This window comes from Hirundo rustica, chromosome 19, assembly GCF_015227805.2.
Source record: "Hirundo rustica isolate bHirRus1 chromosome 19, bHirRus1.pri.v3, whole genome shotgun sequence".
NCBI lineage: Eukaryota > Metazoa > Chordata > Aves > Passeriformes > Hirundinidae > Hirundo > Hirundo rustica.
In genome coordinates, this window is record NC_053468.1 from 8,476,660 (window position 1) to 8,548,748 (window position 72,089).

The 72,089-nt window shown below is 42.7% G+C and overlaps 1 long non-coding RNA gene across 1 annotated transcript; it reads left to right on the plus strand.

The window, feature by feature from the left end:
* The first annotated feature begins 16,939 nt into the window (after positions 1 to 16,939).
* On the plus strand, positions 16,940 to 42,766 carry LOC120761554 (uncharacterized). The gene is made up of 4 exons (XR_005703679.1): positions 16,940 to 17,086; positions 36,631 to 36,753; positions 38,072 to 38,167; positions 38,399 to 42,766. It is a non-coding gene; the product is annotated as an uncharacterized LOC120761554 (long non-coding RNA).
* Positions 42,767 to 72,089: the final 29,323 nt, after the last annotated feature.

Here is a 72,089-nt window from a genome sequence, read left to right on the forward strand (position 1 = left end):
TGGGGTTGTTTATCCTGGAGAAAAGGAGACTCAGAGGTGACCTCATCACTCTCTACAACCTCCTGAAAGGTGGCTGTGCTCAGCTGGGGTTGGTCTCTTTCTCCAGGTAATAACTGACAGAACGAGAGGACACAGTCTCAGGCTGCCCCAAGGGAAATACAGGTTGGATATCAGGAAAAAGATTTTCACAGAAAGAGTGATAAAGTACTGGAATGGTCTGCCTAGGGAGGTGGTGGAGTCACCATCCCTGGATGTGTTTAGAGAAAGACTGGATGTGGCCCTTGGTGCCATGGTTTATTGAGGTGTTAGACGTGAGTTGGACTTGATGATCTTGGAGGTCTTTTCCAACCTTGTGATTCTGTGATTCTTTGATTCTGTGATTCTGTGAACTGCATGGGTGCAAGATGCTTGTCACAGTCTCTTCTGCTTTGACATAAACTTGAGATTCCTTTGACTTGGTCACCCCTCTTCAGTCCCACAGGCAATCTCTCAAAGGGGGCAAGCAACAAAGGGGATTTTTTGGTTTTCAGCCTCATTTTTTAAGTACTTTTATACTTCATTTGTTAGTGTTAAACTGTAAATAACCTTATATTCTAATCTCTTAGGCTTCTTGAGTCAGAGGATAAGATAGAGAAGACAAAAATGACACTGTCATTGCAAAGTCTACCCAGCTGTTTATCTGCATTAATTTTTCCACATAGCTCCAAACAGTGTTTTTTGCAATGATTTATTTACTTTTTATGCCTGAAACTACCAGCAACTGGCTGTAAGGATTTTTTTATTTTTATTTCAATTATTATTCCTCCAGTTCTTACTTCCTTTTGCTATTGCAGTGGTTTTTCTCAAAGAACAGACTGTGATTCTGGGAAGCTTGGCATAGTAGGGAGCCCACACTAAACTGAAACAAGGATATTCTCATATATGCATTTTTCATGCTGATTTGTCACTGCTTCTTGTACTGCAAAAATTGGTTGTGAAATGATAAATAGCCAAACCTTGTTATGTCTTGCAAATAGTCTAATCCCATTGTCATGTCAGATCCTCTAATCTTGATCCAAGTTTTGTCTGTTGATCTAATTAGGTTTTTCATTAGTTCCTGGCAAATTTCTGGCTCTTGGAGTTACTGGGCTGGCTCTTGAGGCTGCTGAGGTGGAATGATCCATAAGGTTCCTTGTGGCTTTAAATGGAAACATCTGTCAGGAAGGAGCGATTGGTTGGCAGGGTTTAACAGGGAGTGAACTTGCATGTCACAGCACTGCTGTTGCTCCAGAGTGGCTGAATTTGGTGAGATGTTCTCAGGGACTGCAGAGCCCACAGAAATCAGGTCTCCCTGCCAGGAGAAGCTGTAGGAAGCTTCTGGGGTCGCCTCTGGGGACCTTCACAGAAAAATGAAAATGGATAGTACTGGCTGATTTTCATTCTTTGTTCATGTTTCCTTCCTTTCCTTTGTTGAAGAGGAGGTTTCAGCATTTTCTTCTTGCTGGCAAAGGATGAACTTTAATTTTTTTTTTTTTTTTTTTTTTTAAATCATCAGGGTCTTTTACTGGACTGTAGAGCTATGAGTTCAAATACTGTCCTGAACAGAGACAATTTCTGTAAATTAGAGCCTAGCATAAATTAATCTGGAAGGAGGGTACGCATCTGTAGTGTATACATGAGAACCATATATATGCACACATACCTGTATAAATAACCCCAAATTTCAGTTTCTTTTTGTCTCTTCATGTCACATTGTGCCAGCCACCCTTACACAGTGTGGATTCAAAAGAGGAGTTACTTCCTTGGCGCTGAGTCTGCCACCATTTAAGCCACCAGAAACACTTCACTGGTTTAAGAGGGTGGCACTGGGGTGTGGCAGCGCATTTCCACACCCAAACAAATGTTTCCAAATAAGGAAAAGGGGTTCCAGTCCCCCCTGACTTTTAAGGAAAAGCACCAGAACTTTCTATTCTTCCCTCCTTGTGGTGGGCCCAGTGCCAGCACGAGGGCACTGGTTGGGCTTTGGGAAGGTTTCTCAAAACCTGTAGCTGTTTCTATTGGCAGCAAGCCAAATTAGCCCTCCTAAAATATTAAGTATTTAAGAAGGAGCACAAAGGTGCACAAGTGCTTTTTTGGACTGCCTTAGCCAGTGCAAGGGTGCTCTGTACACTGTGTTTGGCTTATATTTCTTTTGTTTGATACTCTTTATTATTTTTTGTCATTATTAAAACCTTTTCTTTTACAAAGCATGTCCAGAGGAGTTGTCTTGCTATTATTAAGCCACTCTGGGAGGCTGCAGGTGAACCCTCAGACTGGATGCATCTTCAGGGGTCTCACTGCACTCTGGCCATGTGTAAGACTGGCACTGGGGCAGTGAGGGAATTTGTCAGTGCCATTCTTTCCTTAGGCCATTGCTCCCAAGGGAAGACCAGGAGTCACCAGGCTAAGGGATGCTTGTGGATGTTTTAAATTGCATTGTGGTCACTGGCCTGTTCATAAACCTTCAAGGCAAAGCAAACACAATTTTATTGCGGTCCCTTTTTCTGTGAGCGCATTCCAGAGCGCTGCATTCCTCTGGGGCAGCATTTCCCCTGTGGATGTGATGTGGGAGCATCTGCTGTGTGCCCACAGTGCCAGGGCTGCAGGAGAAACAAAACCCTGCTCTGCTTGGGCTGAGCCATGAACCGACACAGGAGACCAGAGACAGGAGCTGCTGGCACACGTGTGGCACCACAGGAGCTCCTGCAGGAGGGCATTTGGCAAAGTGGTGACAGGAGATTGACAAGATTGCTGCCAAAATCTATTCCTGGTATTTGTGTAGCCAAGTAGTCTGCTAGGTGTTGGAGTAGTTGTGCTGCATCTTCTACTAAATGCAGGCAGTGTAAGTTTAGCTTGGATGGAAGCTGTGACATGTGAAGTGTATGAATTGTGCTGCCTTCATCCTGCTGGCGTAGGGCAGGTCAGGGCTCCACGTTGTACCTGCTGTGAGTCAGGAACTGCTGGAGTTTGTGACTCCAGCATGGACAAAACTGCGCAGAGCAAGGTGATTGTGGAGCTTTTCCTTTGAACCAGGGCTGGGAGCCCACTCTGGGTTGGTGACTCAGTGCAGACCTGGGCATTCCTGGGGCAGCCTGGTGCTGAGTTTATAGGACCACTGATAAGTGATTTATCCACTTTCTGTTTTCAGCTGGCAGCTAGTTATCAGTTGATTCATACTGTTTTATCTGCCTTAACCTCAAGTTCTCAAAATCTTGCTGAGCCTGTATTAAAAAAAAACCAAACAAACCAAAAACCCCCAAAGAACCAAAAGCCCCAAAACCAAATCACACCACCCTAACAAAAAACCTCGAACCAAATCCTTGAAGAGTGGAACTGTTTTCTGATTGAGTAATGTATATAGCACATGGAAGTTATTCCAGTCCTCTTTGCTCCAGATTCATTGGTACTAGGATGATGCACTTAGTAAATACTTCCTGCAGGAGATGTGAATTTTGGAGATAACAGCAATATGTGAAGCAGAACTATGTAGTTATCTTAGCTGTGGTCTGCAGGGAAACTTAGATATAGCTCAAGTGTGATCCTTAAACACTTTTGCTTTGACTCATAAAGTTGGAAAGTTATCCTTGGATAATGGAAACCATGTTTTGTTTCTGTTCTGATTCATGTAATACTTGGATCTGTTTCTGCTGAGATAAGACTGTTTTGAGCTGGGATGGCTTGAATTACAAGACATGGATTTTGAGTGAAAAGATGTTTTAATGGGAGCAGTAGAATTGGTCCCAGTGTCTTTAGTAAGGTGAAGATTTTCAGTTAAAAGTTTTACACATTGCAGAAACCACACAGGTGTTCACTTTCCAGGTCTGTATCCAGGCACACCCAGGTTCTATGTTGGACTTAAATGACCTGTATCTAACAAGGAGCTCAGTTATGGTTTGTACCACATGTTACAGTCCAGGGAGTGATTTTTACCTCATTCTAAACTAATTAACCATGTTATCTCTAATTTTTGTGGATGTCAAAAAAAAAAGGGGGAAGGAGAGCTGATGGATAATAGTTATAGGTTCGATATTAGATTCTCTTTAGAAGTCCAGTTTTCACTTAAGGGAGACTGCACATGCACAAAAAGCATATGTTATTTTAATGTGTAAATCAATAAAGCTGCCTTGCTTTTTCTTGTTTTATCCCAGTATTGATGGGATTTGTAAAAGTCTTTTTGAAAACAGCATCCTGTCTGTCTTGGGTTTTCACTAGGAAGGATCGATCAGTTTCTTAGGGAAGGTTTTGAAAGACTATAAACCAAAGAGATATGATCAGTGATTCTGAAAACCAAGATTAACCTCAGTACTGATGCTTTGCAGCCAGGCCCTTGCATGCTTCTGGAACATGTGCTGAGGCAGCTGGGAGCTGTGCTCTGGTTAAACTCATCAGCCCCTCCTGTAACCAAAAAGCCTGGGAAATGCAGAGTTCAGGATACAACCCAATCATTCCTTCTGACTGGAAACCTTTCCTGTCTTTGACTTTTTATTTAGGGAAGATGGAAGCAACAGTAAAATTAAAAAAAAAAAAAAAAAAAAAAAAAAAAGGTAATGGGGAACGGGAAAAAAACTCCAGTCTTTTTTTTTTTAATTAATTTTTCCCTTGATGGCTGATTTTGCTGTGCAAAAACATGGCACCCTCAGAAATAAAAGCAAAAAGAACATCTTTACAGAGAAGCCCCCAGGATGAGTGTGTGTGGGGAGCTGTTCTCAGTAAAAAGGGACTATAATGATTATATTTCTGAAATGATTGAGGCTAATAAATGTTGATATGTAAAAAGAAATGATCCTTTTTTATTAGTCCATTGAGGTGGGCTGTAATTTTTTTATGTTCAAGCTCTGATCAGAAATTGAAGTGACATATGGAATCAGAATTGAAATACAGCTCCATGGAATACTTTGTCAGTAGGAAAAAATGCATATGATAAAGCTGCTGAATTTTTGGCATCAATTACAACACCAGCTTGTGAGCACTGGTGAGAGACATTTAGGCCCAGGTTTCAACAGCATTGTGCTCAGAATGAATGGAGAATTTCAGATAACTGCATTTCCTTTTTCTGTTCCAAGTATGTGTGGGTATTCTGCAGGGCTTTTATTAGATTGAATTGTAATCAGGAGCAGTCATTACATTGCTGCTTGGAAGGATAATTCCCAAGAATCAGAAATTAGAGTGAAATTCATGCTTTACAAACTTAGATCTTTTAAGCCTACCGGATTTTTCAAGATGTTTCACAGCTTGGTTCTAGTGCACATTTGAGAAGTGTAAATACTCTCCAGCATAAACAGAAATGCCCAGGGCTAGAGCCCAGGGGACTCCGAGTTCTGTTCCCTCTTGGCTGGAGCTGGTGTTAATGGTGCATTATTCTGTTTTTGGAGGGCACAAAGCTGAAGCCCAGAGATCTCACAACTTGCCTAGGACTGTGTTCAAATACGATGGCTGACGAAATAAAAACCTCGATGATGCATAATTCCACCTTGGATGACATTTTTGAATTAAATTATCCAGTGATACTCCCTGAACCTGAGCACATTCCACAGGGAGGATCACAGGGTACAATGTGTGTGTGGACACCAGAATGACCTCCCAAGAGCTGAAAAACTGCCCAGACCAAAACTTCCATGGGACTCCAGAATGTGACCAGTCCCTCTGCGGTCTGGAGGTGACTTGGAAACATCAAGAGGGACCTTACATCCCTTGGAACAATGTTCAGAGGGTCAGGAGATGAGGATCTACTCCATGTTCCTAGTTAAAGGAGAGGATTTGAGCAAAAGGGGGTGAGCTGAACAGGTGAGTGTCTGGCTGCATAGCTGGTGTCATGCTCAAGGTCTTGGGTTCTATGACTGTGGGCATGCCTTCAAGAAACTGGGCTGCTGGCAATTTAGAGTCTCAGCTGGCCAAGTGGGGCAAGAGTGTTCTGGACAGAAAATTGGCTGGGGTTATCAACAGAGCCTTAATCTACATTTTAAAAAGATTCAAACTTTCAAACCTTTTGCTATTTGTAATATCTGCTGTAATTTCCTTTCCATTCTGTCTTAAACAGACTCCAAACTTTGAAATCATTAAAGTGCCTCAGTTATTGCAGCAAGCATATTGCACAGCTCAGGCCATGTCACATCCTGACTGCTGGAGCAAGCTGAGAAGCACAGCAAAGAGCTGCTTCAGTGTTCATATGTCAGAAGTTGTTGCAATCATTTGCCATCTTGCTGGGACTGCAGATGTGTGTGCTAGGAGGAAGGATGTTCCTGGAGTCACAGAGCTCCAAGCCTTGCTGTAATCCTCACCCTGCCTCTCAGCTCAATCTGCAGGTGAAAACACTGCTCTTCCTTTAACCATTGCTGATAAAAAGATGTCAGATCCCTTGAGTGGTCTTAGTCTGTAGTTCAGGCTGAACTTACCTCTTACCTTCTGGCTGGGGTAAGAAAACTTAATCACTGTGTAGCTCCTACTGACTTGTGTTACAGCTGCATCTTTCTTAGGTCTGATCCTGTTGCCTTTATTGGAATACTTATTTCCTGGATTGAGTCTGTCTGGACACTTCACCTGTCTTGTTTTGGATTTATTCAGAGTACAGTTGTGGTCCAGCTGCTGACTTTGAAAAGGTTGTTGTTGCACACCTTAATGCACAGACACAGTGCAGAGGTTGTAAATAAAAAGAAAAAAGAGGCTGATGTTACTGAGGAAAGTACAGGCAGTGTAAGTTAGGAATGTTTACTGGAATTCTTTTATCCATTTGATTGGACCCTGATTTCTAGGCCTCCTGTGCCATGTGATGTTCCTGTGGAGGTTCCTAAGTCAGCATCTGATCAAGCAGAAATCCATTTCTTTCCTTTAGTGCCTGAGAGCCTCCTGCCCATGTTTGTTCCTGCATCCATGGTACTAATGCCCATCATGTCAAAACAGGCTTGAGCTCTTGCTGACCTCGGTCAGAAAAACTCAAAAGCCTTTTTTTGCAGGTCTTTTCTTAAACTAACATTTTCTCACACAGTAGCAGTAACATCTTGGTGCACCTGAAAGTGTTTTCTAACAAGCAAGAAGAATTCTATGCAAGAAAATTGTTAGATTAGTGTAAATTGCAACTCTGAGATGGCTGACCATTGAAAAGTGAAAGCCTGAGACAGCAAATGTGAGTTGTGCATCCTTAGTTATTAGGGAGGCTGTGCCTTGGGATTCTCCCTGTGGATCAGGGCCACGTGGTGTGTCACCTGTGCAGCCTCAGGGGAGGCACATGGTCCAGCCCAAAGGATACAGCAGAAAGAATCCACGAGCTGGAAACAAATGGAGTAGCAGAGGGAGAGGGTGAAGCAGAACTGGTCAATGTGGAAGCATGTGCCCTCAGCACAAACACAACCTCTTTGCCCACAGTGGGATCCCCTGGTCTCTGCCTGGAAGAGATGTTAATGCCCGTGAGCAGGAGAAACCCAGGAATTGGGCAGAGCCCTACTGCTGCCTCTTTGTCCCATTTCTTGATGTTAAGAGTCCTTTCTCTTCCGGGGTGGCTCTAGTACAGGAACTGCTGGTGGTTTATGAGGAGCTGTCTTTCAAGGGCACAGATACTTTACAATAATTTTATTTTTTTTTTTCCCTTCCTACTCTATAAAGCTCTTTGCAGTCTCTCTCCTCTAAGTTTAAAGTGCCATGTGCTCTGTGCTATTCCAAGCTATTCTTTTGGCAGGGAGAGCAAGGCAGGCCTGTGTAATGATAGTCACCTCATTCTCTGAGGATTGCCATGTGCTGTGTTTTTGAGCCAAACATATTTCTGATTGTGTGATACCTAAATCCATTGCCCAATATTTCCCATGCTTAAGTTTCAATAAAAGCCATTCCAAGTTGCCTGTATTCCAAACGGAGTGTTTAAGCTCTTTATTATGCCTGGCCTGGCTTGCTGGGCACATGAATAAACCTGGCTGTGTGTCATGATGACTGTTTGTATCGCCTGACAATAATTGGAACAGAGGTAAATAAAATCAGTGTTTTGTCTTCCCTTAGATTGGACTCATCAGCAGATGGGGAATGCTGCCATCCTTTCTTTATTTTTGGCAAGGACCTGCATAGCTGACAGACCCCTGCTACAATGGAAAGAGATGGTTCAATAACGTTTAGGGAAGAACTAATAATATGTCAGTAATTTCTGCAATGCTTGGAATATGGTTTAATTTGATCATTTAAATGTAATTTTTTTAAAATCTTGAAGAAACCTGCTTTATTACCTGCCTCCTGGTTTGACATCTGTGTAGCAAAATGTGAGCATTTGGAGTAAGCAAACTAAAATCAAAGTGTAGAATTCCCTTTGAAGCTTAGTTTCTCACTCTTTTCCCTCCCCACCTTTTAATATTCGGCCTGCTGTAATTTTATTTCTCTGAAATTTTCTGTGTAATTGAAAGAGTGTTAAAGCAACAAAGCAAATATTTACATTGCACAAATGCCACTTGATGTGATTAGTTAAAAGCAATCTATTTAAAATTTAATATGTGTATTAAACATATGCATACACATGAATGCACACACAGGGAAGCCAGTGGAATAAATTCTGAGTTTAGGTAACCTGTAGACTTCCAGGCTCTGGAACACAGTGTCTGGATAAAGATTTTTGACAGTCTAACCTTTAGGTTTAAGGAGCAAACCCACCTGTAATTCACTTCAGGGCAGCATATGTAAAAGGCATTTACAGACTTGTGGCTCTGCCCCTGCCTTGGTGTGTGCAGGAACTCCTCTGGAACCCTGGGCTACTTTATCCAGGGCTAGGGGCCAGATGTCCACTGGCTCCTAGACCTGTGTAATTTATTCAGATGGGCAAGAAGCTGCCTTTGGCTGTGTGCTGCCTGACCCTGCCTGCTGCAGGGGGTCTCAGGACAGCTCCTTCCCTTCGGGCAGAGGGCAGGGAGCAGAGCAGGGGTGGGGCTCTGGCTGGCTCCTGCCCAGTGTGGGATACCCTGATGCATCTCCATGCAGGGAAAATTAGGCCAATATTCCTTTCTCAGGGCTATGTCTGGAGCTCCTGTGCTGCTCAGGTGTTGTTGTTAGGATGGTCACAACATACAGAGTGACACAGTAAAAATCTTCAGCATTCTCTTTATTATGGCTGCATGCTGTCTTTTATATAGTTTTTACAAACCTCGAGGGTAACTTCTAACTGGTTAATAGCTTTTTTGTAAATTATTCTACTGGTTAATAAAAGACATTTTACTTGTCCATCTAATCTATCTATTCTCAGATTGTTTACATATTTTCTTTACTGATTCTCATGGGACAAATCCCTTGTTGTTACAGGTGCGCTTACTTTTCACCCTCAGAATAGATTGTTGTGTTAAAGGAACTTCTCATTCTCAAAATAGCTTCGTATGGGAACTTACAAATTGCTTGTTAGCTGCACTTAGAAGAAATGACAGGCTAGTTATTAATTTAATAGACTACCTGATTTTATAAGGCCACCCACCATCCAAAAACAAGCTTATCCATTAGGGAAACAGACATTTTTGTTATGGTTTTCACAATATTCCTAACACTTTTGAAACAATCTAATATGGCTTCTGGGGAACTGAAGGGTCAAGATTCCCCAAACCAGATCTGTCAGTTAGAGGAGGCAAAAATATTTAATATATATTATAAAGCCTGTTTCAGTAAATGGCTGGATTAAACGAGTATCTTAACAAAATCATGGAGTACAGAGAAGGAGCCATGTAGTGTTTTTGTACTGGATGCCTCTTTTTCTTATGATCCTCTTTTAATGTGGCTTTGAAAACTGCCCAGCAGTACAGCATTATTTGGCTTTGCTTCAAATGCAAAGACACATTTTCTTTTTTTTAAACCTAAAGGAGACCTTTATATGGAGTATAAAAATCACAATATCACAAGGCCATTAACTAAGTGTAATGCTGGGGGGATGTATGCTTTGAACATTGTTTCCATTATTCAGAATAGATCAAGTTTCAGCCCAAATAGAAATGAAAAGCTATTGAGGAAACATTGCAAATACCTGAAATTCTAACTTTTACTTTGCTTTTGTTAACTAATGTGATTAAGGAAGAAAGGAAAATTGTTACGAGGCTGTGCCATTGCAAGTGATATAACCATGACCCTATCTTAACTGTCAGCAGGTGTGAAAGTCCATCAGTAGTCACAAAATTCCCTGAACTTTTAAAATGTTTTTTCTTTGATACATCAAGCTAAAAGGAATAACATATTCTTGAAAGGACAAGAAAACTTCATGCATTTTCCCAATATTAATCACATATGGGGTCGTATTTCTGCCTGATGATAAAATGATGCAATTGTATCTCATGGAAAATGGTTTCTTACCACAGTGGGATTGTTAGATTTTACAAATTCCATGCTGCTTTTGATTGGTTTGGAAGGTAAGGGAATTACAGAGATGTAAAAGTGTAGCCTTAGGCTTCATAGTGCTGAGTTTTCAATAACTGTTTCCTAGGGGCTTTATTTATCAATTTTTAGATAGTATACTGGCAAACTTTTGAACTTTTTCCTTCTTTGGTGCTGTTGCCAGGCTGTCTGCCCTTTGTTCTAACCAAATCTTACCCAGAGCACTAGGCAGAAGCTCACTTCATCAAATTTGCTGGAGATAACAATGTTTTACTTTATTTTTGGGACTGTTCAGCACTCAACCATCAGATAATGGTCATTAGAAGATGCTTTTGGAACACAAGCCACTTATTCATGAACGTGTATGTGTGGGGCTGGTTTCATGAAAATTTGACCTAATTTCTGCTTTGCCAATTGGCTGTCCACAAACTACAACGAAGCAATTCCTTTGGGTACAGCATTCCAGCACATTCTGCTACCAGTTTTGTAGAGAGGGAATTCTAATATTTATTCTTTCCCTACCCTTTCTAGGGAGCAGATGTTTGTGCTTTCTCACAAGACCATTGTTTTTAGTAGCTATCTATTTTTTTCTACTGTGTCATTAAAAAAAAAAAAAAAAAAGAAAAAGTGGGGAGGGGAATTATTATTGATTTAAAACCTTGTCACAGTTTTGTATTGACAGAGAAGAAAATACAATAAAAGAGGTGGAGCTGGAAAATCAGAGATGTCTTTTGTAATTGCCTACTCACATAATAAGGATTCTTACTGTGACCTAATGTATTCTTAATCTTTCTTTTCAATATACGGATGTTGCTCACTTAAATGGATTTCAACTGAGGCAGAATTCTCTAATTAGACAAGAATAGTGGAGGAATTGACCATTATCTCCAGTTTTGAATTTTCAGGCCTGTATTAGCAGTCATGCTTCTGCCAGCTGATCTTTAAACATGAAAATACTGTATCAAGAGATTACTGTTCAAAATTATTTTCACTAGTCTAATAGCTTTTTAATTTTTAAAATAGCTTATATTCATCAGCAAGGGGCAAAGGCAATCAAATTTCCTCAATCAACTCAGTTATTTTGCTCCTCTTAGCTAATGACAGGTTATATTGTCATATTAAACCAGCAGGAAAGCTGGGATTTTATAATTTTTTTGGATAATCTTGTAAACAGTAGCCCATGCAGTCAGTGAGTTGAGGTTGTGGGATTCTCTAGCAAATAAGAAAATGGCCTTATAGGACTGAAGTAAATGGGCAGACAGTTGGTTTGGTAGTTTGTCAGTAGTTTGAGTAATTTTTGGTTATTTTTCTTTGTTGTAGTCTTGAAGGTTCATTGGTGTAAGGGAGCTACGGAGCAAGGTGTGAATTCTTGGTGTTTTATCTGTGCTGTGATTGGGTTCTTTATGCTGCACAGGTGCTCTGAGGATGAGATCCAAGGGAGGTGATTTCCTCAAAGGTGTCACAGCTGTTATTGGTACAGGAGGGTGAGCATGGGCTTTGTGGTTGTCTGGCAACTCTCTCACTGTGAAACCAGGAGGATGTGCTTCACAGAAGGGTCAGTGAGGGAAGACTCTAACTACCACAGACTCATTTTCTCTGGTAAAACCTCTCACAACTCGCTCTGACCTCCCTTCCCTACGGAAACCAGCTCTGCATGTTAACATCTCTGCAGTGCAGGACTGAACTCTCCAGCACAGCACCATGCACGTGTTTCAGCCCTTGACTGGAAGTGAAACTTTTGAAAATACGTGGGGCTGGGTGTACCTGGGAGGAAGGTGCTTGTGGAGGAGTTTGGGGCCACTGGGGTGCGGGTTGGAGCTCCGTGTCCAAGGCCTGAGGACTCCACATTGACTCGAGGGGAGGAGCAGATGCTGCTCAGAGCCAGATGTCTCCTCCCAGTTCAGGGACAGGGCTTCATGTCACCCTAACCTGTGAGGAGGAGCCTGACTCATCTGTGCCAGTTCAGTGCTCTACTTGCCCATCAGACCAGCCTGACACTGCTGCACATCTGCCTGAAACAGATGTTTGGGTGATTCTGTGGGATGTGATAGCATTACCTGGATATTCCCTAGGTTACAACAGATGCTATTGCTTCAGCAGCTCCAGGCTGGTTTTTTCTCTGCTATTTTTTCTCTGTACTTTATGGGACAAGCTCTGAACTGAAGGCTCAGGTTGAACTCAGGGCATCATAAAATCACTCTACTACAAGGCAGGGAGCCTTGTAGACTTGGCTTGTGAATTTGCTAGTGGTGAGTTTAGGACTTCTTTATCTCTAGGTTTCCACAGCCTGCTGGGATGATTGCTGCAGGGCTATGAGGAAATGAAGTAACTTTCCAATGGAAACCTGCCTGATTTTCATCAGAATTTTATCCAAATTAATAAAGTATTTTGATGAACTTGATTTTTAATTTTTTATCCTAGTAGAAAATATTTTATTGAAAATATTCTGAGTGACCACAGGGACCTGTACATCTTGTTACAGCTTTAGTGGTGGTTGCCAGTTGTTTCAATTTCTTTGCTTGAGGTGATCTGGATAATGCAGGTGTCATGCCTGCCATCCTCAAACATGAGAGAAAAATCTTTTACAAACATCTGTAATGAAGTTTATGCAGCGATCAATCAGAAGACACATGCTGTAAGCTGTTTTATATGTGTGATTTATTAGCATCAATTGTTTGTTAAATTCATGAATGTAAGGAGATTACAAAAACCTATACCAATTTGTGTGTTCCATGAAACTTCCCTGCAATGAAGGTTGTCTGTTTTTTTTGCCTTAGTAGTAGTCCTGGTTTCCCAGTAATGGACAGGAAAACTCTATAAAATATATTTTTTGTCATTCATGTCCTGCTGCTTATACAAATCACCTGCTTTAATTCTTGCTTGCAGGTACAGAAGCATTAACTGTGCAGTTTAAAGGATGTCTACCAGTTGCGCTCGTCTTGAGCAGGGAAAGATTATTGGAAGGGATTTGGGGAAGAGAAGGAGAGAGAGCAAAGCTCCAGACATGAACAGTGTCTGACTGCTGTGTGCAAGCCTGCCACATCTACTAAGGGCAGAAAAAGAGGAGCTGAGGCCCTTGGGTTCATGCCTAGGCAGGTACTTTGGTTAGAGCTGATGGGAATGGAGTCTGAAATGAACCTGAGACAGCAGCAGCTACAGAAATGTGGCCTGGGGAGAAAATGGAACACAAAACATGCAGGTGTGCAGAGCTGAAAGAATATCGCCCTGAAAAACTCTGTTAACAATTTCACCAGTGCTGTACAAACCAGACAGGATTCCAGCCCTTTCTAGACCCTGGAGAGGATCAGCATACAAAAAATGCTATAAAATTTTTTATCATAGGGATGTGTTGATGAGTACCCACTGTGCTTAAATGTTTTCAGTCAGAAGGAGTGATTTCATGTGTCTCCAGGGAGAGTTACTCTGTTCTGGAGCAACCAGCCCTGTAGAGTCTTAAATACAACAGCTTTGTACCTGTGTAGTGAGAACTGCAGTTGCCATAGAGCTCTGGAAACTTCTCATGGATTTTGGCAAAGGTTTCAGTATGATTTGAAGGACTTGTGCCATGTGAAATCAAATGTGTCAGACCAACACTTCCCAAAGTTTGGTTTCAGATGCGGCTGGAATTTCACACACAAGTTATGTGTCAGGTGCTGCTTGATATTTTGGGTGCTGTTCATTGGGGATTGGGTGTATAAGGTGGGTAATATGTGGACTTTATGTTGGTGTGGTCACTGATTAGTGAAGATCACTGCTGGGTGGGAGGAGCAGACCCCACTGCTCCGTGGCTGAGTGACTCGTGCTCAGTCTCAGGCAGTGTAGAGATGTGTCACTTTGCTTGCTCATATTTATACAGCTCCTGTGGCTCAGAGTCCACATGACTTGGGCTCCAGTGATGGTATTTTCTGCTATTTATCCCGTGGCACACGGAGAAGATCATCCTTCAGTGGTTTGATCTGCTCCTGAGAATATTCCTTGGTGGCAAATGAGCTTTTAAGTAGTGTCTGAGGAATATGCTGCAGCTGGGCTGAGTGATTACATTTTTGTTGACTTGCATCCTGAAATCTATATCCTACTGAGTCTTGCTGTGTAGCCATCATCTCTTTACCTTGGATTATTGATTGCATTTAAATGTTCACTTTGTACTACACACAGACAGAGGATACTGATCGCTTTTGTCCATGTTGCCACTTGAAAATGTTATTAATTTGGGATAATTTCCAACATTAGTGACAATCTGGAAAGCAGGATGTTTTATCTTTATTTACTGAAAATCTTTATGCAAATAAGTTGCTTACTGAGAGAAAATATGAATTCAAAGGAACAACTTGCTCTCCTTATTTACTTCATTTATTTTGGTGCATCCTCTTCAAATTGAGAAAACATCAATATTAAATTGATTTAATCTTTTGTTAGTTATGCAAAATCTTTTGTTCCTAGCAAGAGATCACCCAGTCTCAATTTGTGGCAGAACATTTTTAGTCATACTAAATGTGTTTGCAGTGTAGTGTTTTTGCATATGTAGGTGTGAATATAATTTTATATATACAAAACACATTCCATGCTTATTCCTTTAAAATTTCCTTTTGTATTTTCAGATCACAGAAACAAGCTCCCTTACCACACAGGTTATACCTGTTTCCAATGGGAAATGGAAGCAACTTCATGTCAACCGTCAAACTTTAAAGGTAGCTTCAACACTGGTGAAAGAAATCTCAGAGAGGAAATAAATAATTTGGTTTATTTTTAACTGATTTCCCGCCTCAGTCTCTAAGCTTAAGTAAGTGCACATGCATGTTTTTTCAGTGCAATGCAGTTTGAATTAAGAAATGAAAGCATTTCACTTATGCAATGACCAACAGAACTAAATATCTTTTTAAAAATATGTGAGTAGGGTTCACAGACTCCAGTGTGATATTTTTGGTAGGTTGTTTGGTTGGGGTTTTTTCGAGGATGGGGAATGTTTCTTATAAGCCTCCCACACTTAATTTGCACAGGCATAACTGTCATCTCTTTCAATGACAAAGCAAAACTTGTTTCCAAATTCTGCTTTCAATTCTGGGCACAGAACATTAGAAACACAGAGCTTACTGAGGCTTGGAACCATTTATGCTGTTTGTATTCTTATTGTAACCAATATTTTGATTGGAGATTGATTTCTTAACCAACTGGAACACAAATACCAGAGAGTGTTTTATTTTAGGTTCATAATGGTGGCAAGGCAGAAGACAGGAGCACGAAACTACATCAGCTTCATTTTGATACTCTGCATAACAGCATCCATTAAGTGAGTCTCAGGAGTCAGGCTCAAGGACCTCTTGATTAAGAATTAAATTACAGGTATGATTTACTAAATTTGTGCTTGGGGAAAGAAGGATTTTGATGATGACATGATTGGTAAACTACACATTTCCTCAGCAACATATTAAAGTTAATGGGAATAGCAGAATGGGAAATGCAAAATACTTCGCAAAACTTAGGAAATAAGTTGCTTTGTAAAGTAAGCCAAAAATCTGTGTCAGTAATTTCGTTACTGAAGTAAACCCAAGGGGAAAGTAAGGCTGGCCTCCACTCTGCTCAGATTGAACTTTCTTCTGCTGTTGAAGAAGATGTAGTCAAAAGAGCTGTGCCATCAGCTCCTTTGTCTGATTTGGTGTGATAATTTTATACGATTGTTTTAAAACATTTAAACGTAGAATGACTTGAAAGCTTATTTTTGCAATGGTTAGGTATTTCTATTAGGCTAATTTAAATTGCTTTTACATTTCTTTCAGAATGGCTTGAAACTGTATTTGTAACATCTTCTTGTTCTTTGTGGGCAAATTTGGCATAGTAGGATCCTTAACCGTGTTCTGGGTTCCAAGATGCAGTTGCATACAAACAACACACTGCAGCAGGGTTTGGAAAGAGCAGTAATACAGCTGTTGCTGCCTTACGTGGATGCAGGGATGTGAGGGGCCGTGGGGTCCAAGTTCCTGTGCTACAGAGTCAGAATTCTTTGTTCAACGGCTTGTGTATCTTTCCCCTGCTGTCTGTGGCTCATAGCGTTCAGCCAGCATGGAAATCGCGGCATTGCTGCTTCATGGGATGCGAACTGATATGTGGGACATCAAAAAAATCCACATCATACCAAAAGTGTGCTTGTCCAGCCCAACATGCCAAGTCTTTGCTCTGACCTCTTTGTTTGGCTGTCTGAGGGTTGGCAAGTTAGAACAGTGTTTTGCACAAGCCCAAGTTGTTGGGTATTTCTCTTTTTTGGACGCAGGTATTTAGGAATTCAGTCTATGTGAGTAGGAGGGAGAAGATGGGAATGGTCAGAGTCAAGTTTTTGAGATTAGGTCAGTTACTGTGATCCAGCAGAGGCTTTTGCTTGCAGCTCCAAGGGATTCTGCAACTGCCAGGATTGGAGAGAATGGGTAACTGCTGTAATGCATTAATTGGGTTTATATTTGTAATGTTCTTTTCTATCTCTCCCTGCCCAGCAGTGCACATCCCCCTCACTGAGATGTAACCTAATGCTGTTTTACCACTGATTGGGCAATGCCTCTGGGTCTCGCCTATGGGCCCTGCCCCCTGGGGGAAAAAGCCACGGCAGGGAGGGGCCAGCACTCTCTGGCGTTGGCTTTCCATCGGGAGGGGTCTCAAAGCTGAGCAGGACATAAGACTAAAAGCAGAAATATCCAACCCTAAGTCAGAGAGTCAAGACTCTCCTTTTACCTTCGGTGGCCGTCTTGTCTCGTGGGGAAGGATACAGGTAACAGTCACTTCCATTCTGTCCAACTGTTGTAATTAATTGGGATGAACAATTGCCCTGTTTTTCTAAAACCTTTCACTGGCAGTCACTGCATCTTTGGAGCTTTTGACCAAGGGCAGCAGAGCTTTGAAAGCAGAACATTTTTCATAGTGGGACAAAAGGCTTGATTTACCCTCAGTCTGTGCTTGGGCTCCCTCACCTGCAGACCCAGGATTCAATAAGAAGAGAGCAATCAGTCTTATCACAAGAGCAGAGAAACATGAAAGGCTGCTTTCTTCTAATATGCAACAAAGCACATAATTAAAATAAATAAAGCAGCATTGAGCACAAGGTCTTGCTAGTATTGTTTTTGAAGCCATGAAGGGATTTTGGAGTATTTAAGATCTAATCAGTTTGTATTTCAGGAAGACGTTAGCTATAAACCGCGAGAGAAATTATTAGTTAAACTAGAAATTGGTACAAGAAACCAGCTAGAAAACACCCCCATTTTGTGTTGGTGTTGGGCTAGGGGCCATTAAGTTGGAATCCCTCCAAAGCAGAGTGTGACTAAGTAATCCCAGCAGGAATGGCTTGGAAGTTTCTAGCATGACTTACTGGCAATGCAATGATTGGGAGCTTTGTCAAACAGGGCAAAAGACCAGAACATTACACTGGGAGCAGAGATTGGTCTTATGGGCTGAAATAATAGACTGTTAAATATATTAGTATAAAAGTCACATGAATCATAAAGGGTTAGTAGTAAGGATTTCATTTTTAAGGTGGGTTTGTAATTTTGAAGTGTCTGAAGAGGTGCATCAGAGGAATTCTACCATACAGCAAACATGGATGTTTGGTCATGGTGTTGATTCTGCTGTTGTGTGAAGCAGGAATGAGAGTGTGCCTGGAATCCTGGGCTCTTGTCAGGTCACCTGTATTCAAGTCAAAGGAATTATTATAGAAGCAGCTCCAGGAAAAACAGAGGAGTTCTGAGTTGGAGCTGGAAGGCTGGGCTTACTCTGCTCAAGTAGAATGAGCACTGGGGCAGGGTACAATTGTGATCGTGATGTACCTGGAGAAAGGGCTGAAGAAGGGGGGAATACTTAGGAAATGCTTAATTTAGGAAAAGGTTTCTAGCCTTTAGGGAAGTTTATAGTAGAATTTTTGGACTAGTTTGCTGGTTGAATCACTGGCAATGTAGATATGTGCTTTTAACATATGTGTGTTGTTTGGGAAACTATCTGTAAGGTACAGTTAAGGTTTTCCATGGCTGATGCATTTCAGTGACCCAGGACAACATTTTTCTTCCTTCTGTATTAACAAATTGAAGTGTGCTTGGTCTTGTGGAGAATTTTTCTGAATGGTCATGTCTGTGCAAGGGTATTGTGGTTTGTTTGTTTGTTATTTGTTTTGTTTTTTCCAGGTGTAAATATTTTAATTTCAGGGTTTAAAGTTAATTGCAAGTATGCTCCTACAAGTATTTGGAATATTTCATGTTTAAGCCATGGCTATAATAAAATTTCTTCTTCATTCTGCTTTATAGAATTTGATGCTGAGACACAGCAGCTGTAGGAAACATCAGCTAAAGAGCACTAATAAAGACTTAGAGTGCTTTCAATAAACTTGTGTTGCAATGAACAAATTAACTGTTAAGGGAAAAAGACAGTATTGTCCTCGAGGGAATGTGCTGACACAGAGATAACACTGACTAGTTCCGTAGTCTTTTTATTTGGAGGAAACTCTGAAATATGACTTTGACTCAGTAACATTTGCGTCTGGTGTGTCAGAAGGAATAACACAAAAACGTCACCCCCTTGGAAAACAACAACATAAAATCCAGCAGAGGAGAATGCACACAGGAAAAGCAGGAGAAAGCCTGAGCACAGGGCTCTTGCTGGTGCTTGCCTGAGCAGTTGTTAGTGCATGAGAGCAGAGCTGTTTGCAACCCTGGACCAGGAGTGCCCCTGTCCATCCTGGGTGGGGCATGCAGCAAGGGTAGCCTCAGTCACCTTCAGTTTTACTGCTTGCTTTCAAATGCTAAGCCTGTTTTCCTTGTGAAAGTTCCATCTGGAGGAGAGAGAGCCCCTGTTGCTCTCCCAAGGCACTCTCCAGTGCAGGAGGAATTGCACTTGGGGCAGAATCAGGAGTTGGAGCTGTGCTTACTGTGCTAGCAGAAGCAAAAGCATCAAGGTTTCTTTTTTTCTTGTGCTTTGGTTGCTTTGGTTTTTTACCTCTTTTTTTTTTTTTTTAATCATATGAAAGATGTTGTATTTGCAAGTTGTCGTAGAGCACATCCTTGTGGTTTTGATTTCTGACTCTGTCTGGTATAGTAATGTTGTTTGAGACCTTAGAACTCCTAGTGGTTTGGGAGTTTTTCCTCAGGTTTCAAGAAAAGTAGTATATAGATTTTTCAGTACGAGTTTCTGGGTACTAAAAGTGTTGATGTTCCCCCTTCATAAGCCCCTGAAATTACTGATTTATAAGTATTGAACTTATTGGGATGAAAATGATAGGTGGAGAGATGGTGGTAAGGGCTTCTGTCAGCACCAGTAGCAGTGCAGCCCTTGGATCCCTTTGGCTTACTTGTGTAAATCTCCATTTACAAAGTCCTTTTGTTGAAGAACAGTTTTGGATCCATGGATTCTGGGGTTTTGCCTTCATGACTTACTGTGGTTTATGTTGGAAGGCTGACCTGAAACAGAGACTGGACAGAGCTGAAGAATAAAGAGGGTATTTATTGAAAGGCCTTTAGAATACACCTTGGGCAGAACAGGGCCTGACCAGGGCTACACCAAAGGTGGACTAAGAATGGTCACAAGAAATGGCTGACCCATTATGAGGTCTTACATTTTTATAAGTTTTGGTTCATTTGCATATTGGGGTTTAATTGTCCAATTACAGCTTCAGGTTGTGAGATCCCATCCTTCTTGTTCCTCCCTTCGTTCCACTGTGGGCCTGAAAGTTGTCCTTGGTGTCCAGCAGGAAAAGGATTTGTTTTGTGTCCCTGCTCTGTGAAGAGAGCTGAGTGACCCTGAATGTGAGCTCAGAACTGCACCACTGGGCAGCGCAGAATCTGAAAAAAGATAAAAGCTGAAACTTAAGGCACCGAGATGAAGGGTGTTGGTGCTGCACGTGGGCCAGCAGGACGGCACGTGGGGAGCCCCCGGCCCGTGCAGCCTGTGCCTCTTCTGCCTTGGGGAGCAGGGGAGAGGCTTCACAGGGTGCAGGGTGCTCATCACCCATGGATACTAAATCCTGTCCTTAGACAAGAGGAGAAAGGGAGAAAGTAAGGAAATAAAAGGGCAAGCAGCTCACATTGGTCCTATGCCATTTTCTGTTTTTCTTTCCCCCCCTCCCGCCAAAGCCCATAACTTGAGGTCATTTTGGGATTAATTGAAGCTAATGCCTTCACTTCAAAGCAGCACAAGATCAAGCCAAATGTACATGCATAGCAATTAAAGACCTGGCAAGGTATTATGGATTGGCTCCTCCAGCAGCAGCTTTCTCCCTGTGCTGTTCCACTCGTTCAGCTTTTGATATGCTTCAGAGCACAACTAGCTGGGCCTGTGCTTAAACAAAGGAGCATTTTAGCACTTGATTCTACAGAGAGTGGCTGGTGTGCTATAGTTAATATTTTTAACTGTCTGTAAAATTGGAGAGATTATGAATCTCTTGTATGACTGGCTACAGGAGAATTCTGTGGATAATGAAGAAGATTGCAGGGGGCAAATTGAAAGGCTTCTCTTTTATATTGTATAGCATCAGTATTCCTTTAGTGCTAACAAAGATGAGACCAATTTAGCATAAATCTTCAAAGCAACATGTGTGAATTTATCTGTCCAGTGCTCATTAGAGTTAATGGGAATCATGTGGCTGGAACTTTGCAAGTGCTTTGGAAGTGCTCATTTTATGGTTACATTATAGACCCCCACGTTAGCTGTTTTACTATTATTTTTATATTGCTCCATTTGTTTTCTTGACATCAAAAAAAAATCAAAACACTGAACTAATTAAAAACTGCATCACCCCCTCCCGTGCTGAAATAGAGCAAAATACCCATTTTGTAAAGTAAATAAGATATTATTTATATGTAAATCAACTGGAGACACAACATGAATCTCTCCTGGTTTGAATCCCAGTAGTATAAATCCTAATGCTTGTTGCATGCTAGTGGAGGTGAGCTTGCCTGGAAAGTCAAAATGTTGGTCCACACATCCATGTTTCAGTTTTGGTCTCACTGTGCTGTTAGTCACCATGTGTGGTACAGAATCTGCATTTCTTCATGGGTATTCTGAAGGGGAATAATCTTTAAGGAATCTGTAGGGAAGGATAAGACATAATGAAAAAAAAAGTTATAAGGCAGGTGATGAGCGTAAAAGTGCATCTACACAGATGAAAGAGTAAATTGATGAAAGTTTGGTTTTAATTAATTTATTGGTTGTTATCCTGTAAATATCTGTGAAGAGGCCTATATTTTGTTATGGAAAGGAGGATTTTTTCCTGCCATTTGAAAATGGCATAAATTAGAGAAAATTTTATAAAATCATTTGAAGCTCATAAATCATAAAAGGCTGTCAATCTGGTGTTAGATGGAATGCTCTGGGTTTTAAAGAAGGTAAAGAACATATCTTGGTTTTGGCCAGCAAGGAGAGGGTCAGGGGTCTCTGCCCAGTGAGTGGGTTGAATGGTAACTACCTTTGTTTCCTCCCACATCCTTGTTTCGTGGGAGCTATGAGAAAAATTTCCTGCAAATCTTTCTTCTTGAACATGAAACACCCTTCTGAGCCACTTCTGGTGCTCCTGTGAGTGTTAGGCATTGTGTTTTGGCGTCCTTTTGATCAAAAATGTGAGTCAGGACTTGCATTCCTTCCTTGTGTTCAACCTAAGCTTAACTCAGAAAGGTTGTGTAGGAGTCTGGGTTAGAATTTCTGTGTTGGGTTTGTGTGGTGTGGTTTTGGTAGTGGGGGTGCAGGAGCTCAGGACTTCTGGACAACTAACCAGTATGATTAAGCAGAAGCCATTTTTTGTTTACATTAAGCTCTATTTATAAATTCTAAAACCACTGTTCACGTGATCACACATTACTTGGTTGGTGCTTCTCTCTTGTCCACATGTTCAGTGTGCACCTTTCAAGAAATAGGATGGGTTACAGTCCAGTGCTTCATGGCCCTCCTATCTAGTTCTTGCAGTCTTGGTATTCTGTTTCTCAGCCTCTTCTTCTTGTTTTAGAACAGTTTATGTCTTAGTAACCTTGATGAATTCCGGAGGGTTCAGGTAAGAATGACTAAAGAGAGTTTGGCTGGAGCAAAAGCTAAGCCAAAAGCTGTTCACTGTGGCCTAAGCTGTTCAAATACACTGCTACAGGGGGGCTACAGGGGTGAATGTCTCTGAGAAGCAGCTGGAAGCTTCCCCCATGCTCAGCAGAGCCAGTGCCAGCCAGCTCCAGGATGGCCCCAGCACAGGGGAGCAGAGCCCCAGCTGCAGCTCCTGGAGGGACCCAGGCTGGAACTGGGGCAGGCTGTGAGGAATGCTCCCACTGGGGAGGGGGCTGGTGCAGAGACAGTGTGTGATGCACTGACCACAGCCCCCATTCCCCAGCCCCTGTGCCACTAAGGGGAGGAGGCAGAGAAAACTGGGACTAAAGTAAAGCCTGAGAGGAAGGGAGAGATGGGGGGGGAAGGTGTTTTAAGGTTGGGTTTTACTTCTCATTGTCCTACTATAATTCGATTTGTAATAAATTAATTTCCCCAAGCTGAGCCTGTTTGTCTATGATGGTAGTGCGTGAGTGATCTCTCCCTGTCCTTATCTCCACTGATGTTATATTTCTTGTATTTTCTTTCCCCTGCCCAGCTGAGAAGAGGAGTTACAGAGTGGATTTGGTGGATGCTTGGCCCCAGCCAGGGTCAACCCATCACATTTTGGGGAAAAAAAATCATCTTGAGATTGTTTACTGTAAGTGATAGTGCAGATCAGGATATTCTTTTCCTTTGCTTCATTTCTGAACTTTTAAGTGCAGGTGATTTGAGAGAAATGCCAGGTACTGGGTCAGGGTCAGGGTCAGGAAACTGGGAGGTTTCTGTCCCACTGTCCCCAGTAAAGACACACCTTTCAGTCATCTCTGCCCTGGGAAACCTGCTTTGGGGTCCCAGCTTTCCACTTGCTGTTGCCAGAGGAAGAGAGATGAGAGAAATGGACTAAAACAGCAAAAAAAAAAAAAAAATCTGATTTATTTAAAAAATGCAGTCATGGGGAATTGCCATTATTGAATATACTTGCCACTTTTGCTTGAAGGTAAAAATGTGACATATGAGAGAGAGGGAGGGACACTGCAGGGAAAAGACAAACTAAACACAGTGCTGCAGTCACTGGCTTGGTGTTTTGTCTGCAGTTTCAAGCTGTAGTAGCAGCCTGTGTGTGATGAGGCTGGTTCTGTATTGTGATTAAACACTGAGGTCTTGGCTGGCAAGAGCAAGTTGCCTTAGCCTACACACCAGTCAACATCTTACTGGGAGGAGTGACAAATCCCTTTGGAAAGAGTCATTGGATCTCCCTTCCCTTGGAAAAACTACAAGAAAATTTTGTCCAGACTGTCAGATATGCTATTATCCAAAACCTGCACAAAGTGAATTACTTCTGGTGGGTTTCAGTTCACTGTGATGAACAACCTGACTAGTGAAGAAGCCTCCATGTCTGGAGGAGAATCGTGTGCCTGAAGGAAGTGACTGGTCTGAAGCATAAAGAGTACAGCTGAACAGGGATCTTCTAGAGATCAGTAAAGAATCTCTGTAGAAAGATCAGATCAGAATGATAATGTGATTGCATTAATAATTTCGTGAAAAGAGTATTAAACCATGGAATTAGCCCATCTTTCCAATATTAATGCTGGACATAGTGCCTCTTTAACTTAAAATTAATCTTTCTTGGTTAAAGCAATATTATAAATCATTCTTGGACCCTGGTCCGCGTAAATTTAATCACAGTTAATTTATGTGTGTGAGCAGTTCACAAAGACAATGGTGTAAGTTAAATCTAAGGACATTCCACCTGTGGGAAGAGTTTGAAGCAAAATCTCTACTGCTGTCCAAGACAAGGCATTTCTGCATCATGGTCCATAGAGCTGGGCTGGAATCCAGTTCATAAATAGATCCAGGACTGAAGTAATGGCTCAGTTTGTGAAGGGCCATGCCTGAGACCCGGAAGGACTCTGCTACAACATTAGGAGAATAAAAAGAAGACTGAAGAATTTTTCTGCCTTCCCATGGTAACCTTTAGTTTGAAGGTAACCAGTAAAGTGTTTCAAATGAAAAAAAAAAAATCTATTTTGTTACCATTTTTTTTCCCCCCAGATGACATTTCCACTCTTATTGATCAATCCAAAATATTCTTGGTGGACATATCTGACATTTGAGCTGCGCAGTCTACTCTGTAGTTTAGGTGGTTACGCTTATTTTCGGCCAAAATTTATGTTGACAATGCTATTTTTAAGATTGGGATTATAGCTAATGTGTGATACATACTGGATTTGTAAAGAGTGTTTATGTGTAGCCAGGACCAAATCAAAGCAAAAGCAAGACTCCCTCATACCTCTCAGATTCTGTGTGACACACTGAGCCATGGAGGAGAGTTAATATGTAATCCACTCCATACCCTTCCAGAAAAAATGAGGCTGAATGATAAATTTTAAATTTTTAAAATTTAATGTAGTTACTGCTAGAAGTCTTTGCACTTTTATCAAAGCAAATTAAATGGCCAGTGAAATCCCTGGACCCCTGTAGTCGTTGTGCCAGCATGTCATGGTTTTCAGGCTTGGTTTTGTTGACTTGCTGCCATTGGTGAGTGGGAAGCATACGGACACAATGTGTTTTGTGACCCTGTGAGCTCTGTCCTGTCACAGATGTTGAGGAACTGCTTACAAAACCAGAATTCAGATCCTCACTCTGATTCACTGTCTGGATTTGTCCACAGAATGAAAAAAGTTCAGAGAACTCACATCTGCTCCAAACTGAGGTAATATTGTACTAACAGCCACTGTGGTTTTTTTTGTTTTTTTTTTTTTTTTTTTTTTTTTTTTGTTTTTTTTTTTTTTTGTTTTTTTTTTAATTTAAAGATAAAGGCAAATTACTGTTTTCCATGGAAAGCCCCTCTCTGTCATACCTTACTTGTAATAATGCCGTAGTCCTGGTGCTAAGTTTGTCATAAGGGATGTTGAGGAAAATTTTGTTGTGACTTTGTCTTCAAGCAAACCGAACAAAAGTCATCCAGCTTGAAAAGGATCACTATGGTTACCTGGTTTAAAGGCAATTATTAATAAAGGGGAGAAAATTGGAACTGAGCGAAGCAGTAACTGCAAAAGCATAGAAAAGGTTGGACTGGTATTTTTCATCGAATTTGTACTTCGTGTTTTGTTCATTAAATATCTGTTTTAGGGATGCTGCCTTAACTCAAGGATTATAGCTAGGAGAAACCAAACTTAAAAAGAAGTTTTGAAATATTTAAAGATTTGAAAAAGGACAGCATTCATGTTTTAAATTTCTAGGGTAAGGGGTCTGGATGGAGTCCAGGTAAGGTTTAGAGTGGGAGGTTTTGTCCCTTTAGTATTTTGATGAGAGTTAATTGGTTTTAAAATGGTTGTAGTGTGCCTCTTAAATCACATATGTTCTGATTTTGCTGCCCTGTTCTTTTTCATGGTGCGTTACATATTCACATGGGACCAAGAACCTTAGAAGCAAGGAATCTGAGCTTGACCTGGAGCTTGATTTAAAACCCAACCTTAAATATTTTAATTGAAGTCAGCTAACATATAGCTTCCAATCCCAGGGTAGAATGTTGGTTTTCAAAAATCATATATACACTCACAGTCTCTTAAATTGAGATAACTCCATATAGTGGGAGTATGGGTTGTGGTGACACACACAGCCCCCAGTTCTTACTTGCATAGAATATATTCTGGTTATTTTTTTCTGGGGTGATTTTTGTTTTGAGTTCAGAGGAATTAGACCAAAGCTGGATGTTGGTCTCCATTTATACAAAAAGGGCTTTTTTGCTTTGAAAAAATATGGGTAAACTAAATATCAGCTTTCATGTTAGCCTACTTTATTACTTAAAATAGATGTTTTTGAAGCAAAAAAAAAAAAATATATATATATATATAAGGTTATAGAATTATGTTCTTTAAAAATTAGATTAAATTAGAAATTACATTTTTTCTAATATTGATGTAGCTGAGAGTTAAGTTTTAAAATGAGTCAATCATACTAATGCTGACAGTTTCAGACCACTGATTTCTAGAATTAGACTGGGGCAAAAATATTACTCCAAACCCACATTTGATTAATGAATTCCTGTCATGTCAGGATTTAAAGATGAACACATCATGGGTTCAGTCTTGTTGTCAGATTTCTGGCACCAGAGGACTCTGAAGGGCTATTGGGAAGCTGGAATGTTTATTGGTATGAAAAATGAGCACATCCAGTGTGCTGCACCCTTTGCTGCAGATTTTCTGCAGTGCATCACAAATGCTTCCTACTAGTGCTGGTATTCCTGTCAACTATCCTGCCTCCATGCATCCAGGAGTCTTCAGCTGTGATTGACCATGCTCTGCAAAGAGAAATCAGGAAGCTCTTTCCCTGGTTTTAAACTTTTTCAGGGAAGAATTATTGCTGAACACTGTGGATTTTTGTTAGTTCACCTAACCATATTTACTCGAGATTTTGAACTTGCAAAGCCAGCCCCAAATACACAGGGAGTGGAACAGGATGAGCAGCAGGTCTTCTCTCACTCACCTCAGAATCACAGAACCTGGTGTGTTGGAAAGGACCCACCAGGGTCATTGAGTCCAACTTCTGGCCCAGCACAGCACCATCCCTAAGAGTCACACCATGTGCCCAAACATTGTCCAAATGCTCCTTGAGCTCGGTTACTGGTTGGACTCAATGGCCTTTTCCAGCCTAAACAACTCTATGTTACTATGATTCTATGTACAGAATAGGCACATATTCTATGTATTCTGTATCCAGAGTAGGATTGGAACCTGTTAGACCCTGAGGACTTGAGAATCAAAAGAGCCCCAAGGATAAATCCATAAATGACCAAAATCTTTAGTATGGTTTCTCCCCGGTGATTGCTGTCAGAGTTAATTCTAAAACTGATCTGTAATCCCAACTCTTGGAGTTTGTTCAGTTACTGCATTTTACGTCTTTACCACCTGATTATTTAATGAAGATTTTTCATCTGGTGTACTGAAGATTACTCTGAAAATGGCTAAGAACTGCAGAAAACTATCTTCCCATTTATAAATATAGACTAAATATTTATTGCATACTCTCTGTGCTTTCTGCTATGACAGGATTTTGTGGCTTCTCTGATCACCTCTGCAGTAGCCAAACCCCATCTTTTAGCCTCACACTGTGCAGACCCTGGGTGGAAGTGGCCCTTGTCCCAAAGAATTCAAACTCTCTGAAAAATTGTGCTGAAATAGAGAAGTGGTGTTAATTTCAAGCTCCATTAGAAGCAAGAGGACTGATATTTATATCCATCCTCTGTGCTGTAGTTTGGACCCTTTGATATTTTATTTCAGGGTGATGCTTAAATATTGGAATGAGAAGTGCTTTCAAGGTCACAGGGAAATGGGGGTGAGGTCTTGTTAAATAAATATTGACAGGAATCCCACATTAAACTCTTAAAAAAAAAATAAATTCTGTGGCTGTAGTGCCTCCTCTGGCCACTTTATGATCAAAATGTGTCAGTTCTGGCAGCCCCATTATTGCTGAGGTGTTAATGATTGAGAGAGATGGGAATAATTCGTTCTTTACTGTGATTTCCAAATGTTTATATATCATTCTAGGAAGGCTACTAATTTTTTACTACAATCATTAGGTTAAACATCACACAAGCAAACTTATGCATTTTGCAACATCTCTTGCTTGCAGAGATTGATTCAATCTTCTTTTCCTGTCGCCAGTCTTGACCTAATCTTCTTGTAATCTTCAAAGCTCTGTTTGTTCTTGCCAAGGCATCTTGGTTATCAAACTGACTATGCTGATTAAATTCACAGCACCCTCTGTCCTATGTCCCCACTTATGGGCACCTGATGTGATTGTCCTTGCTGCTGCTCTGAGCACGAGCGTGGACAGAGCAGGGGAGAAGCGGGGCCAGGTCTGAAGGAACGGGAGCAGGAGGTGCAGCTGGTGATGCCATGGAACAGGAAGCCTGAAGGAGAGGTGCTGCTCTTGGATAAATCCACTCTGAGGGTTTTATCCAAGAATTGTCCTGTTCAGAGCACACGTCTCTGTCAGAGCCCCTGGCTCTGTGTTTGGGGCACTGGATCATCCTCCCAGAGCTGCTGCTTTAACCCTTCCTGACAGTGCAGCTCTGGGACTCCTGACAACACAGTTCATTTTTTAGAGGATGTTTGTTTCTGTAATGTTTTTCTCCATCAGCTTGGTTTCCATTTGTTTTATGTTTAAATGCAGTTTCTATTCCCATTCTAGCAGTTCTCCAAATTATGTTGGGAGTGAGCTAACAAGGAATATTTAAGAACAGTGATAAGATGGTTTCTGCTGCTTTGTGCTGTTTGGAGTAGCAGCTGTGCAATGAGGAATAGAACTGTTCCTAATGAGAGTGTATTAGTTTAAATAGAAAACATTTAATGTGTCTGTGCTAATTATCCAAGCTGTAATCCAAATGAATGGGGTTTTGCCCCAAGGCCATCCAAACTCTGTTCTTAACTGTTGGAATCATGATGCCTCTTGGATAGCTAGGTTGCTGTTTCTAGCAGAGTGTGTAGAAACAGGATTTGGTTCCAATGAAGCTAGCATTTAACAAAGCTGAAAGTTAATCTGATCCTTTTTGTAGCTAGCATTCATATAAATAATTTGGACAACTTCATGCAAGGCCTGCTCTTTAGTCTGCATTTACCCAGTGCCTACCCCAACACAATCCTGATCCAGATCCGCCATCTCCTGTGTTAGTGCCTACAGTGTTTAATCCTAGTGCTGGGCCTGACACATTTCATAAGTGTACAAGGCAGATCAAGCATTTAGAGCTGTTCCAGTGAGCACCTGTGCTGGCAGAATTGTATCAGCTAACAGCTAATGAGGTGCTCCCCTGGCAAAATGCAGGTACTTGTTGAAACTGCACTGTGGAGAACAACAAACCAGCCAAGTAAAACAAATGCAGGGAAAAGAAACAGTAGTTCATGCTGTAGTGAAGATGTATCATGGAGGTGTATACAAACTTAATTAGTGTTTCAAAACAATAGGTTCAGATGGATCTTTTTTCTTTCTTACATAGAAAAATGGTACTGTAGCTATATAGTTTCAGTTTCCAAATATAAGATTTTTTTTTTATTTTAAAAATCAAATCATATTTAACCATAAAATGATTTGCAATGGTGAGTGTTTAGGGCAATTTCCCTTTTGTGTCATAGGAAAGCAAAGACACAAAGAAATACACACTCTGATGGGGACTTTGTTCTGTCATGCTGCAAGACACGAGCATGGCCGTCACAGGAATTTCTCTTCTGGAGCCCCGCTCCACAAGCAATCACTCACAAAAGCCCATTTTGATTTTGGTAGGACCAAGGCTCCTACAAGATGTTGAGAGATTTGTGGCAATGCTGTCTGGGCTCTGTGGGGTGCATTTTGAGGTAGAATCAGAGCCAGATCCCTCACTGGCTCTGAAAACCGCTTCCAGCTGCCGCTGTCTGAGTGGGCAGTGTCTGCTCTCATCCCCTCTGCCACCCTGAGCACTGGGGCCCTGACATGGAATTGTTGGGTGTGTTAGGGCACAGGAGTGGCCCCAGGGTGGGCTCTGAGGCTCTGAGGTAACAGCACCTGGGGTAGGAAATGGAGCTGAGGGCAGCAGGGTTTGGGTGCTTACATGTGGTTCAGGTCCATGTTTTGGAAAGGAACACCCCTTGTTTTATTTCCAATCTCTTGCCTGCTTAGATATGAAGTGGCATAGTGACGGGATGCTTACCTCACCCAAAAAGTGTTTTTGGCTTTGTAGATGAAAAGCCTTTTATACAGCTGATGTATTAGATTTTTTTTTTTCTGGGAAATCCTAACTAAACCATGAAATTTCACTTTTTCTCTGTTGCAAGCCTCAATCTCTTGTGCTTTGCTCAACAGGAATTCTCCTTGCTCCCTGTGTAAAACAAACATAATTTAAAGTCACTTTGTCTTTCTGAATTTTAGAGTTACATCTCACCATAGCAGTGTCGTGGTAGCTGTGATTCAGAGACGTGTTTTAAGATGTAAGAATGGCAAGTTTTGCATTCACACTTAGCTCTCAAATTTTGCAGTATATGGGCAAATAGAGATAGTAGCTGTGTTTTCTGGGGAAGATGAGCTATGGAATTATTTTAAAGAAAATAATATTAATAAATTCTTCTTTATTATTATTTTTTTAATTTATTTGGAAAATGGTGTATATGGTGGATCTAATAGGCCAACAGAGAAAATTTGCTTTTTCTCTCTGCATTTTAACCTACCTGAGGATATTCTGTGACACAGCCATAATGGCACCAGACATCATACTCTCATGTCAATAATGTGTGGATTAAAGCATCCCCCAGCAAGCTCTTACTGTGATGGATTTATCAGTTCTGTGGTAAAAGGGTCCCCACACGGGCCTGGACGCCAGAGAAGTTTGAGAAGTCTCTTGTTGTCAGTGACCTGGGGGTTTTCTGCAGGAGGGGTGGAGGGGGAGGCAGAGGTGGGCTTTGAACAGCAGCTTGGAGCTGCTCTGTCCAAGGTGAGGGCTGCTGTTAGAGCTGGAAATCTGGCAGGAAAAGGGTGCCTGAGATGAACCAAACAGTGGAGCACGAGAAGTTCCAGGGGAGATCGAGGGTGCACACCAGATTGCCAGAGAGATCAAAATGCTTGGAATCCTCTTGACGAAGAAAAGCGTAAGTCTCAACATTAAAAATAGATGCTTTTTTATCTTGTATATGATACAAAATCTCTTGTGATATGGTATTTTTCTATTATACTTTAGCAGCTCTGAGGAGTCATGGATTAGGCCTGTATCACAACAGTAATTCACAGGAGGCTGTGTTTTGTCTTGCTATGACACCAGCTACTATTGTTTTTGATCTGCAGCCTCTGAAGAGGGATGGTGCGTCTTCTGTGGGAGGTGTTGTGAGTGCAGATTAGTTAGACAAGTGCTGGAGTGAATGCATAAGTAGTGATTTTGCATAATGAGGTATGTGAAATCCCAGTGGAGGTTGTTAAAACAGATAGACAGCCTGTGGTAAACAACAAGGAAGGTAGGCTTTGAAAACAGATGGCTTTGAAAACCTGGCAAATGACTGTTCCATGCTTAAAAATCAGTTTTGTTAGTGGAAAATATCTTATTTAAAAAAAAAAAAAAACAAAAAAAACAACCAGCAACAAAACAAAAACCCAAACGAAAACAAACAATCAAATCTGAAAATACTTAGGCTGCATATTTTTCACAAACCCGAACGTGTTAATAAAGTTCTGTGGGGAAGCATACATCATGTGTCTCTCCTGCCATACGTGCGCGTGAGCGATGGGCTGCCCGGCTCGGGATGCTCTGCAGCGATCCATCAGCCTTCCCCGTGCAGCTGCTCCTACCTGGTGGGTATGCTGCTCCTCATTATCTCTTGGGCTCTCTCTGTGTGAGCACTTTTTCATTGGGAATTTAATCGTGCACTCAAAGGCTTAATTTGTCTTGAAAGGCAGAGTCTATGAGCGAAAGATGGAGGAATATTTCTGCGCGCTGTAAAAGGCACAGAAAAAGCTCATTGCTATTTGGATTACTACATTGCTAAGGTTTGGGCTGACCAGAAGATCAGATACTGGTTTGGAACTTTAAGATGTAGCTGTTCTGGTCTTTTTTGCCTTTGGCATAGGCAGTAGGAGGTGTGAGACTGTGACCAACCTTCTCTTCCCATGGTTGTTGTAGGCCCAGTGAGACACTGTCACTCTTGCTGTCACCTGCCTGGGGATGACACTGTTCTCTCCTGCAGGGGACCTGAACTGGGACAGGATTAGCTCCAAACAGAACAGTTCCTGCAGTGTGTCAGAGCAGCTCAGGGGTTCACTCACCAGTGCTGACACTGTTAAAGACCTTCCCCATGGCCTGAGCTTGGACATGAGACCATTTCAGTAAAATAATGCCTTTATTTCCTCTTCCAGTGCAACTCCTAAAAGCTTTCCTTTGTCAGTGTAAGTTACTCTACAGCCTGTGGGTAGATCAAATCACCTGTCATTTTCTTAGTTGTTTTGGTGGCTCCCTTAGAACAAGGGAGGTCCAGGGGTGTGTCGACTTGATTGAAGGATAGTGCAAGTGGTCCAGTTCCCCTTTGGAAAGGATCTCAAATGCAAATGGGGGAGTCCTCAGTCCCCAACTTCTGCTGGAAAAAAGGCAAGTTCCTATGATTTGAGAATGAGAGATGGGTCGTCCTGTGTTCTGAGAAAAATCAGGGACACATGTTCTTGTCAGACACTTGCCCTTGCCCACTGGGGCTGCCTTGTCTGATCTTGTTTGTGCAGTGATAACTGTGACAGCAGGATTCCTGCTCCAGGGAAGGCTCTGTGTGCAGCTACATCCTGGGGTCTGAGGGCAGAGAAGGACAGCTGCTGTCCTCTGCTCTGCCGCTTCCCAACTCCTTAAAAACATGTTGAAAATGGGATGGCACCTGGGAGATCGGCACAAACCGTGTTTGGCACGTCCAGCACGTGGCTTGTGCCAGTCTGCAGGACAGGGAGCCAAGAGATGCTCTGATGGTGGGAAGGGTTCCCCTGGCCCTTTGTCTTGCAAGGCCAGTGCTGGGGACAAGCCCAGTGAGACTGGTGTTGGCAGAGGAGCTGGGGCAGCCATGGGCTCTGCTTTCATTTACCTGGGATGGGAGAAAGAGCTGCTTAGAAAGCAAGAGAAGAAAATCTGAGCCAGTTCATCTTCCTCATAAACTAAACGAAGTGCTTGCTGAGTAGCTCGTTTCTCAAGGTACCGAGTACAGGTGTTGAGAATTTTTGCCATTATGTTGTTTTTAATCAAAACCCGCTGATTATAAGAGTGAATTTGTATGAGAGGCATGAGAAGGAAGTGGATTTTCTGCAGCAGTTTCCTTTCTTGATGAATTTCAATACGCCCTGTTTCTAGAATTAAAATAATAACAAGGCCCACATTGTCATTAAAAAATGACAATGTGGGCCTTGTTATTATTTGACATAGTTATCAACATTTAAAGCCAGAAGTGTTGGTTTTGCTGGAAAAAAAAAATGAAATAACAAACTTGATTTTTTTTTTCCCTTGAGAATTTTTTGATTCCTTGTCAGGATTTTGACTTTAAGCTGTGTCTGCAGATGGAGTTCACAGGGTGAACAGCAGCTGAAAGGCCTGACAGGACAGGAAACTGCTTTTGCTTTCTGCTTGGAGAGAAACCTTTGCTACAGTGGCTGATCGGAGCAGAGAGTTTCTGCTGCTTCTGTCGTGCGTTGTCTGGGTTCTCTCCTGTTGGTACTTGTGCTGACCACTAAAGCATTTCCAGAACTCTTCCAGGCCCTAGACCACCCTCAGCATCATGTTTAAAAGCTCTTTTTTTTTTTTTTTTTTTTTTTTTTTTCCAAAGAGGCCTGCTCTTCATGAAGTAACACTGCCAAATACATTTTTCAAAAGCACTTCAGTTAATGCAGACTTTCCAATATTGAGTATTTTTGCACGTAAATAAGAGTTGAGCTCTTCCAAACGAATCTCACCCCAGCTGTCTCAAAATCCGTTGTTTTCTGTGCTGCAACAAGACAGTTACAAATGCCTGTCCCAGATCTGTGAAGTCCATACAGAATAATCGAGAAGGGACAGTGTCCTGTCATTCCCAGGTTAAACAGCTGAAACATCCCTTTGATTTTTCAGCTGCAGGGCAGCAGGCAGTTTCCTGGGTGCCACTTCCCCACCTCTGTGAGGATTTCCCATCTCTGGGGTCGCTGTTAGGAATGTTTATTGCACACGAGGGCAGTAGCACTCCACAGAGCTGCTGGTGTGTGAGCGCTGGCTGGGCTGACGGATGGCTGCGCGCCGTACTCGGGGATATTTCGTGCTCCTTAGCTGGCGGTGGGTTTGACAGATATTGGCAGGAAATATTAACTTACATCCAAGTTTGTCTTAACTAATAAGTGATGAGCAAAGGGAAGTTTGTATTTGCTGTCTTGAAATGATCTGTGAGTCTTTATCCTGCGAAGTTTTTTATTCCGGCTTTGACGTGTGGCCCTTTTCATCTTTTTAGATGTTGCAGGTGCCATCAGAAGCCAAAAGTGAGAAGGCTGCTCTTGAGAGCATTCTCAAGAGAAGACTTCTCATAAAAGCATTCTTCTTGTCTTTGGAATCAGCACTTGTATTACATTGCCCTGTTTTGTCTCTGCTCCTTTTTTAAGCTCTTTTGAATATATTTTCTGTGATACAGTTAGCGGAAAAGTTGCTCTACTTTTTTAAGGGATACCCAAGTGCTTAAGTGCTTTCCTGGATCCAGGCCAGAGCTAGCATCTTGCAGAATACAGCCGATGACAACTCATTTCATCCCCAAAAATCACAGTTTTCTTCACAAACTCCAGTAAACAGAGTCTCCTGATAGCCTGTGAGTCCTGGAGCAGCGGCAGTGTCCTGGCTTTCCAGATGGCAACGAGCGTGGTTAAATGACTCGCTCAGGGGAGCTGGTAGATGAGTGAGGCTGGGCAGATGCAGGAGGCGGCTCTGGGGAGGATTTTGCTGGCTGGCTTTATTACATGTTTGTTATATTCATGCTGCTGCCTGGGTGGTGTGGTTGGGCCGCAATTGCCCAGCTGTGTGTTCTGTGAGGTGTTTTCTAAAAGTACATCCAGATCTCCGGGGGAAGGGGGAGTGGCTGCAGGTGCTCCCTTAGGGGGGATTTGAATGACACCCCCTTGCTCCAGGAGTGAGTGATCAGACTGTGAGGAGCTGCAGAATGGTAGAACTGGTGCTTTGATCTTCCCAGTCACCCCCGAGTTTGGATGTGCAAAGGGACATAGTGGAAAAAAGAATAAAAGCCAGAAAATGAACAAACAAAACTACTGAGTAACACTTTTTTTTTTTTTTAAATCCTTGTATTTCTAAGTTATGTTAGCATTAGCAACTCTGGTCAGGAACTCACCTGAAGCAATTATGCAGGGACTTCCCCTAACAGTATTTCATAATCACAGGTAGCTACACAGGGATTATTTTAAAATAATATGTTCTCGTTATTAATCATGGGTTGCTATTGACTTGGTGACACATTGCTGTTGGTGAAATGAACTGTGGCGTAATTAGTAGCAAATAGGACCTGTGCATGCTGTGCTAATTATTTTTATGTGAACCCAATTCATTGCTAATATAAATAGCAATATTAATCACAGCAAGTATCAATATTTATGCAACATGTTTCCATTTAAGTGCAGCTGTAGACAACAACACTTGTACATGCACTGAAGAGAGGTGTTTGAGGAGTCAATCTTTTCAGCCACACCATGATGTGTTATGTCCCTTCTGTGACCATTGCCCCGTGCTTAGAGCTAACAGTATGGGACATTACTCCAGGCTGCTTCTCTGCAGAAGCCCCACGTCTTCAGCAGTAAACTGAACTGCACACAGAGGACATGTCTTTGTTCATTTTCCCCTCTCCCATTTCTAACCACACTGGCTGTTAGCACCTCTTGGCCTGTGACTTGAAGAGCACTGGGGCTCAGTGGGTGTTTGAGAGGATGTGGGTAGGAACAAGAAACATGTTCTGCTCCATTTCTTTGGAAATCTCTCAGATGATGAGGCTCATTTGGGTGAGTCAGGGTTATCTGTCTCTCAGTTCCTCATCTTTAAAACACAGCTGTCCTACAAGTGGGGAGCATTGTCGAAAGGAACACTCAACTGCCCCAACTGAGTTTTCATTCTGTTAGATAAAGCCAGGAGAGTCTATCTGGATGCCAGTGTCTTGAGTGCATAGACATCTGCTTTGCTTGTTCCACTGCTTCTGCTGGCATGCAATCTTTCCTCTTACTTAATGGTTTTCCCAAGCTGTTGCTTTTAATGAGTGTCATGGATTGTCTCTGGTTTAGCCTTATGCTGACTGTATGCATGTTCTGAAAAAAATCAGACTGTGCAGATGAGTGGTGTGAACAGGGTTGGCTGTAGAGAATGCAGCAGTTGTGGCACTTGGAGGAGTCCCAGGGCTGGGGAAACAAGACTGCAGATTGGCATGTGATCCTGACCCTGGGCAGGGATGTGTAGAGCATACTGCAGAAGTACACTCAATAAATTAGACGATGATGTATGGCACAGTACATCACATTCTTGAAGGCAAGGCATATATACTCACCAGATAATGTGGAGCATGTGCGGTATTGAATATATCAAAGGAAGATTAATCTTTGTCTGGGAGTAACCCTGCACATTTTCTGTCTAGTTGAGTCAATGCAATGTAATTTAAAGTGTGAAAGAAGTGTGTGTGCATCTATGTGGACACAGGAAGAATATGTTTGTACATGTGCTAGGGGATGTCATGGTTCATATCTATCTCTCTTAATATGAAAAGATTTCTCCCCATTATTTTGCAGAGGAAAATGTTATCTTCACATCTAAGGTCCTATTCCTAAATGAGGATTAAGTGTCCCCTGGGACAAGTGCTGCAGGACTCAGAAGGTACAGCATGTCCTGTCCCAAAAAAGGTCTGCAGACGGGTGAGTTTCATTCTTTCACATCTCACCATGGGAAGCTGTGGCTGCAGTGTGTCACCAGTACCCGTCTTGACTCTGCAACTGGAAAATCAAAGAACAGTAACTGTCAGAGCGTGGCCATTTGGCAAGTATCTGCTCAAAAATGGCTGGCGTTCTGTGAAGGTGCCTGGGACTGAGAGGTTAGCTGAACAGTCCCCATCTGTGTTTTGTTTGTGTTTAAGGATTGATAGTTTGTGGAGTTATAATTGCTACAACTATTTGCACCTCAAAAATTTGCATCTGCTATGTTAACATGAAAATTTAAAACCTTGGTACATTGTATGAAATGATGATTAATTTACAGCATTTATCTTGGCTTACTAATCATTCTGTTTTTAGCTGATAATTTTATTTGTAATCTCCAGAGTTAAATTGCCATAAAATACCACAGTTACAAAGACATTCATGAGCAGTTGAAAGGATATGACACATTGTAATTTAGGAATTAATGCACACGGTAAAAAAAAGCCAATTCATGAGAAAGCTGCTAATACATGTACATTGTAGGAGAAACAAAGCAGGGGGGAAAAAAAGCTGCAAACCAGAAGATAAGCACATGAGTAGTGCAGCTGTGTCACTAAGTGACAGTTTAAAGATATGGTGAATTCCATCCCACCATCTCTGAACAAAGAGCAACAAAGGGCAGAGAAATGTAACACAATCACCCAGCGATGAGCATGAGCAGTACCAGCTGGAAAACGTTCCCCCTCCGTCCCTGATTGAGCTCTGCCTCGCTGTCTCTTGTAATGTGGATAGATACAAAATGTTCCCCGTTCAACGACACCCAGGCACAGCTCTTCCAGTGCAGGAGCACTGGGAAAGGTGTCAGAACTTGTGGTATCAGGTAATGCAAAGTTGTGAGCAGCATGCTCTCTCTTTGCAGTCCCTAATGCTAAGAGCGTAGGATGAGTCCTTTGAACGCTGCAGTGGTCTCCAAAGCACAAACAATCTGCTGCTACTTCAGGTTTCTCAGCCCACCTGCATCCCAGTGTCCTGGTTCTGGCCAGCACAGGGTTAGTTTTGGCAGTAGCCTGAGGGGGCACGGCTGGTACACAGAGTTTATTCTGTAGCACCTCACAGAATTGGCAGGGCCAAAGGAAGGGAATATTTCTCCAGAAGAAAGGGCTCTATTTCTGGGCAGTGTGGCTGCAGTGAGCGTTTTAGCACAGTTTTGTACACTTCTGCTATTAATATTTTTGCTGTTACTGTTATTTTTCTTATCTCATGGCCCCAGTAAATTATTCCTACCTCAACCTGTGACTTTTGCCTTTTGTGCCTCCAGTTCTCTTCTCCGTCCTGCTGTGGCAGGGAGGGGGAGATGGAAGCAGGGGAGCAAGAGAGGAGCACGGTTCAGATTCTTGGTGGAGGCACTGAATTGGTGAGTACCATTCCTAAATCACAACAGCCTTATTTGGCACCCAGTGTAGGGATTGAAGGGTTGAGATAACAGCAGATCCGCCCAGAGTGAGTTGGAAACAAATCTGTTCTAAATATTTGCTGTATTAGGTCCTGAGCCACTGGTCACAGTGGCGCTTGGTCTGTTCACGTGGGTGTGGTACCTCACCCTGTACATATTCCCTTATGTGATCCTTGTGGTGCTCTTTTCCAGAGCAGGGAGAGGGGTCAGGATTGCTTGGTAAACTGAGTCCTCCTGAAGGCCAGCTTTGCCATGAAGCAAACTAAGGCCAAGGGAACTGCCTGGGAAATTCAATTTTTAGGAGTAAAATGGCAAGATGGATGTTGTCAGATTCCAATGGATATGGTCAACAAAACAGCTCTGTCCTCAGCAAACAGCAGAAAGGAAACAGAGGCTTTCCTTAGGTGCTGTTGGGTTTTGGAGGGATACATATTCCAGATTACAGACTGTAAACCTTCCCTATCGCGTGACCTGGAAGAAGAACCATTTTAGGTGGGGTCCTGAACAACAACAAGTTTTTGAACAAATGAAACAGGAGATTTTTCAGGCAGTAGCCCTTGGGCCAGTCAGGTTGTGCTCTACAGAATGTGCTCTGCACTGCAGCTGGGGGGAATTGTCCTTCCTGGAGCCTCTGGCAGAAGGGACCTGGAGAGACTCGAGAGCAGCCCCTGGGGTTCTGGAGTAGGGGCCAGCTGCACCCAACTGAAAAAGTGATACTGCCTGCTTATGAAGGGGTTTGAGCTGCTTCAGAAGTGATTGGCACCAAAGCACAGCTTCTTTTGGCATTCCAACAACCAGTGCTGGGCTGGACGTTCAAAGGGAAAGTCCCTGCAACACACACTGATGCCTCATGGATAAGTGGATAGCACTGATCATACAGTGAGCTTGAACAGGAAATCCCAATCGCCCTGGGATCTTGGGAGTCATCAGGAACTGGCCTGATGGTGAAAATTTTGGACTGTCATCATCATCCTCGTTGAATAGAAGGTGACACGTGCTGAGTAGGCCTCACCATACAACCAGCTACCAGAAAATGAAAGCAATACACTCTCTTCACTGACGGTTCTTGTCATGTTGTAGGAATACACTGAAAATGGAAAGCTGCTGTGTGGATTCCTGTGCACTCAGTGGTAGAAGCTGTGTGGTTCAGTCACAGCAGGGGCACTTCTTCTGGGAAGTACCATTTCTACATCCCAACACCCAGCCAAAGCATGGCAGTGGATTTGCTGCTGGATGTGGGCTGGTGCCCTGGGGGTTTGCTCAGTGCCGTAGTGTGTTGCTTTTGCTTCTTCAAGTGCTTCTCACACCACAGTTGATCAATGCTGGGTGTGGGAACACCAGCAGTATCAGCCCATTCCCATTCATCTGCATCCCTGTTTGTGGAACATCATCCCTATCCAACAGTGTCACACAGGAGGGAACAAATCATATCTACAATCTATAAACAATGTGAAATAAAAGCTTTCTTTTCTTCAGAAAAATAACCAGAGACTTAGGAAAGGATGTAGACATGGATGAAATAATCAAGATAATGACACAGATTTTGGTGCATTTCACATGCCCTTAAGTTTGTGGTAGATTTATTTTCTTAAATCTCTCTCCTATAGTGGCTGGTCATTCTGAGTTGCAGAGACAAGAGTATCCATTGTGGATATGTGTAATTGCAGAAGGAGAAATTTGGTGTTATGTTTTTCTTTTCTTGACTCTTAACTGTAGACCTCCTCTCAGGTGCACCAGGAGAGATCCTTTTTCTTCATGGCATGAGGCAGTCATAAATTATATGAAATGAAGGAAGTTTTTTTCCATCCTGTACAGACAACCCTTTGTTATATGTTTGTTCCTCATACAAAGCAGCTAGTTATTAATCCTATGCAATTCAGTAGGGAATCGTATGATCAAGAAATCAAGAGTTAACCATATTTTCTTTGAAGGATGATTTTACAAGACATAGAATATCCCATGGCAAAAGTAACCCTTTGGAATAAAGAAGATAGATGAAAGTGGTAGAGGCAGGGTAACAGCAAGGCTTTGCTTACTCTGAACTGTCTTGGGAATTTGCAATTTATATCTAGAACAAAATTGGAAGAGGTTGAAGATTTCTGTGATAATATGAGCTAGGGCCTATATGTTAACAGATTGCCATGTTTAATGGGCTCCTGGATTGCAAACAGACTCATTTCCTTTCACAACACTGTCCGTGGAAATGCACATGTCAGTGCAGGTCATTGCTGTCACCCTGCTTCCATTTAAACAGCCACTCTAAACAATAATGACCATTTAAGAACTAGCAGATACATTTTTTTTATTTAGCTCAATCCCTCAGTCACTACTATAGTGTATCCTAAATACCCCAATTCCCTTATTTTCTACTCTAGCATTACCTTGATAATACATATTCTGCCACAAAGGATTTATAGTTTGAGTGATTTAGAATACTAAATGCATTTTAATTTAGTACATCATAATGAGAATAATAGGTCAGTTTTTCTAAGTTGATAATTTTCTACAAGCTCTGATAGGGTGGTACCTGGCTGGGTGATTTTTGTGCCATTAACTCTTAGATGATTGAGTTGGTTATAAAAAACTACAAGATAAATAATTGTTGTGTCCCACCAACCTTTCCTTCAGCTTTCTGCAGGCTCCTGCTGCCTGAGTGGGAGAGGAACATATAAAGGATACTTTATGTGTAAAGGAACACTTTTTTTACCTGCCCACATCAAGTTGAGGATGTGTGATCCTCCTGCCTCCAGCTCTTGGCTCATCCGCTTGTCTTCACATCCAGTAGGTTTTCAGCCAGGATTAGAGGTGACAGTGGAATGCAGGATCATCAGAATATCTCACAGGCAGTTCGCAGGATTGAATAGGAGAGGCCATGGTGTTATTTTTTAACATTGGGCATGTTTTTTCTTAAACACAAAAACCTTACCAGTAGCTTCTGGGCAGCTTTTCCATTTGTTTGTAATGTTCTCTCCCTTGATGCTGTCCCCCAATAATCAATAAAGCTTGATTAAGGATAGTAGTGAAAAGCAGCAGCCTGCAGCCTCATTAGATGTAAAAATCCAGTACAGAGTGTGGTGACTCAAATAATTGTGATTCAAAGAACAAATATGTGGCCACAGAATAGAAAAAGCTGCTATTTCTGTGGTTGTTCTTTTTGCTTACTGATTTTGTCCCACCTTCTATGAGCTGGCCATGGAATTGGAGCAGGACAGGAGGATAAACCCTGATGAATAAGTGCCTTTTTTAAAGATCAAACAGGTGGGTTGGTTTAGAATGATGGAGAAAACAAACAAACAAAAAAACCCCCCCAAACAACAACAACAACAACAACAACCCCCAAAATAAAAACAAAAAAACCCAAAAAACCCACAACAAAACAAACAAACAAAACCCCTCAAAACAAACAAGAAAAAAAAAAAAAATTTCTGGTTTTAAGGCTCAATGAATACTTTGCCTAACATTAAAGGAGACATTTCATTTTTGTCTTGAGAAGTTTTAAATATTGTATCCATGATAAAAAGCAACTGACATTTTGGAATGAAACACCATTCCAAATTTTAAAAAATGGAAATATTTTTTCTTTCTCTGGATATCTTTTCGAGCAACAGTGTGTTGGAACAGGCACACCAATGCCCAGTGTTCTGTTTGAATTGGGATTCTTCCACCCCAAGGAGATCTAAGTCCTTGTACTCGAAGGTCTGTGGTGGTGAGAAACCTGAGTCTTGATTTTTTGGGACTGGTGAGACTTCCTGTATTCAAGTATGATGATAGAATTAGAAATGTCTGAGTTATCAAATGCAAATTTCTAAAGCTTGTAGTAGTGGCTCAAAAATAATGAATGATTGCTTTAATGCAGTTGGGGATTCTTTTGCTACGATTCTTTATGCTTTCTGGTTTCTGGATTGTTAAGAGTATTTGTGGTTAATTCTCCACTTTTTCTGTACTCCCATGAAGACACAACACTCACTTTTTCGTTAGATGCGAGTGTTCCAGAAGAGCTGTGGCTTTAAAAGTAAAGCTATGTTGGAAATAATCTAAATGGGAAAGTTTGCCCTGGACAGTTTGGTTCTTGTTGGAAACGTGGAGACCTGTTGATGGAAGAGCTGGTGTGACCTGTGCTGCTGGTGTTTGTCATAGTGGAGTCCTTTGGATTGTGGGCACAGTGGAGGCAAAGCTTTGTCTCTGCAGAGTCCTGACTTGCCAGGTAGACTCAAGGAACCAGAGGCTGACAGGTTCCAGGTGTTGGGATGGTGTCAGAGACTAGGAGGATCGCTGGCTCTAAACATTACAGGCCCATGTGTGGTGAAAGGGTCAAGTTGGGTCTTGCCCTGGTGAGGCAATGGTCTGCTCTGCACACTCCACTCCTGGAGCTCCTAACCCAGCTCCTGAGTGGCCTCAGGACCAGGTGGGCCACCTAGGAGGGCCCAGGAAAGCCAGAATGTACTTAAGCCAGAGCATGAGGTGAGCTCATGGCCTTGACCGTACCTCTGGATTTTGTATGTACACTGCTGGAACCAGGAATGGTAGCGATCTCGCCTCGCCTCTCCTCGCCTCGCCTCTCCTCGCCTCGCCTCTCCTCGCCTCGCCTCTCCTCGCCTCGCCTCGCCTCGCCTCGCCTCGCCTCGCCTCGCCTCGCCTCGCCTCGCCTCGCCTCGCGCCTTCAGCCTCGCCTCGCCATCGCCTCGCCTCGCCTCGCCTCGCCATCGCCTCTCTCTCCTTCGCCTCGCCTCTCCTCGCTCTCCTCCTCGCCTCGCCTCGCCTTCGCCGCTCTCTCTCTCCTCTCCCCGCCTCGCCTCTCCTCTACTCTCCTCTCCTCTCCTCTCCTCTCCTCTCCTCTCCTCTTCTATCCTCTTCCTCTCCTCCTCGCCGCTCCTCGTCCTCTCCTCTCCTCCTCTCCTCTCTCTCATCTCCCTCTTCCTCCTCATCCTCTCCTCTCACCTCTCCTCCTCCTCTCCTCTCCTCTCCTCTCCTCACCTCTCCTCGTCCTCTCTCCTCTCTCTCCCTCTTCTCCTCTCTCTCCTCTCCTCTCCTCCTGCCTCCTCCTCTCCTCTCTCTCCTCTCTGCCTCCCTCTCCTCCTCTCCTCCCTGTCTCCTCTCCTCGATCCTCTCTCCTTCCCTCTCTCAATCTCTCCCTCCCTCCCCTCTCTCTCCCTCTCCTCTCCTCTCCTCCTTCTCTCTTTTTCTTTCTTCTTCTAATTTCTTCTTCTCAAAAGTCTGAGTAACTTAAAATTGGATGTGTTGGAATTTATTAAATTGAATGGGCTTAGAGTTTGCTAAGTTAATGCTTTTTGAAATGCTTTATGTTGACGTGAGTGTTGCTCTAAAATTTGCAGAAGTTCTCTGATTTTCTGGTTTGCCATTAAAGATTTTGTTGTGACCTCTTGAGGAATATTTAGTCAGTATTTTCTCCTGTGTGTCTGACTCAGGGTACATGAAAGGATCTTTAGCCCTTTTAAGAGACTCGTCGAGTGAGATCTGGGGCCTTACGTGGCCAGTAGGTGTAGAGGTGGCTGTCTGCTGCACTTGGCCCCAGCAGAGATCAGGACATATCACAGTCCTTGCTAACATTCTCCAGTTCTCACTCTTCTCTCTCTTCAGCTGCTGAATGTTGGAGCTCAGCCATTGCACAAACATTAGACTCATGCTGTCTGAGGTGGTCGTGAAATAGGTAATTCTGGCTCTCAAATCCATCCATTAAGGCAATGCTTCAATTATCACCTTTTGGAAGGCAAAATGCAGTGTTGAAGTAGAGGTACCTGGTGGATGATAACTTACCTGCTGCTCCCTTACTGAGCTGGTGCAAACTGGGTGTTTTGCTTTACATTGCCCAGATAATTGAGGCTGTCTCTGAAATTGTTTCTTCTGTTCCCCTAAATGGAAAGTTAAATGCAATCCACTTTCTAGAAGCTGTTTTTACTTCTGACCATCGAGTAACATGCTCCAGTAATGAATCCTATCCCTCTAGTTAAAGGTCCTTTGTGTAATTTATAGACCCTCTTTTCTTCCCTCATTAATTCCCACCCTGCTTCCTAGGGAGGTAGGGTGTTCATCAGCCGCTCCCAGGAGACTCCCACACTGCGTGTATGACGATGTGAGATAATATCTGAGCTGCTGGTGCTGAGGACACTCAGCTTCCAGCACTGTGCAGAATGGGGTCCTCATCTTGGCCCCAGTGTGAGCCAACAAGGGGGTGTTTTTCTTTCAGGCAGTACAATTTTGGTGTGTAATGTTTTCCAAAGGACTGACTCAGGAGAGGAGGGGATAAGGATTTTTCTTTTTGTCTGTTTATTTGCAAGTTCCTGACACGAGTGGTTCTTTGAAGTGTCTTTAGGATGCTGCAGGGGCAACTGTATTTCTCATTTAAAAATGTATTTTGAATCACAAAAATCTTTAGATGTGTGTGGAACATAAGCACAGAACATAAGCACAGAACTACCACTGCTAACACACAGAAAGTCAGCTTCATCGAGCTACACCAGCGTTGCCATTTCCCTTCAGTCCTGTGGTTGGGGACCTTTTAGATTAAATTCATTAGTTCATGGTAGTTTTGAGATGTAACATAAGCCTCCAAAGGCATCTTAAGCTTCTCTTTTTTATTAAAATTAAATCTTCCCTTGGCATTTCTCTAGGCACTTCTCCACTCACAAATAAAAGGGACACTGCTGAAGGATATTCTGCTGCACACTTAAATGCCAGCAATCCAATTAAAGAAATGTTTAACCTTTTGTAAATAAAGCTATGGCTTGTACTGGCTTTTGGCTAATGGAAAAAAAAAAATTAACTAATTTATTATTAAGCTTCTTACCCAAGACTGATGTATGTATTCATGATATAGTTTATAGCATTAAAAGGCCAGAACACTATTAAAATTATGCTGTCCTGGAAGGTCAGCTGGCTGCAGATTCTGACACTGCTCTCGAGTCAGCTCTGCTCTGTGATATCTTTCTTCAAAGCCACCTTGGAATCTTGCCCAGTCTCTAGATACAGAACTCCTGATCCAGACATGCCACAACACTTTCTTATATTTGTTTTTTGAATATGGACTTTGTTAAAATGAGCATCATTTTCCCATTGCAAACAATACATATGGCTTTTGATAGGGAAGTGTCCAAACTCTGATGTACATTGTTATAAGCCTTAGTCTAACAGCATTTTTAAAGCTAAACAATTGATTCTATGTCTAGATGTTGATTTTCTACTATCTCTAGATAACTTAACTGGTGTAGAAGATCATGTTATAAATTATCTTTATTGCCTCTTTTGCTGCTACTCAGACATTTGATCTGTCAGGATGTTTTTGCCAAGAAGATTTGGCAGAGGCCACAGACTAGACCTAGTAGCAAAGCTGAAAGGAGCTTACACTGGGCATGGAGAGGAAGGGGAAAATGAATTTTCCTGCTTTTTAGCATCCTGGAACCATAGGGCTTCTTTCTGAGGATAGGAAACCCATGAAATGTTTTTGGTGGTGCACTGCAAGATAACCAAGTAGAAGCTGGGTCTTTTCACAAGGCTGGCTGCTGTGCTTAAGGCATGGAAGCATGCTGAATTTGAATCAGAAGCAGAACACTTCCAAAAAAGATGTAACTGGAGAGCAACCACACAGTGAGGATTTCAAGTTTTCTGCTTCTGTTTCAGGTCTGAAAAGAGAAGCCTATGTGCCCAAAAGCTTGTGTAAGTGTTCCAGCAGTAAGAATGGGTTTATTCTTTATATGGCCTCTATATACTCAGAAAAGTCAGGGTTCATATATTTCTTACTTTCCTGCTCTGGCATTGTTACCAAATATTTGGTATAATAAAACTCCTTAACACCAATGTAGCGTTTAGAAGCAGGCATTCTTTGTTTGGCACTGGATGCATAAGAGGCTATTTCTTCTGAAATACCTTGATGCTGAGGACAGACAAGGCTTGTGTTTATATATATAGTTTACATGCATATTAATTGTTTTTCCCAGAAGGAACATACATATGATAATCCTTTCCCCAAAGTCATCAGCATATTTCCCCTCCCTCTGGCACAGATCTTGTCCCAGGGGTCCCTTCGGTGGTGTTGGGTGGTTGCTGATCACAGAGTTATACCTGACCTCCTGATGAGCTCAGTGCTACTTTCCAAATATAGAGAAGAGTTGGCAAAACTGGTCTGATTGATTATCTTGCTCAATAAAGTGTGGTTTTTGTTCCCTTCTTGGTTAATGTTAGTTGTAGTTTGATTGTAGGCTAGTGATTTTGAAAGATTGTCATTGCCTTTTCTGTACCAGCTAAGCAAATTGTTCATCTGGCAACACTTCACCCCTTTGAGGCATGTGTAACTTGTCTTCCCTTCATGCCCTCTTAAGCCTCAATTTGCTTCTTTAGTAACTTTGAAAAAAAATCTTAGGTCAAGTTGGGGAAGAATTGAATCATAGTATGGTTTGGGTTGGAAGGGACCTCAAAAATCGTCTTGTTTCTACCTCCTGCCATGGGCAGAAGCACCTTCCATTCGACCAAGATGCTCAGAACTCCATCATTCCTTGGCCTTGAACTCCTCCAGGGACAAGTATTCACAAATTCTGTCTTGTAAATTAGTGCAGGATGTGTTTTGTGCTGTCATGCAGGTCATGGAATACGGCTGGGTTCTTGCACTATTTCATTTTCTTACACATAGTGCACAATGGAGGGCAGTTCTAGGTTTGCATGATCTTCCCTATTAGTTTGCTGGGGTATTTTTTTAACCAAACTGACAGCTGCTTTCTCTTCTATCCAGTTTCTTGAAAGAACAACAGTGCAGGTTTCAGGAAGAACATCTCAGGGCAGAGTCTTTTTTCCAAAGGAAAAATAATGTCCTTTAATTTTCAGAGTGCCACCAGTCCCAAAGGACTGTTTTGATGGTGGCAAGACATGGCCACGGATGACAGTGCCATTGCTGGCTCCAGGCCTGGTGAATCCCTGCTGCTCTGGAAATTCCCCAGTGCTTGTCTCACACTCACCCCAGCGTGCTGCAGGCTGGGCACCTCAGGAGCTGGGATTGAGAGAACCACAGAGCTCCATGTCTGCGTGTCTGCTACACCTGTGCTTTGCCAACTGGCTTATTCTTCTGTTATTGCTCCTGCTTGCAACTTGGCATCATTGTTGGGGAGTTGGGGTTTGATGTTTGGTTGCTTTTTATTTAATGCTGCTATCAAGGCAGATATATTTTCTTTTCCTTGTACACTATATAAAAACCTAAAGCTTCTTAAAAAAATTTAAATCAATTCAGCTTTTTGAAACTGCATAATTGAAGAACTCTGAAATAATTGGCTTATTATAGTGCACCCATAAAAATGAATTTGCATCTCATTTATGAACTATTAGATTCCTTATTACATGCGACTGATTGTTCTTAATGTGACTTGCATATAATTTAGCATTCTTTACTCATACATTTTGCAGCTAAACACTGGGAGAGGGAAGTTCATCCCAAAATTGTGACACCAGAATGCAGATTCCAGAGCAGCCACAGACTGATCCTGCGTGTGTGCTCTCAGTTTGTCTCTCTGTTCCCCTCACAGTCCTGTGCTGAGGTGCAGAAGCTCCAGATCAGCCAACTGATTTTTTCCTGATCTCTTTCCCCCAAGTAAGGCCTGGCCACGCTGCAGCAAGAGTTGTGATTGCTAATGACAAACCTGAGCTGCAGGTACCCAAGTGATTTCCCAATGCACATACCATGCACACCATGTCAGAGCCTTCCCTGTGGCAGTCACCCAGGCCCAAGGTGACAGGGACGTTGCTGTGCAGACATGCCACCAAGTGCAGCACAGGTGTGGTGCTGGGATCACCTCTGAGGTCCTCACCTCAGCAGTGGTGGGTTGCTTTTCCCCAGAGCTGCCCGTGGTCTGATACATTGCTGCATGAGGCCAGTGTGTTAAGAGCCCCACAAAGGTGTATCAAGCTCTGAGGGATGCCAGCACCCTCAGAAATGGCTTAAGAATAATCAGTAAGACGGCTGATCGGAGGTGTTTAGAAAAAGCAAAAAGGTTTTAATTAAAGAGAAAGGGGAAAAAAATAAACTAATTTATTATTAAGCTTCTTACCTAAGACTGATGTATGTATTCATGATACAGTTTATAGCATTAAAAAGCCAGAACACTATTAAAATTACTCTGTCCCAGAAGGTCAGCTGGCTGCAGATTCTGACACTCTGCTCTCGAGTCAGCTCTGCTCTGTGATGTCCTTCTATTCCTACCAGAGCATTCCATTACCTCAGAAAGAGGACACCAGCACAGCCAGGAATCACTGCCTCCACCATGCTTCTGAGCATGGCTTTAGGTGGTTATAAAGCCCAGTCTTGGTATCCGTGACTCCACTTTGACTCAGAGGGGCAAAACGATAAGAACAAAAATGAAGCAAGATGTGGGGTTCACCTTGTGGAATGGAAAATGATTCTGGGTGAATGAGTGTAGAAATAATACCATAAGGTTGAAGGGAAAGGGCCAAGCAGGCACCTTGAATGAAGTTCTGCAAAATGAACAGCAATTTCAGAATAGTTGTTTTTACTGTAGGAAGTAGCAAAAGAAATTACAAGTTCATTTCAATAGATTCAAAAAATGCCGTGGTCTTCATAAGAGTCTCTCATTGGGCACAGGCAGCTAAGAAAGCACTGGTGCCAAGTATTCAGCAGGAGCAAGTGTAGTGAGCCCTGGGTCATGGGTTTGAGTATCAGTGGTTCCCAAAGTACATGGATACTCCTGTGGGTGATTTTATCCGAAAGCACATGGAGAACTGAGATTTTCATCAATCTTGTTTAGCTGAAGGATCACCTGCTTTAATCCAATGTATGATCCTACTGGTTTTTTCAGGGTAGCAAGTGAGCAGGACACCAGGTGAGGTGAGGAGAAGAAATTATGGATCAAAAATTCTACATTATGATCCTTCAGCCAAAATAAAGTATGTACCATTCTGTTCTGTTCATAGGAGGAACTAGCGGTGTTGGCAGCAGCAACATCAGAAGAATACTGACGTGCTTTGTATTTCGTTTGACTTTCTTCTGGATTGTCAATCTTCTCTGAATCTCTGTTCAGCAGCACAGTAAATACAGCCAGAAACAAGAGGCACTAAAGCCAGGGAGGCAGAAATGATCCCAGCAGTCTTCTAATCCTTCTCTTACAGTAATTTTGAAGATATTAAGTGTGGGTTCAGATATGTGGATGCACTGCACCTTTCAGTGCTCCCATTTTATGTAGGGAAATATTCCCCTTATATATTAGAGCAGGTCAGAGTGTGTCCATGCCAGGCCAGGGCATCCTTGGGCTGTCAGAAGCTGTGAGGGGAGCAATTACTCCCTGCCTGAGTCCATACTTTGGGGCTGGAGCTGCAGCAGTACGTGGTGCAGCAGAGATGGTTCTGCATCCCCCAGGAGCCAGGCCAGTCCCCTAGAGCTGCTACATGAGCCCATTTCTGTCCCTTCTTCTTCTCACTGTCCGACCTCATTGGCCCTGTGTTGGTCAGAGGTGGTTTTACACCTCGGAACCCGTGAAAGGTTTTGGAGTTCACAGGTTAAGCGGAGCTGATCTGTGAGCTTTGCCAAGGCAGGCGCTCTGCTGCCCTGGCCTTTGAAGGATAAAACTGTTATCCAGACAAATCCATGCTGCTTTTCAAAGCTGTGCAGCACAGCTGGGCTCTGGGAGCAGGGCTGCTGGCAGGGCAGGGAAGAGCAGCCTGCCGTTTTCTTTGGGAGGAAAGGTGGAAATACATGTTTCAAAGCAGCTAGTTGTTTTTTAAATGTCTGGTTTGAATGCCCAAATAAATGTGTTTTCAGTTGGTTTCCACCTCAGAAGGTAGATTCTAGGTGCAATTTAAAAGATTCTGCTTTCACTAGTTGGCAATCAAAAGTGCCCATCATTCTGGATCAAACATTCTAATTCTTCAATATAAACTTGTAGTTTTGAGGGAAGAAGCCAGTGTGGAGTTGAGCTGTAAGATCTACTCCCTTCCTCCCCCTTCTGTTTTTGGTGTATGTGCTTTTCTCATGGTTTGCAAACACTGCTGTTTGTTTTTTAAAGCGTACATTGAAAGGACACACAGTGATTACCAATAAACTAAATTAAAAGGGCAAAAGCTGGAGACAGTAGAGAGAAGTTCATATACCTGTCACCATGTTCATTACTCAGCACTGTGTGTGCTTTTTACTGCTACAGATCACACCCAGACACAATGCTGATTATCTGTGCAGGAGGTCGCTTTTGCATGCCAAAGGAAAACACTGATATGTCTTGCTAATTTGATTTTAATATCTGTGCCATGCCATTCTTTGGCCTAGAAATTAGCTTGCTTTTTACTAATATAATTGGCTAATTAAAACATCTTCTGTAGGAGATGGGGAGATACCCACAGTCCTTATGGGACTTGGAATGTACTGAAGGAAACAGATGACTGTTCTTGATCCAACAAGAGCTCATTTAGAGCACAAAGAAAGGAACATAGTCATTGCAATTTTCTAAGTATGTTTTTTGAGGTAATTTAGGGTCCAATCTTTGGAATGGAGATGGAAGAACTGGAACTTAGAAGACACAGTCCTGTAGAACTTCAGTGGCAAGATGGAACGGGTAGTTACAATCCATTCTATATGTTTGCACTATTTTGTGTGTTTAATCATTTTAAGCTCCCTACCTGTGGCCAGTTGGGAAGATGTAAAGAAACAGAAAAATGTCATACCAAAGCAATCTCCCTTGGTCCCAGTAACTAAAACATTTTACATTTTGCAACCTATCATACAGTTTTGGTACTTCCTTCCTCACCTGCTGTCACTTACTGCCTGGAGTGAGTCCCTGGGAGGGAAGTAACCCTGGCTAGAGCCACTGATGTCCTGTCTCCCACTGCTTTGAGATGATAAGGGATAGACAGATGAGGAGGGAACAAGTGTTACCTCTGCCGTAATGGTGAAGATGGAGCAGTAACTTTCAATAAATAGATCACCTTCCTGTCCTGGACCCCAGCTCCAACAGTTACAGCTTCCTTCCTCCAGGATGCTCATTGAATTCCCTCTTCATACACTATCCTTCAGACAGGACTTGAGGAGAAGTCCTATCCTAGAAAATCAATCATTGAGCCCGGAAAGAGTTTGAGAGACTTATGCTAATCATATTTAATTAGTATGTGCAAATGATTTTAACTAAATGTAGACTTCCCTTAGTATCTTCAATTAAAAGCTCTGGATGTACTCCAAAGTTACAAATTCCTTCCCTAAGCAAGTAGGGAATGATAATGAATTATTGCTAATATAGTCATAAAGCTTTTATTTGCATAAGTAATACGAAGCTAATGTGTGGATAAAATTAAACTTGAAAATGAAATATTATTAAAACAAAACCGTTAATGAATTTGGACACATTACTGAGCAGGTATATTTGGCAGCTGGCTGGAACAGATAACTCCAATAGAAGTCTAGCAGAATCAAAATCAATATTGAACATTTTATAACACCATGAAGATAGCTGAGCAAGTTAGATGTGCTCATTGTCTCAGTTCTGATGTGCTTCATCACTGTTTGCTTTTGCAGTCATAACTTAACCAAGAGAAAGTGCCGATGCAGGAAGGAGAACCAGACCCTTGGATTTGAGTATTTAATTCTGGTGTTTTTTTGCTGTTTTAAATAGACTGGCTTGAAAGAAGATGCTCTAAATTTTCACCAGTGTAGAACAAATATTGAGGACTAAAAGTCATGTTATAAGTAGATGGTGGTCACACCTGCTGCTTATACCAGCAGGATTAGCTGTTACCATATTAAACTTATACTACCAAGGCTGGACTTTTTTCTTCTTGAAATATTTCACTGATCATTTTTCACTCCTTTTATACTGCAAAAGGCTTTTCTCAACCCCTTGTGGATATGTTAGTGCTGGGCTGCAACTGTTTGGATTTATTTTGTTTACTATTTTAATCTGAGGAAATACTCCGAACTAAGATAATCTTAAGACTGGAATAGTATCAGGTGGTGGAACTTACTCTGAAATAGTAACTTCTGCCTCTGTAACAACCTGTGGAAAGATATAGAGTGCAGTATTTTGATCAGTTTTTTCTTTCTTCCATGGTCAGACATGAACCAGAATCCAAGCAACATCTCTCTGTTGGCTTGGAATATTGTTTGCTTTTTACTGTGGTCTCCTGACAAAACCTGCAGAGCAATTGCTGTGCTTGCCTCCACTCACGCTGGACCAGCACCCAGGTGTGTGCCTGTCACACACAACTCCTTCACAGGAGCTCAGCTTCACTGTGGGTTCCTCTGCCGCATTTCCATGCAGAAAGGTCCAGGTGCAGTCCCTTTGCTGCCTTGGGCTGCCCTGCTTCTGTAGAGCTGCAGACACCTGTCTTGGTTTGAAAGACAGGTGTCTGCCAGGGAAAGCCAGAGCCTCCCTTGGAATGGAGAATGTAAACTCCTCCCTCTGCATTATTATAATTTTGAAATTAAGGGGCTCTCAAGCAAAGGTATAGGGAGAGGAATAACAATTTTTTACTGGTATGTGTAACAAGGCAAACAAAACAACAACTACAGCATTAACAACAAAACAGAACCAGGAACCTCGTGACAGCCTTCTCAGCCGAGATGGGAAGGGATGGAGGAGAGGCTTTGCTTCACAAAACCCCGGGGCAGGCTGAGCCCAGTGCCCCTGCAGGACTCTGAGGAGCACCGAGCTGGAACTGCAGTGTTGAGCAGGAATCCTGAGCTGGTGGATGAGATGGATCAGAAGCTCTGTGGTGGTAGCTGGAATGGCAGGGATGAGCAGGAATCCTGAGCTGGTGGATGAGATGGATCAGAAGCTCTGTGGTGGTAGCTGGAATGGCAGGGATGAGCAGGAATCCCGTGTTGGTGGATGAGATGGATCAGAAGCTCTGTGGTGGTAGCTGGAATGGCAGGGATGAGCAGGAATCCCGTGTTGGTGGATGAGATGGATCAGAAGCTCTGTGGTGGTAGCTGGAATGGCAGGGATGAGCAGGAATCCCGTGTTGGTGGATGAGATGGATCAGAAGCTCTGTGGTGGTAGCTGGAATGGCAGGGATGAGCAGGAATCCCGTGTTGGTGGATGAGATGGATCAGAAGCTCTGTGGTGGTAGCTGGAATGGCAGGGATGAGCAGGAATCCCGTGTTGGTGGATGAGATGGATCAGAAGCTCTGTGGTGGTAGCTGGAATGGCAGGGATGAGCAGGAATCCCGTGTTGGTGGATGAGATGGATCAGAAGCTCCTCGGTGGTAGCTGGAACTGCAGGGCATGTCCCAGCAGGACAGGGGATGTGGGGCTACAGCATAGCAAAGACTCAGAGCAGGTCCAAGGAGCAGCAGGAGCAGGACAACGGTGGCCCAGGTCCATCAGGGCAGGAAAAGGCGAGCTCAGAATTCCTGGGCACACGAGCAGATGGTGGTAGATCCCTAGGACTGGGCTCTAGTGGTGACAGTGAATTCTCCCTGCCGTCAGCAACAGCTTGACCCTGCTCCTTCCAATGCTGAGAGCGAGCCCAGCTGCCCCCAGCCCCATCCTTTACCTGCCCCCAAAACTCGTGGTACCTTCCTCCTCAAGCTCCCAGAGACCAGAAAAGGTGTAGCCAGGTGCTACACTCCTCTCCTTTGGCCACTTCGTCATTTTTCTCAAGCACCTGTATGTACTCAGTAGTTAGTTTCCTAGCAACTTACGGGAAAAAATTCTATAAGACAAAAAAGAAATCTAACCCCCAACAACACCAAACTGGCCAAAGCAGCCCTGAATTGTGATGAGCTCTCCAAAGCCCCCTCACCTCTGTGCAGACAGACAGTGCCATCGAGGCACCTCTGGGACAAGATGGACTCACTGAGTGTGGGGATTAGCAGAAGGAGAAGCACTTTCAGTGCTCAAGGTTCCATTATCACATCTGCGAAGCTAATTAATTTTCTCTTTTGTGCAATACAATTATGTACTTCACCTTTTTGCAGAGACCAAAGTTCTGACACCTGCAAAGATGAAACCTATCAACCCCAGGTGATGTTACAGCCTGAGTAGGAAGACCTGTGTTGCCTTCCACTATCTCAAAATTTGTTGCATTTTTGTGGGGCTTGTGTGCCTGACCCACCTATACTGTTTTGGGATATTCCAGCCTTAGGAATCCAGTGTTGCTTTAGGGTGCAAAAAACACATCAGGTTTTCCTTTATTTCTTCTTTATATTCCATATGAATGGTTTTGCCAGGAAAAAAATCAGACTTATCTCCTCCAGTGTTTCATTTGATGTACTTGTACTGTTTGTTTTACAGAATGCAATTAATTTTCTCTCAGCACTGCGAACAGCCTGTGCAGCAAGTGACTCTCACACGTGCCAGAACCTCACTGCTAGCGATACTGGTTTGTTTTGTGTCAGGAGCAGAGTTGGATGTATGGGATAGCAAGGATTATGCCAGTTTTGCATAGTTTTCCATTTCTGCACATATATGTGTTACATTTAGCATTTTTACTTATTTTGATACAATTTTTTTTTATACTTGCCAAGCTGACAAGTTACAGCTTTTCTTTTTGTGATGTAATTGTCTCCTAACTCAGTGATAAGATGAAAGTAGTAGCAGGCTGGGTGTGCTCATTGTGAGACTGTTGGCTCCTTGGAGACCAGATACAGATTTGGTGTTTGCACTGGACAGGGACTGGAAGAACGGCTCCCACTTTTCCCACCTCCCTGGGGCTTGCTCTGTTTGATTGTACCAACTTAGAGGTTTCTGGTGTGGGCATCTGTCTTCAGCACAGCTGCAGGTGCCTCTTGCTGTGTGCTGGGCAGTGGGGCTGGGCTGTGCTGGGGCAGGGGAATGAAACTCCTTGGTGCAGGCAGGGACTGCTGGCACTGGCACTGCCTCTGCCTCCAGCACCCAGCCTTGATCAGGCACAACCCCTGGGAGCTGTATGTGAAAAACGAGATTCATTTTCCTGGTGAAATTTAAAAAGTTTAATAAAAATTAGACAATAGGAGACAGAAATAAAGCAAACAGTTAAAAATGACCAGGTGCTTGGCATTCAGCCAAGAGCACACTGTTTTCTTTGGAGGTTCCCTTTAAATACTTTTCCAATTACATCAGCCTGTTGCATATTCATAAACCATTGTGCATATTCGTATTTCCCCAAGAACTGTTTAGCATAGCCACTCCTTGGGCCTGCCTTTTTATATTAGAGCATGCGTGTTTCTTGTCTGTGGTTTTATTATCACCTCCAGTTTGGGCCTTCAGATGTCAGATGCTGATAGTTGGCATATCAGTAGCAGGGTGCTCATCACATATTCACTGAGTGTTGTCCCTACCAAACAGGCAGTTCACTCATAATTAGATCAGCTACCACTACTACCATGTCGAAGTTTTTGTTAATAGCAGAAATAAAAGTTATTTTAACATTATACATGTAGTATTCATCTTAATTGTGAAAAGCAAATATTATAATATGTGTTTATAACATATACGGTGCATCTTACAGGTCTTGCCTGTTCTAAGAGCTTGACATAATCAGGTTATGAAGGTTGGTGCACCCTGAATTACCATGTTTCTGAATTTTGGCATATTTGTGTCAAAACTAAGTAAAGATATCATTCTGTTCCCTGGAGGCTGTGAATAAACAGGAAGTGATGGGAATAAGCCCTGAGTTTGTTGTTGTGGAGGTGTTTCTAATGCCTTCTCTGAAACACAACTCTGCTGGCTTTCACCAGAGGAGAATTTCATGTCCAAAGTGTGTAAGTTCTAAACAGCTGAAGAGGAACATGCAGGCCATGGTTTATAGATCTCCAGCAATAGCTGAGTGGATTTTAACTGCTTTTATAAATAGATAAGAACAAACTGTGACTCTGCTGATAACTTGTGCAGTTGGAACTGCTGACTTCTTAAACCCTGGAAATTGGGCTTTGTAATGGAAATAGTAAGTCTGTGAACCTTAATTACAGTTGTAGTGCTGGCCACAGCCACCTTTTCACACACAAGAAGAATTCAATATGAGAGGGCGACCACAGTAGAAACAAGTTGTCATGAATTATGTTAGTTGTGAGTGTGGACTTTTCGTCATGCTGATCACCTTAGCCAACCTGAGAAAAGTTATTGAACTGAGTGTGGGTCAGCACTAGGAAAGTAAAATAGAAACCATGATTAACCTTTTTTGTACTGTGTTTTCAAGAGTCAGTTTCAATATTTCAGTGGAAATTCTCTTGTATTGCTTTGTTATTAAGGAAGCTTGGGAAGATTTGAAAAAATGCTAAAAGTTAAATCACAAATGAATGTTCAGATGTAAGCGTGCTCAGTTCTGCTTTCATTCACTATTATGCCTCAGGTTTAGAAGAATTCAAATACTGAAATGGTGTATCATCATTTTGAAATGCTCAGAAGACAAGGCCAATGTTTCATCAATTTATGTTTGTCCCAAATGGCCTCTATATCCAAGAGTGTGCTTGGAACTCTAGATTATAGGCATAAAAAGATGAAGAGAATTGTAATGATTTCCTTTAAAAGAGGACTAAGGTTTGGGGAGTATGATGAAAGTCAGCTACAGCTTGAGCATTTTTCTTCTGAGTAGTTCTTCAAAGGAGTACAGTGTCAAAATCAAAAGAGATGGCAAGGGTATGTTGTCTATTACTATACATAAGCAAACAGATGGTTTACTTTTTTTCCTCTTTTAAATATGTAACTCCTACGGTCTCATTATGTCTCTTGGAATGGTTTCAGATATTGATTTAGTTTGCAAAACTGAGTTCATTGAATAATAGCTATATAACAATTTCAGATCTATTAGAAATACAGCTTGCCAGAGGATCTGATGGTTTACTTGACTGTCAATAATAAAATTGTATGAGCCATGAATCACTTTGGACTCTTTAACAGTATTACATTTCTCTGTACCAGGGATAGTGCTGCCTGTGTTAGATGCTGGGAGCTGTGGGAACTTTCCTGGTCCTTTTGAGGGAGTTTCATTGTCTCATGGTATTTGTGGGCGTGATGCCCTCCCACCAGCTGCTTCTAAGGTTTATCCTTTTCCTCCTCTGTCCCACTCAGCACTTGCAGCCAGAAGGAGGAGAGATTTGGGTCCTTGCTGTTGGTTTCAGGTGTATGCTCATTGCTGCTTTATTTTTCCTGGTCTTTTTCGGTCTTTGTTATTTAGCTTGCTAGGTTCTCCTCTGCCTCAAGGAGTATAAAATACAGATAGACAAGTACTGTCTTTTCTTTTGCTAACTGTAACTAACTGTTCTGCCCAGAACAGTATCTTGTAACCTGGTTTGTCTCTGACAATGATATATATCATACAAGCCCTTCTGAGAAATAAAAATATCCCTGAGAGCCTAATTTTTTCAAAGGTATTGAATAAGGTGATATTTGTGGGTTTTAGAAACCCAAGCGAGACACAGTGTTATCAGTACCCTTCCTAGAACACTGCTGGTTTTTATCATTTCATCTGTTATTAGTTCAAAGCATGATTGTTTCCTTAATCTGCAGTACAGGGCCCCACTGGGTCCCCCAGCACAAAAGCACTTGCTTGAACCCGTTCGTGTTTGATGCAGCAACGCTCCTGTAGCAAACTCTCATGGAAAATTAGTTGACCTCAAGTGTCTACACAAGGTGTTGCCATTTCTACGGAGTGTGCTTTGGGGATGTGTGCTGTCTTTCTAATTAATCATAATTTTCAACACAATGCAAAGAACCACGCAGAGAAGGACTCAGTGCCCAAAAGGAGCGCTCACAGTTCTTCCACCGTGTGCCAGGACCTGTTTCATGGACACCTGGCTCCAGCTTGCAGCCAGCCTGGCAGCTGGCTTGGGGGGGCTGAGCCACAGCCTCCTGGCTCTTCCATGGCCGTGAAGTGCTGGGCTCAGCTCACACGTCGTGGCATGACAAAATTGGCAACCATAAATAAATATCATCTTTTTCCTTTCCAGTGGGATCTGAAATAGGTTGGGGTATATGAGTTGGGCCTGGCTCTACACACAGGAAACAAGCACCAGGATCTGAATTGGGACAGTGAACTGAGGACAGCCCTTGGCTGCCAGGACAGGCAGTTAACCCTGTACCAATTTCAAGGTGTTTTACATTGTAGATTTTAAGTTTTATGTCAATGGCAGCTGCCCAGGGTATGGGAGGGCCGATTTTTAATGTAGAAGAAGGGGAGAAGTTTTTCCAACCTCTTTGGGGATCCACCTCCTCTCACTTCAACAACAACAACAGCTGGAGCAGCGCTGAAAAATACAGCTTACTTCATCCTAGGCCCAGATCTTCTGTTAAGGGTCTACTTAACTTGTTCCCTGAGTCTTGGAGCAGGTCTTGCACAGGAGAGCCTGGAGGCTCTGCACTCATCCCTGGGCTGGTGGTGCTGAGCTGCTTGCTCTGTCCTGGGCTGTCAGGAATGCTGGCTGACTCCATGGGCATGGAATTGCCTCCAGTTCTGCTTCCCCTGCAGTCCCAGCTGCACATGCAGGGATCAGCAAGTTGAGACGTGGCTGCTTTTCTAATTTAATGTGTGTGTTCTGCTGAAATGCATCCAGGGTCTCCTGCAGAGGCATCGTGAGTGACAGCAAATCCAGCAGCCCGTGCTGTGGTCTGGGTCTGGCAGGACAGACTGAGAGCAGAGGGGCTGTGAGAAGTCTTCTGTTCCCTGTTGTTTTCTTCAGGATGACAATAACACAGGGTGGTATAATCCACGCTGGGCATAGTCTGACTAGCCAAAATTATGGCCTTTGGCCCCAGACTAAAACCAAGGAGAGTGTTTATGTACATTACAGTATTTAAGGTTTATCGATGACTGTGATTCTCCCCCTCATCTGTCTTGGATCACAGGAAGCTGGCTTGGGCCGCAGCAGAAAGGAGTTTCTAGCTTGGTATTTCCAACAACTTCTACTTCACTGGGTGAAAACTTCCCTGGCTGAAACACTGGGCCCAGAGAGTGGTGGTGAGTGGTGGCTGGTCACTAGTGGGGCTCCCCAGGGCTCAGTACTGGGGTCAGCTGTTTGATATCTACATCAGTGATTCGGATGGGGGTCGAGGGCACCCTCAGTAACCTTGCAGATGACGCTGAGCTGGGTGGGCAGGAAGGCTCTGCAGAGGGATCTGGGCAGGCTGGAGCAATGGGCTGAGGACAGCTCAGAAGGCTCAGGAAGGCCAGGTGCTGGGTCCTGCACTTGAGTTGCAGCACTGCAGGCTCTCAATGGCTTGAGAGCTGCTCAGCAGGAAGGGAGTGGGGGGTGTTGTTTGACAACTGGCTGGATATGAGGCAGTGTGTGCCTGGGTGGCGAAGCAGGTGAGGGCACCCTGGCCTGTATCAGCCACAGTGTGTCCAGCAGGACCAGGGCAGTGACCACAGTGACCATCCACCTGTACTGGCACTGGTGACGCACCTCGAACGCTGGGTTCAGTTTTAGGTACCTCACTTCAGAAAGGACCCTGGGGTGCCGGAGGTGCTCTGGTGTCCAGAGAAAGGCAGTGGAGCTGGGGAAGCCTAGAAAACATGTCCTGTGAGGAGTGGCTGAGGGAGCTGGGGTTTTTTAGTCTCAAGAAGAGGATGCTCAGGGGGTAGCCTCTAATTCTCTACAACTACCTGAAGGGATGGTGTGGCCAGGTGGGACTCGGCCTTTTCTGTCATGTCTCTAGTGAAAGGACTCAAGTTGTGCCAGGGGAGATAGAGATTAGAAGAAGGATAATGACTGTAAGAGTGGTCAGACACTGGAATAAGTTGCCTAGGGAAATGGTGCATCACCATCTCTGGAGTGCTCCAGGGGTATTTGGATGTGGCACCTGGGGACATGGTTTAGGGGTGATCACAGTCATGCTGGTTTGGTGGTTGTATTCAATTATCTTGAAGGTCTCTTCCAACCCTGATGATGCTGTGATCCCACTGAGCTGCCACTGGTGAGGTCAGCCTGGGTGTCGGGTTCTTTGGGCCTTGGTGTTTTGTTCTGTTTTTATTTGCTTGTGTTGGCACTGATCTCTGGAAGACAGTAAAAATATTTATTCAGCACAGGCAGGGTGACAGATATCTCTTGTATGAAGAACTATTTGATGAGCTGTTAGTTTTGAGTGCCTTTCCTATTCATTGAACTAATTAGCTCTACAAATCTTGCTGTCAACCAGTCATATAGCCACTTATTTATTTTCCCATGTGCAGAATTTTTAGTTTGCTGCATATACACAGAGCTGTAAAACCAAATGCACCAAAAATTGTCTCTTAGTTGGATATAAATGGAAACAAAATACACTTGGAATTATTATTACATGTACCATTAATTTTTATTTGAACTGTCTTATAAAAATGCCAAGCTGCTTTCATTGTTTTTCACTGTTGCACTCATGTAATGAGTGTAATGCTCATTTGCTGCATTACCGGGAGAGTATGAAAGTGCCTGTGTCTGAGACAGGGAAGAATGGAGGCTTTAGTGCTGACCACATGGGCACCTGGAGGCTCCAGCTGTCACCAATTGCTATGGTTCTTTAGAATTACTACTTGGTTTAACCTCCTCTGGTGCTTTCTCTCCTCCTGCAAGCCTTTTTTTTTTTTTTTTTTTTTTTTTTTTTTTAAGCGTTTTAACCATCCTAGTGAGCGGAGTTAAGCATTTAATGCAATTAAAGCATTTCAAGCTCATGCCAGTGCAGCCCGCGAGCCTGGGCTCTGCTCTGCTCAGTCACAGCAAGCCTGGCTGCTTCTGGCAGTGACAGTGCACAAAAGAGATATAGCAAATGTGCTCTGTGGGAAAGAAAAATGTGAATTACGTGATTCCTGGCACAAATATCTCTGGTGATTTGATTGCTCTGGCATCTCTGATTTGGGACAGTATCTTGTGGGCTCTGGAGACTCAGCAGTATCAGCCAGCAAGCAGGGCTGCTCATGCAGAACTCTGAAGTGAGACCCAGGAAGTGAATGATCGCCCTGTGAAATACAGCCAGATGTTTTATAGCTGCACAGTTGCCTTCTAAAATTGCCTGTAATCCCTGGAAGTTTTGTGATATAATGGCCAACTGGCATTATGCTGCCTGTTGGAAAGGGATTTTCCATTTTGTAACGTGGTATCACCAAAGTAATCACAGCCAAGATTCCTCTTCAACATATGCAGCATCCTCTGCCCCTTAGAGTGGAGCTCATGGTGACTTTTGCCAGTGCAGAGCTGTGCCATCAGTGGTCTGGTTTATAATGGATCATAGGGCATTAATTTATTTTCTCGAGTTAGGCAGTGGTTTTATTTTTTTTTTTAATGGTAATGTCTTCCCTTGTCCCCAGTTATTAAAATCTTAAAACCTTCTCATTTTGGAAGCAGAGGCAATGGACTCGTGCAGTATCTACTGCAAGCACAAATTAAAGTACATGTGAAAACAGGCATTTGCATTGTTTTCCTTCCCACCCACTTCAAATGAAGGACAGTGTGTGCAGCCCAACACAACGAGAGCTGTGAAATGGAAAACTGCTCCGTAAGAACTGTGCTGATTAGTTTCCAAGTGCTCTTGTTTGAATAGTAGAGACGTGTGCCTGAGTTTGATGTGTGGATCCTGGCAAATGGGAGAGTGTTTGGGAAAGGGTTACAGGGAAGATTTGAAAATCGTGCGCTGTAAAGAGACACGGAGACTTTCAATCTCTTTACCTTGTTTTTGAAAAGAAGAGCAAATGATTACTTGAAGAAGAGATTTTCAAAGACTCTTTGGAGATCACTAGAGCATGTTGGGCAGCCACAGCCCAGTGGCCCAATGGCTGAGCTGGATGGTTTGGGCTGTGGATGTGAGTGAATTTTTGAGCTGCTTCAAAGTGTTGGGCAGTTGCTGCTGCTTGAAATCTGTGGTCACAGCTGAATCTGATGAAGCTGTGACTCAAGCGTTCTGGTTCATGTTGGACAGGTCAGATATCATAGTGGAGCAATGGCAGATTTCAGATTTCAGATGGAATTTGACAAGTGCACCTAGGCAATGTGGCTGCCTCTGTGGAAAGGCCTCTGCCCTATCTGTGGAAGGGTCTCAGTCATCAAGATGGCAAAAAGGCAAAAATTGCTAAAAGAAAATAGTGAGGAAGACTTTAGGCCTGTTCTTTGGTCCATTCTCTGTTGGTTTTCTGGATGTGTTATGAAATGTCGAGGTGACATATAGACATTAAAGGAAACCTGGTCCCTTCTCTAAAGTGTGTAATACCCATCTTTGGGGAGAATGAAATCTGCAGGTGATGGAAATATATTTAAACCAGGACAAGCCCTGAGAGTTAGAACTCTTCAATGTCAAACTGGCCAAGAGCTGATGAAGTGGGACTCCATCTGTGCAGCCTGTGGATGTGCACTTTTGGAAATGGAGTAGGAGAGATGAGAAGAGGGCTTCAAACACTTGAAATGAGAGGCTTTGAGTTTCATATTTGTGTTGCACAGGCACTGATTTAACCTGCACAAAGACTCCTCTCCATGCTGTTTATGTAACCATAATGCATCCTTTGCATTCTGTCTCTTCTTAAGTTTACTTCCCATCAGCCAGACATCATGCTATGGAAGTTCTGTGCTGAGAGCACTTTCATTTGTGAAATTTTAAACTTTTCCTTCCAGAAATATGCTGTCATCACAAGAGTTTTAAGCCATTTTCCATCTGGGACAGAAACCAGACAGGTTTGATTTCTACAAGAGGAGTTGAGGTGTAACATCCAGGCTGTGCTTGCCTCAAGGTCAGAGGGATCTAGAACTGGGCTGGAACTTGGCCCACACTGAGTTATTGACAGCAGCTCTGAGAGGACACCTCTGTTGATGTTAGCTCACTGATCCTGCTGCTCAGAAATGTCTCCTCTTTGGTGCTGCAGTCCCTCTGGTCACCAGAGCACAATGTATTATTTCATTTGCTTTCTTCAAGCATCCAGTCTATGCTGTCCCTTCATCTGAAGCTTTTGTTGAAGAAAATGCTGTTGTGGTATCCAGCTCCTCACAACTTCTGAAGAGGAGAAAAAGATACAGTTTGTTGAGGTAAATGGAAATATTTTGCTTGAGCTATATGGGTTTTTGTTCCAAGAGTTAACCCAAAAGGCATTGAGACATGCCTGAGGAAAAGAAATTGGTGTTAAAAGGAAGTACATACCACATTAGAATAAATTACAAGATAGTGGGGTTTACTAAGCTGGGGTTTATCACAGTTGAAACTAGAGTGGCCTTTTAACCCATGGTGGCTGCTCAATTATTGTAATAGTAAGTTTACAGAACCTACACTAAAAGAAACTATAAAAGATATAACTTTTTAAAATGATGCTGTAAACCCCAAGTATTTCTCTGTACCCAGTTTAAAGGAAACGTGGCATTATGTTAAAAACGTGTCCTTGTAGACTCTTCCTCAGGGTGACAAATCTCAGCAGTGTCATTTTCCAGATGTGTTTGATTATAAGTCATGCTTTACCTCAAACTGTAGGAAACTGAGTGTTTAGGTTTATGCTTATCTTTGAGTTTTAATTTAACTTATGGCACATGTAATATTTTCTTTGGTCCTAACACGTTGTTGTCAGCTCTACAGAGTATATTTTAGTGCAGTTTTGAAACATTTCTTTGGAAGTAAGCACTTCTGTCTTGGCAGTACTAGAAATGCTTTTCCATATCAGCAGCGGTGCATGAATGCTGAACACTCATTGGAGATTTGGACTGGGTCTTGAGAGAGATTCTAATTCAAAAAAGCAAATGCATTACTGGTAATCGTATTTAGGAAGTTAATGTAATAAAATTAAGAATTATTCATCTGTGATGAAGTATTTTTTTTCATGCACAGAATTTTTCACATCTCCAAATATCTGAATAAAAGTACACCCTGGAAGGAATTATACCAGAGAAAAGTCTTCCCGTTGCACTTACAGTCCCTCAGAACCTTGGGATCTGTTTCTACATCCTGGATGCAGGATGCCACTGGGGAAGAATTCACCTGTTTGAAAGAGGCTTTGTTGCCTGTAGGTACCTGTGGCACACACAGGTGAGGTGCCTTGGGCTGCAGCACAGCTGCTCTGCTCTGCTGGGAGTGTCCAGAGTGTCCTGCAGCAGCTTCAGGAGCTGCCAGAGGCATCAGAGAGGAGTTTTTGCCTGGAGAAGACACAAATTATGTTCTGTTCATGAAAGAGCATTTTCATTTCAGTTGTGTCCTTACACTAATGTGTTAGTAATTTTGCGCTGCCTCCCAAACTGGAGCTCTTTCTCTCTCACCAGTACTTGAGTGTTTGAAAGCCAGGGTGGGGTTTTTTTTCATAGACAGATTGCCAGGGATCCACGAGGATGCCTGTTGTACGATGTAAATCCAGTAACACATTGAAGCAACATTTTATTCTGTTCTGTTTTATCAGAAAAACTTACACTGAGGAAAGCCAAGGCCACTTTTAATGCTAATATTCATCATTTAGGAGCTACAATAAAATTTGGGGAAGCAACCAGTGTTCTCAGTGACATATTAGTGCAGATCTCCTTGGACCTTTATTGCCATGCTGGTTAACTCTGCAGGGGGAGGTGGGCAGAACCTCTGGGAGGGCTACACTGAATACTGTATTTAACAGTAGAGGGGAAAAAAGCCTGGTAAAGTTTTTAGTAATCTTGGCTTGAAGGGTAATTTTCTTGTCAGCTCTATAATTAATGCACCACACGTTACAGTAGCCCATTGTTATTCCAGAATGCCAGGGTGCATTTCAGACTGAATGGCTGTTTAACAAAACACTTGGCAGATTTATTACCCTCAGGTGATTCTGTCAGTCAGCATTTCCCCATGTTCAGCCTGAAGGAGGCAGAATCAATTTTGGTATCTACTTAGTGAAAATCCAGGCTCTTTAAATTAAACCACACACATATGCAGAGGCCCCTAGAAAATCAGGACTAGTATTGGATCTTCATCTTTTAGCAGGGAAGTAGGAATTACTCTGGCAAACTCCTCAGATTTTTCCCTCCACAATCAAGGCGTCATCTGCCACTTCCAATATCTCACAAGAAGTATTTGTGGTCATTTTCACATCATGTCTTGAACATTATGGTGGTGGTTTTTTTGGTTTTTTGGGTTTTTTTTTGTTTTTTTTTTTTACTATACAGTAAGTACAGAACACTTACTTGGCAGTGTCAGAAATATGTTCAGCAGTGACTCGGTTTGGAATGAAAATCCTGAAACACAGGAGATGTCACACTGAATTTGCTGTTGCCAGTTCTGCCAAAGAATTCAAGTAATGATTTAATACTGGAGGGATTTGAGAGGCGCAGAACTTTTTCAAAAATGAAGTTGGTTTAAATTTCTTGTTACAAAGTATTAGGATTCCAAGGATGAAAATGTTTTCTTTTACTTTTTCAGTAGAAGGATGCTGATAGAAAGCATGTATAGCCCAGGTATGAAGGTACAGAAAAAAATATAGGTGAGAAACAAGAAGTTTATGTTGCAAGTTGGAAGCAGCAAAACATCATTAAATAATTTTCATTTTTGAGACAGCACAATCTTCTGCTCTTTTAAAATAATCTGTGAAATGTTCTTTAAAAAATTATCTTTTGAAAATGGATTATAATCAGTTTATACAATTTTTCCTTGTTACTCACCTTCTGTCACATTTCTTTTGTTACTATGCTTTCCAATATTTTCTTTTTTAATTTTGAAATTTATGAACTGCCAGAATTTTAATTTCTTTTATGTTTCTCAGTAGGTGTTTTTGCCAGAAGTAAAGTCAGTAAAGAATAAAGGCAGGAATGAAGGGGGTGATGTTAACCTGACCTTAACTGATCTTTTATTAACAGTAAAGGGAGGGAAATATAATTTTAAAAAATCAACAAGTATTCAAATAATTTAAAAAGGCTTGTTTTTCACTCATAACTTCAAGAAAAAAAGAGAAAAAAGAATGTCCATTGCATGACATAGCCTAGAGAAGGAGCACTTGAAAAAAATAAAGATTCCAGATTAAGAACCCAGTGAGCTTTAAAAAAATATAAAACCCACAGGTTGGTCATCTAGGTACTGCACCTGCTGAAATGCCTGTAAGATGCCAGGTTTTCTCATCAGAGTAAGCAAGGTGCATTAAGGAGGGCAGGTGGTTCTGCAGTCAGTCCTTGTCACTCCTTAGCCCAGCTGGTGACAGTCCAGCTGCACTCACCAGCCTGGGTGGTGCTCACGGTCACTCAGGTGTTGTCCTGGCACAGAGACACCGAGTGTGACACTGTGACACCAAGTGTGACACCAGCACTGGGGGAGGCTGCTCAAACAGGGCTCATGTCGAGAGCTTGAGTTAGAGACCAGCACAGGCACAGGAAGCAGCAGCTGGTGGGCAAGTTCCTCAGGAATTGGGGAGAGGGCAGGAAGGGCATTGGGAGCTTTCTCTTCCTCTCTGGAGCCGGGTGATGTGGTTCATCCCCTCAGTGACCCTGGGTGGCTCTGGGTAGGGGGCTGGGGCTCTGTGTTTGGTGACACAGCCAAGGCAGCCTCAGCTAGTTTACAGCCACAAAAGATGGGGAGATTTGGGGGTCAATGAAATGTTTTCTAATTGATGCCAGACCTTGCCATGCTGTTGCTAGTGTTAACAAAGGTTTCCTGGGAAATAGTTATAATAACTCCCCAGAAAACAATGATTCACTCTCAAGTTACACTGAAGAATTGGGTTATCCTGTTTGACTTGTAGCAAGACAAATGACTGCCACTGTGAAGGATTCGGGTGGGTATTTGTTACAGCCAGGATTAGCTTAGCCAGGCAGTTCTACCCTTACCAGGTCATGCTGTTTTCTCAGGAGCTTTGGATGTTGGTGTGCTGGACAGAGGAAAGGTGAGGAAAAAATGTTCTCCCAGTGCAGGTGATGGCACCTGCAGTGCAAACCCCACTGTGGATGTGGCACTGCACAGCAAATGCACAGAGCCACAGGGGCCAGAGCTGATCGGGCAGAGGCAGCAGTGCCACTGAGCTGCTGCCACAGTGGAGCCATCCTGAGGACCCTGAGGTCACCTGGGCCACTTCCCTGTGCTGGCCTCACCCACTGCGCCAGGCATGCGCTGCGCCTCTACCAGCCCTGCTCCAGGGCCAGCAGTGCAATGGCAGGGGAAGGCATGGAACAAATCCCCCTTTAGAAATCCATGAAGAACCAGAATTAAACCATCAGCAATGTCTACTGTATCGCATCCTGTAGGAGGAAGGAATACAGGTGACCTCCCCCCTGATAAGTAACAGCTGTGTTAATTAGCCAGTACAGCCTCATCCCTGATAATCACAGATTTATCCAATAAGGGTGAGTGAGATAAAAGAGGGAGTGAGCTGGTAAGGGGAGGATCATCATGGAGGAGGAATCTTGATGAGCATCAGGGAGAAAATCATGAAGCAGGATCCTGGGGAGAGAGAGAATCACAGCAGTGAAGTCAGCCTGGGTCTGCAGTCAGAGTTTGTTGTTGGAACCTGCAGCCACAGTCTAGATGGAGAAAAGCCTGCAGTCAGTCTGCAAACTAATCCCCGCAGTCACCGTTTAGCAGGGTAAATTCCTGCAGTCAGAGTCTGCACGCTAATCCCCGCAGTCACAGTTCAGCAGGAAATAAGCATCAGTCAGAAGCTGCAAGGGAAACCTACAGTAGGAGCTTGCTGCAGCCAGAGTCAGTGAGCAGTTGGAGTTAAGATGATGAAGCCATAAAGAAGAAGAAACCAGGACCCTTTTCATGCTGTGATTAACAATTCTGTGCCTCGGCTCATTTTTTACCCTCTAATAAGAGGGCTGCTGCAACAACATCCATGATTTAAATGTGTCTTAAAAACTGTGGTTTTTAAGAAGAGATCCTGAAGTGACAGTGGAAAGTTTATTCTCTTGAGCCATTGGACTGTAGCTGTGTCTGTGTCTTGTGACCTCCCAAACAGCAGGCTGGGGGAGTCACAACAGCTTCTGCTGGCTGCTCTCCCTGGCTGTGTGTGGGGCACAGGGGAAATGCACTCTGGAGCTCCAGTGCTGATGGCTGAGCTACTGACTCTGAAATTGGTTTTATTTAGCGGATTTTTAAGAAAGCGTATTTTCAATAGTCTTAGCAATCCAAAGTGGGTTTTTTTTTTCAGTCTTCTGATTTTTGGTGAAACCAAATCATGTCAGGAAAATGCAGGCACATGCCTTATTTAAGCTTTTTATACAGTAGAGTTCAATTTTTGATAAAAGCAGGAGCTAACAGAATGTATGGAATTTCTGCTGGTGGTTATATTTAAAGACCTTTTCCTACTTCATCTTACTTGGTGAGAGAGAGGATAATGTCTCTAGATATTTTGCTATTTTAAAATGATAATTAGGAGGGGGAAATTAATTTTTTTCCTTAACAAGTAGTTTATAGAGACTCTGCTGCTCTTCTGGCTGAGCTGGATTCATGTAATCTCTGCACTATAGGTTGTATCCACTGGAATTGAATTACAGTGCACAACAGCTGGAATAATTAAGTGTTGGCTTAGAGTTCTTGTAGATGGAAATGATTTCCTGGGATGAATCCCTCCCTGGGGTGCCCTGACTTGAGCAATGATGTGACCTGCAGGGATGACGCTGCAGGAAAAGGGGATGGAACTGAGGGAACTCTCCCTGGAAATGTGCTTACAGCTCTGAGCCAGGAGTGGAGCACAGCCCTCCTGAGCCAGAAGCTATATTAGCACTGTTAGGTTTTTTAGGAATTTATTCTCTGTGATGTGTGTCCAATACCTCTTTGAGTTTTTATTTTACACCCACAGCGTCTTGTGGCAATGAGTTCCAAAATTTGAGTTGTTCTGTCGAAAATGTCACCAGCGTCCCCAAGCTCTTCTAGAATGAAATGAACTTTTTTCTTCCTTTATTGACTTTTTGGTGCCTTTCTTAATGTCATAGGCTTCTACTGTGGCAGATTCTCTCTTCAGTCCTTGAGCATGTCTTTGGGCAAAACAAATCCAAGTAAGGGAAACCTGTAAATGTTCTGATATAATCCGTAGCAAAACAGCTTGAATCCTTGAGCGTGTAATGAATACATAGTTGGCTCCAGTGTGCTGGATAACTGTGGAGAGATTTTTCATAGTCTCAGGCATAATTTGTTTTCCAAGGGAGACAGATGCCAAGCTGTCCTTTGAAAACTTCCTCTTCCACTCCTTTTCCCCAAGTACTTACTGTGTTTGATTTCATGCTCACCTATAAAATTATTGTTGTCAACCGGTTTGACACTCAGCATTATACAAGAGGTTTTCTAGCCCCTCACAGCTGGTTGTGGTTTGGCATGTTTGTAGCAAAATGTACAGACCTGAGGACTTCACAGATGGAATTTCAACCATACCCTGAGGTGTGCTGTTCTGGTGGTTAATTATCCCAGAAGTTCTGTTCAGCTTTACCTGTGGGAGATGAACCCACTGTGTTTATTCAGCTGCCATTGCGTAAGTGGATGAGCATTGAGATTGTTTTCCAGATTGAAGAAAACACACAGAGGACTAAGAGGGCAAATTTACTTTTATACTGCAGTATATATGAATGTGAACTAGAAAGAAATGTCACTGTTTTCAGTAAGCAGGATAAATCCTTTTACTCGCATTTTATTTTATATGCTTCCACTTGCTCCATTCCTCAAGGCACCCGTGAGCCATCCAAAAGTATAAAATGATGTCTAGGAATACAGAAATAAAATATCAGGCCCATATTTGCCCTTGATTATTCCTATACAGGTGTGGGAATTAACTTCTCTGTTCCTTAAAGATCTCTCTTACTCCACAAACACCGTATTTGCTGTTGGATTGTCTGAGTTATTTTCATAATTCATAATTATCTTGGTTCTTAAAAATTTAGACATACATTTAAAAACATGATCCAATCTTGCCTGATTGCCACCACATTGTGTTTGAAGTAATTACCATTCACTTGGCTTTTGAGGCTGTTGAATGAATTTTCCACATGAGATTCCTTAATTTGTACATATTTTATTGCTATAAAATAGGTATTGGCAAGCTGCCTGAACTGTAGTGAAGGCCTTTAATTCCTATTCCTATGTTGTGAAACAAGCGCAAAGGAGGAGGCATAAGAGAGACTTCTTAAAAAATATTTTGTTGACATTTTAAAATTGTCCTTACGCAGGTGCAAATGTAGAGGTAGAACTAAGGTAGCTTAGTTCTGCTCTTAAAGAGCCCAGACCAGTTAGTTTTCATACAAGAAAGATAATGTTCTTTTACAGTATAAAAGCTCTCTCTTTCTATCCTTGAGCTATTATCCCCACGAGAAATGTTCTCTGCTTGAAGAGGTTATTAGTGCCTTTGTGCTGGCTTCCTGCAGACTAAGGAAAACCTCCAAGAATATTAATGTTCCCTGCCCTGTACATCTATTCTCCTGTGGCTGAGAGGTTGCTCCGCTAGCTCGGGTTTAGAGCAAGGAGGTGCTCGTCTGGTTTAAAGTAGCCATGGCCGGGGGGTGTGAAATAAAAAGAAAATTCCTGCTCTGTTCCCTGCTCCCCCTGGGACACAGGGAAAGATCTTGGGGCCTTCCTTGAATTTGGGACTCCTCCTCCTCTCCCCAATTAAACTGAAACTTTGCTCTCTGTGTGGCTTTATAAAGAGTCTAATGATAGATTTGAGTATGTCACAAATTCTACAACTGCTCTTAAAGCAGTCAGGTTTCATTGCTTTGTTTTCCTAAACAGTATTAGAACAAAATTTTAGGAGAAAATCCAGTGTTTACAAAAAAAGGAGGAAATATTGTTTCTTTTGTTATTAATTTACTTTGAAGAATTGCATGAAAGGATCTTACTGTTTCCATACCAAAGTATTTCTGTACAGCCTTTAAGGAAAATCAGCAAAACAGCAATTCTTGGCACACACCCTTTTACAGGCGTAACTGGTACAAAATTCTGCCCAGCCCAGACTAACAAACCATCCCTGGTGGTCTGGCATTTCACCATCACGATCCCTCATAAATCAAACAGCGAGGCAGTGGAGGCTTTGGGTGTTACTAATGAGCGCTCGCTGGCAGCCAGGCATTCCAGGTGAAACCCAGCCTCCCTTCACGCCTCTGATGGGAGAGTACAGCAGCTCCCAAAACGCTGAGCTTGGTAACAAACCTGGCTAATCGTAGTCATCAGAAGAAAAAGGCTTCCAGATTGAGGAATGAGCTGTGCAGGAACACCAGGGCTTCCACAGACAGTATTTTAGGGAGCGGTATAAACATGGAATGTGCCCCGTGGTGATGTTGAGGTGAGTGGTCTGAAAGCTGGATGTACAAATGTTGGATGACAAATTCAAACACGCTGCTCTAAGGCCCCGCTGAAATCATTACAAAAAGGCAGGTGCTTAAAGGCTTTGTTGAATTTGAGGACCAGATTTGCAACTTCAAACATAAGAAATACATTGAGAATAAGGGATGTGCCTGATACTGGGTACCACAAGGAGCAGCCCATCCATCCATCTTAGCTGCTAAAGAATTTTCATCTTAGTCCCCACTAAACCTTTCTTCACCTGCTTGAAACTCTCCACCTTGGCCTTCTGAGCTTGTTTTCACTGGGCAGAGTCTCTGCTGGCCTGGGAAAAACATCTTTGATTGCATTTGGCGTGCTCTGGCCCTCACAGTGCTGACTCAGTCTCACAGATCGTGAAGACATCTAAATTTCAGCACTTCCTGAGCTGCGGTGCAGGGGAGGCTCCAGGGTGCAGTTTCTCCCCGGGCTGCTGTCTTTGTGCCTTGTTTGAGACAGACCCTGCAGTGTCTCTGCTTGCCGACAGCAGATGCCAGCCCCCAAACACATGGGAGGGAGGATGGGTTGCATCCTGGGGGAACTTTGCTTGGTGCCTCAGTTACTGCAGCACCCAGCAGTAAATGAATGATTTAATGCTGAGTCCTTTCAGCATTTGCAGCTGGTGCTGCAGGGGCTGGATCTGGTGTCCCTGCCCGAGACAGGCACCAGGTTGTCCTGGAGTTCCAGAGTAAACCAAAGGACAAGGTTGTGATTGTAGAAGGCAGCCCCACCATGGGCTCGTCAAGCTGATGGTAAATGCTCTCAGGGCCCTTGTTCTCCACCTTTTCTTCATC